General features: G+C 43.8%; 2 protein-coding genes across 2 annotated transcripts; both read left to right on the forward strand.

The window, feature by feature from the left end:
- Nucleotides 1–33,356: 33,356 nt before the first annotated feature.
- LOC136457990 (heavy metal-associated isoprenylated plant protein 2-like) lies at nt 33,357–34,445 on the forward strand. Its single transcript, XM_066458005.1, has 3 exons — nt 33,357–33,624; nt 33,735–33,810; nt 33,904–34,445. The coding sequence occupies exons 1-3, from the start codon at nt 33,616–33,618 to the stop codon at nt 34,275–34,277; spliced, it is 459 nt and encodes a 152-aa protein (XP_066314102.1). The 5' UTR covers nt 33,357–33,615; the 3' UTR covers nt 34,278–34,445.
- Nucleotides 34,446–58,516: 24,071 nt separating this feature from the next.
- On the forward strand, nt 58,517–60,172 carry LOC136460437 (uncharacterized). Its single transcript, XM_066460132.1, has 2 exons — nt 58,517–58,795; nt 58,973–60,172. Exons 1-2 carry the CDS (start codon nt 58,517–58,519, stop codon nt 60,170–60,172), a joined length of 1,479 nt encoding a protein of 492 aa, XP_066316229.1.
- Nucleotides 60,173–72,089: the final 11,917 nt, after the last annotated feature.

The following is a 72,089-nucleotide window of genomic DNA, read 5'->3' on the forward strand; positions in this document are numbered from 1 at the left end:
ATTTTTGAGTTATAGATTTTCCTTTTATCATTGAGTAATACTTGTGTGAATTTTCATAATTTTTCTATAGATTCAGTAAAGGTAAAATTTGGTGAGTGCTATTCTTATGCTATAATGATACTAGGAAAAATGTGAAATCTATTGCTTGACACTTTTAACTAAGGTTTCCTATTTATGCCTTTTTAAGCAATTATGCCTTGTCATTTTTGTGTAGGCTATTTTACTTATCTAAATGCCATGAAAATTTTATGGTAGTCTAATTAGAGTAGGACTATGCTACTGTAATTTTCTCAGATTTTTATGAGCACTAGAAATACATGTTGCTATGTAGCCCTAGTTAAAATGAAATAAAATAATCTTCTTTAATGCGAGTTTAGTTGATAATGTTCGCTTTGGTGTATCCTTGAAGCATCTTAATTTGCTGTGGTGATTTGGCATGTTAGTACAGTGGTTGTCATAGTAGATAATAGTACATGTTCTTGGATGATGTTGACTACCTTATAGAAGAGCTTTGCTATGACCTATACATGCTCCTCTACATTTCATGCATCATAATCATTACATGTCATCTCTCCGATGTACCTCTGCATTAGCACTTATGCATCTGCATCATACAGGATCGTAGAAGGAATTACAAGTAGCAGTTCAGGAAGAGCAGACCAGGGACCGATCCACAAGAAGTTCAGGCACCGAAGGTGCAAGAGGAAGAGGAGCAAGGAGAGGACTTGCTGGAGTGCGTGGATCACCAACCTAGTTCATTCGAACGAGGCAAGCCCTAGAGCATTCTAAGTCTCCTACTTTACGAAAGCAATTCTTTCTATATATATATATGAGTTTATAGATTGTTGCATTAAGTTGTAGGAGTTGATTGAAACCGTTGATGCATTCCTTACTATCCTTGCCCACCTTATTACCCTTTCCCTGTTATGTCAGGATCGAATAACTGCTTAGCCTTGCTTAGACCGGTAGCGATCGGTGATACCCGATCACCTACATTATAGGTGGTTACTAGAGGAAATTGGCTATGGAAAGAATGATATCCTGGAATTAACCATATGTGATGGAAAACTGGAGACTAGACGGAAAAAGTTGGAGGCAACCAGATAGGGTTCTAGGGTGCTGTTAGTTTCCGTCTGTGTCGATTAAGGACTGATCGTTGCTCGTCCCTCTTGTCATGTTGAACGCATGCCTCACATTTAGCTGGCTGAATAAAGTACCTTTCGACCGCAAAGCTAGTGGCACATTTCGGGCTGGGATCTACACGAGTGCGTGTATTAGGTGCTGATGGGGGTATGACAGGGGCCGTGAAGAGTGAGCCCAAGGGCAGGTGTGACCTGATTCCTAGCAGTCGGGCGGTCCCTAGGTACTACGGCTCCAGATTGTCCCGCGGCTACCTGGAAAGTGTCATTGGTGATCTATAGCTCACTTGATCGGTGGGTGTGGTTTGTGTGAGGAATAAATCACCAGCTGGTTAGAAATCGATTCGAATCGTCATCGCTCCTGGATAGTGAGCACTTGACTCGAGCTACGGCATCGTAGTAATTATTATGGAACAATGATGGTTATCTAGATGGTATGGACAAGCTAAAGCTAATTTGGTAACTGGATGTTAATGGTTAGTCATGTGATTGCTATAGTACAGGTGCTTACCTAGATGAATAGGTTATAATAAAGAGGATGCAAAGTATTTAAAATGATGTTTTCAGGATAGCTTATGCTTTTCGCAAACAGGTCAACTAGCCCACTAAAGAGAGCCTTGCATAATCCTTGGTGTCGCTTTATTTTTGTTTAAGACGGGTAAGTCTAGCAGAGTACCTTTTCGTACTCAGGGCGTTGTTCCCATTGTTGTTGCAGATGGTCAAATGTACTACGACTATTGCATTAACTGCCTGTACCCAACGATGGGTGACAACTAGGACCAAGGGCAAATGGTCACTCCGTATCTCTCATCTGATGCTTTTGTTGGAGATGACTACCTACTGGCACTATATCTGAACTAAAAGTGTGTGTGTGGCTTAAAAACTATTTACTTCTGCTATTTCAGTTGAACTCGGTTTGTAATAACTTTATGTTCTAAACTCTGATGTAATCCACTGTCGTTGTGAACTTTATGTAACGTGTGACGGTATTTGCTAAACTTGTACGATCTTGGTTTGTATGTCGATTGGTTTGAAATCCTTCATGGTTTCACGGACTACCGGGTTATACGGGTTTAAGTTTGCTAAATTATCTGCTTCGGCGGAAGATTTTCTTACTTAATCTCATATAATTGGTCGGTTCTATTATAGCTGGTATCAGAGCCAGGTTTAGCAGGTTACTATTCATGTGTGTATTTAAAACAAAGGGTTTTGTGTTACAAAACTAATTACGAACTTATAATATATAGGTGTTTCAACCTTTAATTTAAAACTTAAGAGTGTGCCAGTGGTCATATCCTTTATGCCCAGTTAAGGACTCTAGGTGGCTTATTTAAGTACTAACTTGGGGGGGTCTTTGCATCATATTTCTATTTCGTCGCTCATACGGCATGCTATTGTATGAGTGCCATTCACTTGAATGGTAATGAATGGATCCATTGCCTCTATGCCTCGGTAAGTGAGAGTTGTGAGAGCATGGTCGAACACACTGCCGATCTAGGGAAGTGCTTATATGATGCCGGATTATTTACATGCCATACACATGTTTGTATGAAGGTATCCAATGTGTGGGAATTCCGTCCTGTAGTGACGATGCCATCGATAGAACGATGTTTCGGGTAGTTGCTACCGTTGTACGCGTATCTGGGAATACGTGTAAAACGAGTAGATTACTTTACTGCTTCCATGCATAAATTTCATAATGTCGGGGTTTGGGCTGAAGTGGATCTTTTGCAGGTACATAACAGTGCTATCGTGTAGTACGTATTAGCTACGTTATGAGAGATCGTTGTATGCCACCGTCTATGCCGCTAGTCATTTTTATTTTCCTAAGTTTGTGAGAACATACGGAACGTGCATGCATCATGTTGTTACATATCATTCATGGCATTGTTCCTCCCCTTATAAGTTGATTATCTCATTTTGATAAAAATGACAACTTAACCTTGTTCTCACATGGGTAATAAAACAAAATTTTGCTACAGATGGCCCGCACGAAGCAGACTGCCCGTAAGTCCACTGGAGGAAGAGCACCTCGACATCAGTTGGCCCTGAGGAAGCACCGCACCATGGACACCTTCTTGAGTGAGTTTGGCATGCCGACCTTGCTTTGGAGAGTGCTCCATGATGTGGGGTATCCAGAGGGTCAAGAGCCGGTGTACTCTTGGAATGAGAGCCAGTTAGCAAAGGATGGGCTTGCAGTGGTAGAGATCACCGTTCCTGCTCTTGGTGATGCTCCAGAGTGGGACGGTTGGCACTTGGAGTTTGAGGGTCGCACTCCTGTTGAGGGTGCAGAGGGAGCAGCTTTCCATGTCATCAGGGACATCATGAGCAGATTTCCCAGAGAGCTGGCAGCAGCTCTAGCTGGCACTTTTCCTAGGGATGATCCTCATGATGCTATTTGGGTTCAGCCTCATGGAAGTGCTTTGGTCAGAGGTCCAGCTGAGGGACAGGCTAGTGACAACCATGCTATGAGTGCAATGTTTGCCGCTATCAGAGCATACTAGGGTCTTGAGTGTACCTACTGGACTTTGACTGGTTTTGCGTGGTGACGATAAGCTCAAGGCAAGAAAGCAAAAGAAGCAGCAAGCACTGTGCTATAGATAGTTTGCAAGAGCAGTTGGTTGATATGAGCTTACAGCGGGACCAGGCAGTAGAGAGAGGTGATAGAGCTATGCAGCTGGGTGCATACGTTGACTCAGGCCAACAACAATGCAGACCGCATGATTGGACAGCTGGTTTAGGAAAGGAATGAAGCCTGGAACGCAAGGAACCTTCTGCGACAGAGGGTCGATGAGCTAGAGGAGTACAACGTCAACCTGCATGAGGAATTTCACGCACTCTATAATGGGGTTGGCCCATATGCTCCTCCAGATGCCACTGGTATGGACATCAACGAGGACGAGCCTGTAGTTTCACCTAGGGGCGATGGTGATGTCTCCTGACCCCGACGACTGGCCCCGAGGAGTAGTCTAGTGGCCTTGCGCTAGTGTGTAGGTCCTATCGTGGTGACTTTTCTTTTGTCGCTTGTAGCCTGATGTATCTTGTTTCGAACTTATGAGACTTGGCATGAGATTGGAAACTTGGTTAGCAATGCGATATCTGAACGCATAAAAGTCCAGTGTATGTATGCTGGCAATTTAGTTGTAATGGACGCGATGTGTGCGCTTAAGTAATTTAATTAGTGATGTGGTGTTATTTGGAATGACTTATTGTGCCCCTGTTTTATTGTATGAATTTATTCTCTCCAGTGAATTCAGTACGGCATAATTTTTCAGTCACTTGTGATTTCTACAACATCGCCTAATGATTACTGTTGCTGAAATATGCAGATGCCAAACACTCGCCGCACCGTGTATGATGCTACTGAGGCAGGTGGTAGTGCTGCTGGAAATGAGAACCGTGAACCGCCACCACCTTCTCCTCCACCATACACTGCGGAACAATTCTTCGCACAGTTCCTTGAAAGTCAACGCAACATGGAGGGCATGCAGCAGAACATGGAGGCTACATTGCGCCATATTGCCGACAACACCCGCCGTGGGTTAAACCTAGGTGGACATGAAGCGAATCAGCATAGCAGTTTCAAGGACTTTATGGACACCAGACCACCAATTTTCAAAGAAGCTGCAGAGCCATTGGATGCAGAAGAGTGGATAAACACCATGGAAGATAAGTTTTGTGTTCTCAGAATGACCGAAGTATTGAAAACTGAGTATGCAGCTCATCAACTGCAAGGCCCTGCGGGAATGTGGTGGAAGCACCACCGCACCACTTTTCCCCCAAATGCCCACATTACTTGGAGGGAATTCACTGAAGCTTTTCATGGAACATACATTCCCCCTGGGTTGACAGAAATGAAGTTTGGAGAGTTTCTCGCACTGACTCAAGGTACCAAGACTGTGACCTAGTACCTACATGCATTCAACAATCTGAGTCGCTATGCCTCTGACATGGTGAATATCGATGCCAAAAAGATTGCTAGTTTCAAAAGAGGTCTGAATCCCAAGATGATGAAGCACGTGGGTACTAACACAAGGATGGGTTTCAATGACTTTGTTAGTGACTGCTTAAAGCAAGAGAAGAACAACAATGTGTATGCTACTTCCAAGACTCAGCAAGAGAGCTTTTGAGTCGGGTCCTGTCCCAACTAAGGGCCCCTGATGGCAAACCTATTCTGCGTATCAGTTCGCCTACCCCTGGTGCGAGGTTCAGGCCACCCCAACGTAGGAATCAGAATGCCTAGCAACCTCAGAGGAATCAGAAGCCATTCAAGATGGCGGTGCCACAAGCCAAGACTGGACAAGGCAGTTCTTCTGGAGCTGCTACTCAAGTAAGAGGACCGTGTTTCAACTACAATCAATCTGGGCACTTTGCGAAGTTTTGCCCATATCCCAAGAAGCAGCAGAATCAGTACCAAGCTCGTGTGCACCACACCACCATTGATGACATCTTGGAAGGAGAACCCGTGATAGCCGGTATGTTTTCTATCAACAATCATCCTACAGTCATTTTGTTTGATTCTAGATCATCTCATTCATTCATAAGTCAAGCATTTGCAAGAAAGTATGAGCAAAAGATAGTTGAATTAGAATATGCTTATCGGATCAGTTCAGCTGGGGCTGATCTGTTAACTAATCAGATAATCCGGGGAGTAACCCTGTGTGTAGCAAACAGGCAGTATAAGCTTAACTTAATAGTCATGCCTAGGGCTAGTTCTGGATGTGATTATAGGAATGAACTGGATGAATAAGATGGGAGTAGTAATTGATGTTGGAGGAAGGAACATTTCTCTCAAGGAACCTGTTGGAGAAGGTACATTTCAAGTAACTTTACCTCAAAGAATAGAGCTAGCCAGTACAACTTGTGCAGTCCAAACTACACTTATAGCTAAGATCCCAGTAGTATGCGAGTTTCCAAATGTGTTTCCAGATGAGTTACCTGGTCTTCCACCGGACCGAGATGTTGAGTTCGCCATTGAGTTAATCCCTGGAACACCACCAATCTCAAGAAGGCCATATCGGATGCCTCCAAATGAATTAGCCGAGTTGAAGAAGCAACTCAATGATCTGTTGGCTAAGGGTTTGATTCATCCTAGTTCCTCAGAATGGGGATGCCCTGCACTATTCATGAAGAAAAAGAAGGATAACTCCTTATGGATGTGCGTGGACTACCAGCCACTGAATGCGGTGACAATTAAAAACAAGTATCCTTTACCTCAGATTGATATCTTGTTTGATCAATTGTCAAAAGCCAAAGTGTTCTCCAAGATAGATTTGAGATCAGGGTACCATCAGATCTAGATTAGACCACAAGATATCCCCAAAACTATGTTCTCCACCAGATATGGTTTGTACGAGTATCTTGTCATGTCATTTGGTTTGACAAATGCTCCTGCATACTTTATGTATCTGATGAATTCAGTCTTTATGCCGGAGTTGGATCAGTTCGTGATTGTGTTCCTTGATGACATTTTGATATACTCTACGAACGAACAAGATCATGTCGAGCACCTAAGAATTGTCTTGACTAGACTCAGAGATCACCAGTTGTATGCTAAGTTTAGTAAATGTGAGTTCTGGCTGAAGATAGTTCCTTTTCTTGGTCATGTGTTATCTGAGAATGGAATCTCAGTGGACCCTAGTAAAATACAAGAGGTTATGGACTAGAAGGCACCCAGCACAGTTCATGAGGTTCGAAGTTTTCTCGGATTAGCCGGATACTATCAATGATTTATCCCGGATTTCTCAAAGATTGCCAAGCCGATGACAAGTTTGCTACAAAAGGACCATAAGTTCGCTTGGACAGAGGAGTGTGAGGCAGCTTTCTACACCTTGCGGAAATTGCTAACCACTCTCCTGTTCTGGCGCAACCAGACATAGAGAAGCCGTTTGATGTGTTTTGCGATGCATCAAAGAATGGTTTAGGATCTATCCTAATGCAAGATGGAAGAGTTATTGCGTATGCCTCATGTCAGTTGAAGAAGCATGAGGTTAACTATCCTACACACGATTTAGAGCTTGCAGCTGTTGTGCATGCTCTAAAGATTTGGAGACACTACTTGCTTGAGAATGTGTGCAATATCTTTACAGATCATAAGAGTCTCAAGTACATATTTACTCAGTCCGAGTTGAATATGCGACAAAGAAGATGGTTAGAGTTGATAAAGGATTATAATCTGAATGTGCACTATCATCCGAGAAAGGCAAATGTAGTAGCAGATGCCTTAAGTAGGAAGTCACATTCTCTTGCTGTGCAACCATTGTTTGAGGATGGGTTCAATTTGTTACATCCTGCTATATTGCATAATATCCAGGTCAGCTGTACCTTAGAGAGCAAGATCATTGAGGGTCAGAAAATAGATAAGGGAATATTCTATATCAAGGAGAAAATAAAGAAAGAACCATCTAAGCACTTTAGAGTGGATGAACAAGGAGTGTTATGGTTTAAGGACCGTTTGGTTGTACCAAAGGATCGAGAGCTCAAGAACAAATTGATGGATGAAGCTCATCACTCTAAGTTATCTATCCATCCTAGAAGTAACAAAATATACCAAGAATTGAGACCTCATTATTGGTGGACAAAAATGAAGGAGATTGCAGCTTATGTTGCTCGTTGCGACATGTGCTGTAGAGTGAAAGCTCTTCACATGAGACCTGCAGGAATGTTGCAACCTTTGTCAATACCAGATTAGAAATGGGATGATATAGGTATGGATTTTATCACCGGATTCCCTACCACAACAAAGGGGAATGATTCGATTTGGGTAATCATAGATCGCCTTACCAAATCAGCTCACTTTTTACCAGTCAAAACAACATTTCAACCACCTCAGTATGCTGAGAAGTACATTGTAGAAATTGTCCGCTTACATGGTATACCAAAGACTATCGTGTCTAACCGTGGGTCACAATTTACCGCTCATTTTTGGGAGCATCTTCATAAAGGTTTGGGTACTAGCTTGATTCATAGTACAGCTTACCACCCACAGACAGATGGGCAGACAGAGCGAGTTAATGCTATTCTTGAAGATATGCTTAGAGCTTGTGTGTTGTCGTCTAAGGGTTCATGGGAATCGTGGTTACCTTTGGCAGAGTTCGCTTACAACAATAGCTACCAAGAGAGTATAAAGATGGCTCCATTTGAAGCATTGTATGGCAGGAAATGTAGGACACCATTGAATTGGGTCAAGCCAGGAGAAAGAAGGTTTTACGGAGTCGATTTTGTTGACGATGCTGAGAAAAAGGTCCATATTATCCAACAAAACATGAAGGCGGCATAGTCATGCCAGAAGAGCTATGCCGATAAGAGAAGGAGACCGCTAGAATTTCAAGTTGGTGACTACGTTTATCTGAAGGTCACTCTAATGAAGAAAGTGCAAAGGTTTGGAGTAAAGAGAAAACTTGCTCCTAGGTTTGTAGGACCATACTAGATCATAGAAAAGAAGGGTCCCGTGGCTTATAAGTTGCAGTTACCAGAAGCAATGGGTTCGATCTTTCCAAGTCTTCCATGTATCACTAGTTGAAGAAGTGCTTGCATATTCTAGAAGAGAGAATAGAACCTCAGAGCATTCCGCTCAAATCAGACTTGGAATACCATGAGCAACCGGTTCGAGTTTTGGACACTAAGGATAGAGTCACTCGGAATAAAGTGGTAAGAACATATAAGATACAGTGGAGTCATCACGATGATGGTGATGCGACGTGGGAAACAAGAGAATATCTACAAAACGCTTATAAGGATTTTTATAATAAATGGTTCATAACTCTAAATCTCGGGACGAGATTCTTATAAGGGGGGAGGGCTATAACACCCCTGGTGTTAGGCTTGCATGATTGCACTTGCATTTCATGAACATGAGCATCATTCATCCATTCATGAGCTTATTTTACATGAAACATGTTATCAAAACATTACAACATATTGTATATTTCATGAGTGTTGTTTTTGTTTATGAAATGATTAGTGTGCAACACTCAAGTGCAACATGTGCAACTTACTTTAGTGGAACCTAGCTAGTTAGTATGATACAACAAGATCATGAAACATGTGAAATAGGACTATGAAACATAAGTAACATTTCAATTGTTTTCATCGTTTAGTACATTCAGTGCTTGATTCTTGTGTGACCAATGTGTGGTATGACTAAATATAATTTTAAACACCTTAGCTATGCTTAAAAAATCATTAGGAACAATGTTCATGTTAACCACTTTGCCTAATTAAGTTTTCAAATAGTGGTTGACTTGTTTTGACTCCTGAACTCTTTGGTTTGACTGTTTAAAAAGTGCAACTTAGAGTCTATGCATGCTTGAACAATCTAAAGCAAAGTTTTAGCAAATTTAATAAGGAACAAACTTTGTTTAGAAGTCAAGTCATGAAAATGTGCACAACATGTTCAAAAGGGACCCACAAGTCAGAAGTGAAAGCTGATTCAATACTTAGCAAATTTTCTAAGTCCTAGCTACATTTTCAGTTGGATCAAGCCCAATTTGGCTTTATATAACTGCTGATCCATGGCAAATTTGATGCTGGTCCTTGAAAAGAAGTTGTAGATGGATGGTAGGTCAACATTTTTCATGAACATAGTTTGTGCAAAGGAGCCATGGTTTAGCCGTGTTAACATGTCGAAATGTCGCTGACAGTCTCGGTCATCGAGTTCTAAATCGTAACGTTTCTGAAAACGTTCAGGGTTGCCGTGGCCGATCGGCTCAGAAGCTTGACGCTGCGTGTCCGCCACCCATCGCCGGCCTTCTGCTCGCGCTGGCCACATGCCACGGGCTACCTGACGCTGCTGGCCGAGTCTTGAGCACCCCGCACGCCTGCCCAACCGAGTCGCCTGCTTCATTTGCATTTCTTCACCTCCCACCGCGCGTAGCAACAGAGCCGCCGCAGCTCCACCGTTGCCGGCCAACCTTCGCCCTTGCCTAGCTCCCGTGTCTCTGCAAAAACACATTGCCCAGTTCACCTAGAGCCTCGCCGTGATCCCCTCTACCACCTCCACCGTTCAATCGAGTCAGTTGAGTCGGGGTAAGCGTGTATTCGTCATTTCTTCGCCGCCGCCTCCATGGCCGCGCCTCGCCGGAGCGGAGCTCACCGCAGCCAACCACCACCTATCCCTTCTCGTCATCCATTCTCTGCTTGGTTAGCACCATAGTAGCCTAGTGAAGCTCATACCGAGCTAGGTTGGGGCAATGCGAGCTTCACCGTCGCCGGAGTGCTGCAACAACCTCGCTGCCGTCCGCTATTGCCGATGCCGTCATAGCTAGGGTTTGGTAGCGATTGTGGGAAGGGCATAGATCGACGTGATTCATCACGTAGAGCACGCCGGTGCCACCGGTTTCGTCGGGGGAGCCACCGTCGGCGAGCTCGACCATCACCGCGCCGTCGCGTGCTGTCTCCCCTGTTCTGTGTCGATGACAGGCGGGCCCGACTGTCGCGCGGGTCCCGCATGTCAGTTGTCGAGACGAAGGTGGGAGCCAGACCTGGGCTGCGCTGAGTTGTGGGCTGCCGTGACCTTCGGGCCGGCCCAGCCGTAGATTTAGGTTTTCCTTTTTTGTTTTGTTTATTTGTTTTTCACAGATTTGTGTATAGATTCAAAAATGTGTAACTCCAGTTTGGTAGATCCAAATGTTATGGTTCCAATTTTGTTGAGTTCCTGGTAATGTCTAGTATTTAATAAAAATATTATATGAGCACATGTTTTAGAAAATTTGGATGAATTAAATAGGACTTTGAAATATGTTTATAGATGCATGCAAACTTGTTTGAATTTTATCTTGAGTTGCTGTGGTCCAAAAATTATGAAATTTTGTGGGTAATCTATTTTTGCTGAGTAGAAGCTCTGGTAAAAATTCGAGAGTCATTGCATGTATGGTTTTTGAGTTATAGATTTTCCTTTTATCATTGAGTAATACTTGTGTGAATTTTCATAATTTTTCTATAGATCCAGTAAAGGTAAAATTTGGTGAGTGCTATTCTTATGCTATAATGATACTAGGAAAAATGTGAAATCATTTGCTTGACACTTTTAACTAAGGTTTCCTATTTATGCCTTTTTAAGCAATTATGCCTTGTCATTTTTGTGTAGGCTATTTTACTTATCTAAATGCCATGAAAATTTTATGGTAGTCTACTTAGAGTAGGACTATGCTACTGTAATTTTCTCAGATTTTTATGAGCACTAGAAATACATGTTGCTATGTAGCCCTAGTTAAAATGAAATAAAATAATCTTCTTTAATGCGAGTTTAGCTGATAATGTTCGCTTTGGTGTATCCTTGAAGCATCTTAATTTGCTATGGTGATTTGGCATGTTAGTACAGTGGTTGTCATAGTAGATAATAGTACATGTTCTTGGATGATGTTGACTACCTTGTAGAAGAGCTTTGCTATGACCTATACATGCTCCTCTACATTTCATGCATCATAATCATTACATGTCATCTCTCCGATACACCTCTGCATTAGCACTTATGCATTTGCATCATACAGGATCGTAGGAGGAATTACAAGTAGCAGTTCAGAAAGAGCAGACCAGGACCGATCCATAAGAAGTTTAGGCACCGGAGGTGCCAGAGGAAGAGGAGCAAGGAGAGGACTTGTCGGAGTGTGTGGATCACCAACCTAGTTCGTTCGAACGAGGCAAGCCCTGGAGCATTCTAAGTCTCCTACTTTATGAAAGCAATTCTTTCTATATATATATGAGTTTATAGATTGTTGCATTAAGTTGTAGGAGTTGATTGAAACCGTTGATGCATTCCTTACTATCCTTGCCCACCTTATTACCCTTCCCTGTTATGTCAGGATCGAATAACTGCTTAGCCTTGCTTAGACCGGTAGCGATCGGTGATACCCGATCACCTACATTATAGGTGGTTACTGGAGGAAATTGGCTATGGAAAGAATGATATCCTGGAATTAACCATATGTGATGGAAAACTGGAGACTGGATGGAAAAAGTTGGAGGCAACCAGACAGGGTTCAGGGGTGTTGTTAGTTTTCGTTTGTGTCAATTAAGGACCGATTGTTGCTCATCCCTCTTGTCATGTTGAACGCATGCCTCACATTTAGCTGGCCGAATAAAGTACCTTTCGACCGCGAAGCTAGTGGCACATTTCGGGCCGGGATCTACACGAGGGCGCGTATTGGTGCTGATGGGGGTATGACAGGGGCGCGAAGAGTGAGCCCAACGGCAGGTGCGACCTGATTCCTGGCAGTCGGGCGGTCCCTGGGTACTGCGGCTCCAGATTGTCCCGCGGCTACCTAGAAAGTGTCATTGGTGATCTGTAGCTCTCTTGATCAGGTGGGTGTGGTTTGTGTGAGGAATAAATCACCAGCTAGGTTAGGAATCGATTCGAATCGCCATCGCTCCTGGATAGTGAGCACTTGACTCGAGCTACGGCATCGTAGTAATTATTATGGAACAATGATGGTTATCTAGATGGTATGGACAGGCTAAAGCTAATTTGGTAACTGGATGTTAATGGTTAGTCATGTGATTGCTATAGTACAGGTGCTTACCTAGATGAATAGGTTATAATAAAGAGGATGCAAAGTATTTAAAATGATGTTTTCAGGATAGCTTATGCTTTTCGCAAATAGGTCAACTAGCCCACTAAAGAGAGCCTTGCATAATCCTTGGTGGCGCTTTATTTTGGTTTAAGACGGGTAAGTCTAGCTGAGTACCTTCTCGTACTCAGGGCGTTGTTCCCATTGTTGTTGCAGATTGTCAAATGTACTACGGCTATTGCATTAACTGCCTGTACCCGGTGATGGGTGACAACTAGGACCAAGGGCAAATGGTCACTCCGTATCTCTCATCTGATGCTTTTGTTGGAGATGACTACCTACTGGCACTGTATCTGAACTAAAAGTGTGTGTGTGGCTTAAAAACTATTTACTTTCCGCTATTTCAGTTGAACTCAGTTTGTAATAACTTTATGTTCTAAACTCTGATGTAATCCACTGTCGTTGTGAACTTTATGTAGCGTGTGACGGTATTTGCTAAACTTGTATGATCTTGGTTTGTATGTCGATTGGCTTGAAATCCTTCGTGGTTTCACGGACTACCGGGTTATACGGGTTTAAGTTTGCTAAATTATCTGCTTTCGGCGGAAGATTTTCTTACTTAATCTCGTATAATTGGTCGGTTCTATTACAGAGCTTAGGCCTCGAGCTTTGCCGGGCGTGCGTAGCTAGTGGCTTGAAGGCATAACAGCGCCGCAGCAGCAGCGATAGCACCACTAGCATGGGTGCGGGTTCAAGCACCCATGTAGGCGTGGCGTCTTCTGCTCAGCTACGGCACGACAGCTGCTCGTACAGCAACATGACATCATAGTTGTCATGCCGTGCTGACTCTCGGTGGGCTCTAGTGCAAGGCATATTGTTCGTCAGCGGGTAGCTTCAACTTCTCCCTAGCTTGGGCCCCTAGATCCTGGTCTTGGGCGCAGGGAGGCTTCCTAGTGAGGGTGACGACGGCGGCCCATGGTCGATGGTATGGGTGGGTGGAGGTTTAGGCGGTGATGCTGATGCTGCTTGGGCGACGGACGGTCTAGCCTAGAGACGGAGGTGTGGTGCAACTCTACGTTCGGTGACCAAGGCGCGAGCAGTCGGAGGGGCTATTTGGTAGGGGATATACCTCGTTCCATCTTACGCAAAGGAAGACCTAGAAATAATCCACTTTTGCATACAGAATCCATAAAATGAGAAGACAAAACTTCAAAACCAATTCTTACATTTTAACTATGTTGGTGGTGCATCTATGGTGTGGCAAGCGACAGCTGGCCTACAGTGGCTCACCGCAGTCGTGGCCACGGCGAACTAGTGTCGCTTAGTGATGGTCAGTTTCCGCGGGTTACGGTGGCTCCTATTCTTGGTGAGGTAGAGGGGTTACGTTGGCGGCAACAATGCACAACTACTATCATATGTGGAGTACAGCGGAAGGATTCGGTTGCAGCACTCAGTGCAAATGGATAGTGGCACAGCGTGCTTTCTCTAGGGGTGATCTATAGTGGGTTGGTATTTGTTGGCTGGCTGCGGTCTACGTTAACAGGTGTGGTTGCGACTTGCCACGCATGTTAGTGGCCGGCTCACCGCAGCTGCAGCCAGCGAATGGCGGCTCATTGCAGACGATGGCTTATGCGGGGATGCTCGTAGCTTCTCTCTAAACTTGTGGGGCATCGATGTGCAACAACATCGGCACTCTTTGCATGGTGCAGGAACAAGTTGTGGCTTTCCTACGATGGCTGGTGCCATGCAGGATGGATTGGCATGGCAGCAGCAGGTCACACAGGCCTGTGACCTCATCGGTGCCACACAATCTCCTACTGGTTGCAGTTTGCTATGGTCGTCCACTGATGTGGCTGGTTTGGGCCTGGGTGTCGAGGGTTGTCGGGCGAAGGCCCTTCTATGCCCTTGGTTTTGACCAACAATGGTGACATTTTTTGTGGCACGCCCCTCGTTGGAGGCATTGTCAAGAGCCCCCATACCCTCTAGCAATTTGGTTGGAAAACATTGGTTCTCCGTTCGGCGTTGATGGCATCTTTGGACATCGCTCCCCTCCTTGTAGGCATCATTGTGGAAGACATACTCCCGCTGGTTCTTTGTGACGTGAGTGAAGTTTGATAGCGAATGCTTCTGAGGATCATTGGTATTGTGTTTCTTGCGCGGTAGTTTTGTTGGCTCTTCGAAAAAATGTTCTTGTGTGACAAAATATTTACTTCTCCCCTTAGGTCTAATGCCACAATCATTTTGCTTAGAAAAAAGTCTACTTAAGGCATGTTTAGATCAGCTAGTGGTAGTTACTAGTTGGTGCTAAAAATTAACACAAATTAGCTGAGATTGACTAGCTAGTTGGCTAACAATTAGTTATAGGCTTGGCTAGCAAATTAACTAGCCCAACTATTAGCTTTCTGTTTAGATGCACTAGAGCTAAAAAATAGCTTGGCTAGCAATTAGCCCTATGCATCCAAACATGTCATTAATACTCCTAACTATTGGTGGTTCTCTACTTCACCCCTTATCTATATATAATTAGGTATTCTACACCTTAAAGTATTAAAACCGTCTAAATAACTCTCAGACAGTTTTTAAGGCAATTTCTCTAAGTGGCATATTATATGGGTGCTGACATAGCGGTGAGCCAGGAAAAGTTGGAACATCTATATAACACTTAGCATATCAATGATTGAATACATAGCCCCTCAACTATACAACTGTATTGCCGTCCCTTAAAACATCCAATAATATTTAAATGTTTGAATGGATGATTTTATAGTGTCATTTTGACTGTGTATCCTGCCGCACTGCCTTGAGTACACTGCTAGCTTGCAACCAGGCCTACTTAATTTTGTTGAAAAAAAACATACTACTTAGTAAAGCTGCTATCCTCCATATAGAGCACTTTTTTTTTTAGAAAAATTCATGGACGGTCCTTAACTTGACAGACGTGTCATCTAGGTCCCTTTACTTTTAAAAATGCTATTTCTGGACCATTCAACTTGGTTCTGGGTTTCATTGAGGTCCAAATGGATCTTAGCCCACACTTATGTTGACTTGGCATGCATCTGACGTGTGGGACCTGTGTAGGCCTGAGCCCCCTCGACTGAATTTTTTATTTTTTTTGACCCTTTTTTTGAAAAAAATTCTTAAATATATCTCTGAAAGAAAGATTTTAAAATCTGCACCCTTGCGCTGAGCTTACACTGCTCGGCGACGTGACGTGATATGGCAGGCAGCTCGGCACTGTTCTTACTGGCGCCAAGACTGCTTTCTCTTTCTTAGCGCTCCATCCCGCGGGGAACTCTGCTTGCGCTTTGGTTGGCTTTCTCTTTTTTCTATTTTCTCTGACTTGACTCAGCTTGACCTACTTGACTGAGCGGTTAGAGTATCGCTTTCATACGGCGAGAGTCATTGGTTCAAATCCAATAGTAGGTAAAACCGCCCCCCCCCCCCCCCCCCCCCTTTTGCCAGCATGACAGCAAGCACAGACTGGCATCAAGGAGTCGAATGACCAAAGCATCGGTTGCTTCCACGAGACAATCAATGACCAATAAAAGACCAACGAAACGACGCGGACGACGCAAGTGCAGCAGTAGGTACGGTAAGTCCAACCAACTGCAGAGAGAACGGATAGACTTTTGGTCTTCGACAACGTCTCGTATAGTATATCTAATTAAAACGAAGAAGATATTATTGATAGCAGTGCTAAGAGATGGCTGCCACACTCCGTAGTCAAATGAATAGATGCTGCAGCTGTAATATAATACAACCAACGACACAGCCAGTCTCGGTATATAGCCTAAGACATTGTTTAGTTAGATGAATTTGGATTTTGGGGCTACTGTAGCACGTTCGTTTTTATTTGGCAAATAGTGTTCAAACATGGACTAATTAGGCTCAAAACGTTCGTCTCGCAATTTCCCACCAAACTGTGCAATTAGTTTTTCTTTTCGTCTACATTTAATGCTCCATGCACGGGCCGTAAACATTCGATGTGACAGGGACTGTAGCAACTTTTTAAAAGTTAGGGCGAAACTAAGGCCTAAAGACCTCAACCGTTGAAGACTAGCAGTAGCAGTAGGCCAGTAGCAAATACTACTCCAGTCAGACATGAGGTGTCCCGGACCGAAAACCACAGCAGAGAGCACCGAAGACCGATTGCAATAGCGAGTCGCCGGAGGCACGGGTATGGGTCACCCGCACGTCAATCAGCTAGCTACTCCCCCACTACAATCACATTAACGAGCTGGCCTGGCATCGCTGGATTGGACGCCACGAACCGCGCGCCTGCCTCGGCGCCAAATGAAAGGGGTGTTTAGTTATTTAGTCGCTTCTAAAATTTATGTCACATTAAATATTTAGAGGCTAATAAGGAGTATTAAATATAAATTAATTACAAAACCAATTACATAGATGGAGGCTAATTTTCGAGACGAATTTTTTAAGCCTAATTAATCTATCATTAGCATATATTTACTGTAGCACCACGTTGTCGAATCATGGACTAATTAGGCTTAAAAGATTCGTCTCGCAAATTAGTCGCAAGTTGTATAATTAGTTTCATAATTAGTCTATATTTAATACTCTATACATATGTTCAAATATTCGATGTGATATGAACTTTAGGAAGGAGATGAACGAACCAAACATGCCCGAATTAACAACGCAGGACAATCGACAGCGTCACTTGCCCCCGACAATAAAGAAAAAAATAGTAGTAGTATAAGCTACTGTCGGCGCCAATTGTCCGGCCTGACCACGCGCATGTCGTTGTCGTTTTTCAAGAAATTAACTTTTTTTTACTTTTATAAATTATATATAAAAGAATATTAATATTTATAATATATAATTAGTATCGTTAGATAGATCATTGAATATATTTTTATAATAAACTTATTTAGAGATAAAAATATTGTACTGTATTTTTTAAAAAATTTAGTCAAAATTAGGATCCCTGGGTCCCAAAAGAAATACGTTATGGGAAGTTAAACATTTTTTATAATTAAAAATGTTACGCCGCCGGGTGCCATGCCGGCGCACAAGAGGAGAACCCGGACCCTATTCGCGGAGGGAGACGCGCGCGGGCGCAGCGAACAGGGAAGCGCGCAGGCACCGTCTCGGAAACATTGCGCAGCTGCCTGCCTGATGCGCTTCGCCTGCTTGTCCCTGAGTCGCCACGCGTTTGGTTGACATCTAGCTCAAGCCCTCTGGCCTCGACAATAGTAGACCTTGTTCCACGAACCGTTACTACGCGGCTGTGCATGCAATAGGATGTCCACGAACCATGATGCACTAACACCTCTCTCTCGCTCTCTGCCGGAGAGAGGTTAGCGCAAGATGCAAGTGCAGGGTGTACGAACTTCAAAACAGCAGGCACAATAGTAGCGTAACCACCACGTCCTATTGCAACCGGAAAAGAATCTGAATCTGTTGCGCAGTAGCTTCTGGTACTTCTTGACTGTTTTTTTTTTCTGAGTCCATCAAGGACAACGGTGGCTTCTAGTGCTTGAGACTGTTCCTCAGTCCAACAAGGGGACAGTAGGAGTTGTTGACTAGCAGGCAGCCTAATTATGGGATGCATCCAAGTCGAACATTGTCGCGTTGGTTGGACTTGGACTTGGACTGTTACCGTACCTACTACTGCACTTGCGTCGCCCATGACGTTACACAGTCTTAGCGCCAGTAAATATGACGCCGAGCTCAGCGTCAGTAACAACGATGTCAAGATCTACGGTGTCGAGATGCCTGCCATGTCACCGCTACATCAACGTCGAGCCCAATAGCTCGGCGCCAGCAACGATGACGCCGAGCTAAAGTTCCAAATTTTGAAATCTTTCGTATATTTATGAATTTTTTTCAAAAAAAAATGGCTAAAAAGCAAAAAATTCGGCCCCCTCGGTCCCCTGTCTCTCTCTGGGTTGCTTCTGCGGCCTTGACGTTTGACCAGGGCCGGCGACGGCGTGCCGGCCTGAGCGAGGTGCGCAGCAGCAGCGTAGCATAGCGGCGTGCCGCGCGCGTGGCAAGGGAGGGGGCGGCGGGGGCCCGGCGCTGGCTGGGCAAGGCTGCTCGCGCGTGCACGTGGGAGCGGCGACGGCGTAGCTATGCCGATGATACACGGGAGTGCCCACGACGCAGTCTGGGGTGGCTGGATGAGGGCCAGCCACGCGCGCTGGCTGCTCGCAGTCGTGCACGTCGAAGGCCCTGCGGCGGGCGCAGAGCCGGAGTGGCTGTGCTCCGTGGCTGGCTCGTCGGCGGCCGAGGAGCCCAAGCAGCCGGCGCGAATGCGACAACGTGCGCACATCCTGGTGACTGTAGTATGGAGCAGGCGGCAGAGGAACGTGACCGGGAGGGGCGCGTCGGTGGCGGCAGCCGGCGTGCTGGTCCGCGTCCACCCGGTCCCGGCAGCCGGGCGCCTCGCGGTCAGCCGAACGTGCCGGTCAGCTTTAATTCTCACCTCCAGCTAGCATCAGGTAAGCGAGGTGCCCCGTGAACACCGTCCATGGTGCACCTATGAAAGTGTATTTGCCCTCTATGTGGGTTTTGGTGTATTGATGACATCCAAATTAGGGACTAATGTGATCTTAATGAGATATGTTGCAGCTATTAGTCCCATGAAAGATTCAAAGAGTTGATAAAGATGAAATGGTATCCCTCAATTCTTGAAGTTGTAAAGGCGGACGAACTCAGAACGATCTCCAAAGATTTTAATTTTGAATTTGAGTTTAGGATCTGCCGCACTATAAAGAGGGATGCAAATTTAGTTGGTCTGAGGAAGATAGAGTGCTCAAGCATTTAATTAAAATCAAGAGAGAGACACTCTAGCACTTCACGGTCACATAGAATAATTTTCTATGACTGTCGGCGTCGGAAGTCCCGACGTAAGCCGAAACTCCCGACAGTCGGAAGTCATGACCTTTGCCGGTAGTTCTGACTCCCTGTTACTTAGCCTGCGCGGTGACTGTGAACGTCGGAAGTCCCGACCTAAGCCAGGAGTCCCGGCACCTGTACTTCTGACTGCTCGCTGTCTGTGCTCATCGAAAGTCCCGACGTTCACCGGGAGTTCCGACACTGACCTGACCAAAGCCGGGAGTCCTGGCATCAGAAGTGCTGGCTGTTTGTTTAAACTGTGCTCGTCGGAAGTCCCGACGAACGTCGGGAGTTCCGACCGTCAGGAAGTCCCGATGTTTGCCGGGAGTTCCGACACTGACTTGCACACGCGGACTTCTGACCCGTTGTGAACAGTGTTTTCTGTTAACGTCGGAAGTCTCGGGATCTGCAGTCGGGACTCCCGACGTAGATCTGAATGGTTGGATTTTCACTTGGAGTATAAATACTCCTCTCTTCACTTCTAACTATTACGGACTCATTTCACAGTTAACTCACTTCGTGCTGAGCAGCTCCCAAGCAACTAAAGCACCCCTCTCCTTCCCCTTTGCTCCAATCTTCGATTCCCTTAGGTTTTGAGTGAAAGGAGAGTGGATTAAGTGAGAGCATCACTTTGGAAAGCTTGAGCACTTGATTTCTTTGTCAAGCCGGTTGATTTTGCGTCTATTACTCTTGGGGCTTTGCCCCTAGCCGGCTAGGCGTTGCCCAAGAGCTTCCATCTTATGGAAGAGCCTTGGAAAGTTTGTATTACCCTTCGTTTTCTTAGTGGAAAGCTCAAGTGACCTTTATGGTCGCTTTAAGAGAGGCAAGGAGGTGGAAAAGACTCTAACCTTGGTGGTCACCTCAACAACGAGGACGTAGGAGCTCCTTAGTGGGGTTGCCGAACCTCAGGATAAATCTTGTGTCCCATGTGCTTGTTGTGATTGCTAGAGATTACTTGTATGTATTTGTCTCTTTCTTTCCCAAACTTGCATTTTAGGGTTTGGACTCGATCTACTGGTTTGGAGGCATTACGACGTCAAGGGAGTGACCCAACATCCTCACCAAACTACTAGGAAGTGAGGTTGTAAGATTACTTATCCGAAAAGTTAAATTTGGTACTACTTTTGTAGTTCACGTAGGTGTCGGAACTGCTGACGTTTGCGCTGGAACTTCTGACAACGTCGGGAGTTCCGACCCAAACGTCGGGACTTCCGACAGTGACTGACAGAATTGAACTTAGCACTTGCAGTAATTTTTTAGATACTTCTATTCACCCCCCTCTAGACATTGTTAGATCCTTTCAATTGGTATCCGAGCAAGGTCTTCTCTTTGCGTTTCACCACGTGAGAAGAAACAATGTCAGAGACCGACAAGATGCAAGTCGTTGCCTGTCGAAATGGACAAGAAAATAGCTGAAGAGTTGATGAGTGCTCAAGCCAAGCTCTTTCAAGATGAAATGAAAAAGATGCAAGATGAGATGAGTAAGTTGAAGGAAGAATTAAGCAAGAAGGTTGATGATGCAATAAGTGGCAAAAATTATACTAGTGACAAGAATGAAGCAAACAAAGATGCCGCTAGTGATGTTGGAGCCAGGTGAGCATGCTCATGGAAAAGGAATATATTCACATATGAGTTTTGACTATGGACAAATCATGAAAGGTTCAACACTACATACTCCGTCCGTTAATATTGGCAAGCCACCTCACTTTGATGGAACAAGATACACCGATTGGTCTTACAAGATGAAGATGCATCTAATAGCTGCAAGACTTTGGGAAGTTGTGGATGTTGGTGTGATGATTCCTACCGATGAAGATAGATAGATAACTCTGGAAGAAGTGCACAACCTCCATCAAAATGCATAAGCCATAGCATTGCTTGTGTCAAGCCTAGCTCCGGATGAGTTTAGAAAAGTGAATGGAATGGAATAGAAAGTGCAAAGCAAATTTGGGATACTTTAAAAGTATCATTTGAAGGAGATAAAAGTGTGAGAAAGGGCAACATAGAGTTACTTCATGGTGAATTGGAAAGATTTGTATTCTTGCAAATGAAACAACACAATCAATGTTTGATAGGCTCATGGCATTGGTCAACCGCATAAGAGCTCTTGGTAGCAACGAATGGGATGACAACAAAGTTGCTAGAAAGATGTTGAGAACCTATACAGCCAAGAACAACATGCTAGCATCCGTGATCATGGAAAGGCCTGGTTATGATGAGATGACACCTCAACAAGTTCTTTCAAAGCTCAAGCATCATGAGTGTCTAGATGAAGATGCAATCAATGCTCACAATCAAAATCCTAATGCAATGGGATTCAACAAGAGTGCCGCCCTTAAAGCAACTCAACAACATGAAGGTTCAAGTCAAGAAAAGAAGAAGAAAGTGAAGGATGAATCCTCAAGTGGAGAAGAAGATTCCGATGCGGAGGTTGCATTTGTGATTAGAAATCTTAGAAAGTTTATGAAGAATAAAAGCAACCGCAAGACCTATGGTGATGGTAAGAGAAGGTTCAAAAAAAGATTTTGCTATGGATGTGGTCAAGTCGGTCACTTCATAGCCGATTGTCCTAATGAGAAAAAGAAGCACAAGCATGACAAGGATGAAGATAAGAAGAACAAAGGCAAGAAGAGAGGTGAAGCTCATCTTGGAGAAGAATGGGAGTCAAGTGATAGCAACTCAAGTGATGATGAGAAGAAGAAGAAGGGAGCCGCAAACATTGCCATCCACCACTCTTCTTCACCGACCATGATCTTCCCCGACTCAACTTCACCACCAAAACTCTTCTCCAACCTATCTTCACCACCGAGGCTCTTCTCCAACCTCATAGACAATGACTACTACACCCCAACTTGTCTCATGGCAAAAGGGGAGAAGGTACATACTACACCCGTTTCCTCTAGTGATGAGGATGATAGTTGTGATGAGAACATAGAAGAAATTGAAGCAACCATGATAAAGAAATTTGGTAAAAAGGCCTTCACTAAAATAAAATTGCTAATGAAGAAATTAGAGAAGAGGGATAGATGCTTAGAGTTGCAAGGAGATATAATTACTCAAGAGAGAGAGAGAGAGAAAAACCTTGCACTTGAAGCATCTATCGTCGAGGAAAAGATGAAGGTTGAGAAGTTAATCGTTGAATTGTCTTTAGCCAATGACTCAATTGGGAAATTGACTAAGGAACATTCCTCGGTTAATGATCAAATAGCTAGCCTTAAGAATGAAAAGAGTATAGCTCAAGAAAGCCTCACAAGCTTGGAAGAAAAATATCAAAATCTTGAGCTAAACTATAGTACTCTTTGGGCTAGCACTTCAACTTCTCCTAAGGCAACCGAAGACTCTAATGTCTCCACTAGTGATGGTTGTAAAAGATGTTATAAAATTGATGTAAATGCATATGCAACTAACCTTGTTGAGTTAGAGAAGAAAAACAAGGAGATTCATAGGTTGGAGATGATATTGAACAATGGGTGTAAGTGTCAAGAGCAATCTAACAAGACTATATACAAGTCATCAAGGCACCCATCAATCAAGGAAGGCATTGGCTACAATAGGTATGATAGAAAGGCCAATGGAAGGAATATGATAAATGGTGTGTCTTGTGTGAAGTTCAACAAGGGCGTTGCTCTTGATGAGCTTATATGCAAGGCCAACAACAAGGTCTACATTCCAAAGATCCAACCTATAAATACCAAGACAATCAAGACAAAGCAATCCGATGTCCTCAAGCCACAAGCACCACTTCCACGGTGCTATGCTAGTGACTATATGTGTTGTTGGGGCAAGGATGGCAAGATTGTGGTTAAGTATGTTGGTGCCCAAAAGAGAAGGGAAATTATGAGGAGTGTTTGGGTGCCCAAGTTTTATGTGACTAACCCCCTAGGACCCAAATCTTTTTGGGTACCTAAAACAAAAGCTTAATTTGTTTTTGTAGGAATATTCCTCCGATGGAACAAGTTGGGTGTTGGATAGTGGATGCACCAATCATATGACCGGAGAGAAGGACATGTTCATATCATTCCAACTAAGTCATGATCAAAGTGGAAATATTGTGTTTGGTGACAATGGAAAAGGTGAAGTACTCGGTTTGGGTAAAATTGCAATATCAAATGATAATTCAATTTCCAATGTCTTACCTGTGAATTCGTTGAGATACAATTTGTTGTCCGTTTCACAACTTTGTGAGATGGGTTACAATTGTCTCTTTTCGGATAAGGGTGTGGAAGTCTATAGAAGGGAGGATTCCTCTATTGCATTTATGGGTCATTTAAAGGGGAAACTCTATTTAGTTGATTTCACATCAAATAGAGTAATTCCCGAGACTTGTTTAATGGCAAAATCTAGCATGGGTTGGTTATGGCATCGCCGACTTGCCCATGTTGAGATGAGGAACTTGGCCAAACTTCAAAAAGGAGAACACATCCTTGGACTAACAAATGTTTCTTTTGAGAAAGATAGGATTTGTAGCGCATGCCAAGCGGGAAAACAAGTTGGAGCTAAACATCCCGTCAAGAATGCTGTAACAACCGAAAGGCCATTGGAGTTGCTTCACATGGACATATTTGGACCCGTCTCTTATATAAGCATTGGTGGTAACAAATATGGTTTTGTAATTATTGATGATTATTCTCGTTTCACTTAGGTATTCTTTTTGCATGAAAAGAGTGAAGTCCAAGGAATCTTCAAGAAGTTTGCAAAAAGAGCCCAAAATGAGTTTGATGTCAAAATCAAGAGAGTTAGAAGTGACAACAGGACGGAGTTCAAGAACACCAACATTGAAGAGTTTCTTGATGAAGAAGGAATCAAGCATGAGTTTTTGGTTCCATACACTCCACAACAAAATGGTGTTGTGGAGAGGAAGAACCGAACGCTCATAGAAGCCACAAGAGCAATGTTGGATGAGTACAAGACTCCAACCAACTATTGGGCGGAAGCGGTCAACACGGCATGTCATGCCATCAACCGCTTATATCTTCACAAGAAAAGAGAAAAGACCGCCTATGAACTTCTAACCGGTAAAAAGCCTAAGGTGCACTACTTTAGAGTTTTTGGATCCAAGTGTTTCATACTTAACAAAAAATCCAAAAGTTCTAAGTTCGCACCAAAGGTTGATGAAGGTTTCATGCTTGGTTATGGTACTAACGAACATGGATATCGTGTTTTCAATAAAACCACCGGTTTGATTGAAATCGCGGTAGATGTGACTTTTGATGAAACCGACGGCTCTCAAAAAGAGCAAGTCAATGTTGAGAATATAGGTAATGAGGAAGCCCCACATGAAGCAATCAAGAAGCTTGCTATTGGTGAAGTAAAGTCCATTGAAGACAAAGATGAAGACCATGTTGTGCATGATGATCTTGATCCAACCATTCATCATGTTCCATCCAATGAACATGGTGAAGCTTCCACAACAAGAAATAATCAAGATGGGAGATCAAATAAAGCACAAGGTCATTCTCATGAAGATGGTGTCAACAATGAGCGAGCTCAACCACAACTCAACAATGAAGAAAGAAGTGAAGTCAACTCTCCACAAGCTCATGATTGTGATCTTCCAATTGATCATGACCGTGATGATGATGGCCCTATCCAAAGATCAACTCAAGTGCCACATCCTAGAGTGCATCAATCCATTCAATGGGATCATCCCAGTTGATAATATATTGGAGAGCATTTGACGAGGGGTAACTACACGTTCCCGTTTAGCAAGTTTTTGTGAATATTACTCATTTGTTTCTCCTTTGGAACCTCGTAGGGTGGAAGAGGCACTTGATGATCTGGATTGGATGATAGCCATGCAAGAGGAGTTGAATAACTTCACTCGGAATGAAGTCTGGTCCTTGGTGGAAAGACCTAAGCAAAATGTGATTGGAACCAAGTGGGTTTTCCGTAATAAGCAAGATGAGCATGGCGTGGTAACAAGGAACAAGGCAAGGTTGGTGGCTCAAGGATTCACTCAAATTGAAGGCTTGGATTTTGGGGAGACCTATGCACTGGTGGCTAGGCTAGAATCAATTTGCATTCTACTTGCCTATGCCACCCATCATGATTTCAAGTTATATCAAATGGACATGAAGAGTGCATTTCTCAATAGCCCCCTATCCGAGTTGGTGTATGTAGAGCAACCACCGGGCTTTGAAGACCCCAAGTATCTAAACCACGTCTACAAGCTCGACAAGGCGCTCTACGGGCTCAAACAAGCCCCTAGAGCTTGGTATGATTGTTTAAAGGATTTCCTACTCAAACAAGGTTTTAAGATAGGAAAGGCCAATGCTACTTTATTTACTCGCAAAGTCAATAATGATATCTTTGTTTGCCAAATATATGTCGATGACATAATATTTGGTAGTACTAATGTGGCTTTTTGTGAGGAATTTAGTAGGATTATGACAAATAGGTTCGAGATGTCCATGATGGGAGAGTTGAAGTTCTTTCTTGGATTTCAAATCAAGCAACTCAAGGATGGCACGTTCATAAGTCAAACCAAGTACACTAATGACATGTTGAACAAGTTTAACTTGGACAAGGCCAAGCCCATCAAGACACCCATGCCAACCAATGGACATCTTGATCTTGATCCAGGAGGAAAGGACATCGATCAAAAGGTATATCGCTCCATGATTGGATCACTCCTTTACCTTTGTGCATCTAGGCCCGATATTATACTTAGCGTGTGCATGTGTGCAAGATTTCAAGCTAATCCGAAAGAATGTCATTTGATGGCCGTTAAGAGAATTTTTTGGTATTTAGTGCACACTCCTAATCTTGGCTTGTTGTATCCTAAGGGCTCCACTTTTGAGTTACTTGGCTATTCCGATTTGGATTATGCCGGTTGCAAAGTAACCCGAAAGAGTACTACCGGGACTTGCCAATTTATTGGTCGGTCCTTGGTATCTTGGAGCTCTAAAAAGCAAAATTCCGTTGCTTTGTCCACCGCCGAAGCTGAGTATGTGGCGGCCGTCGCTTGTTGTGCCCAACTACTTTGGATGAAGCAAACACTAAAGGACTTTGGATGTAAGTTGACCAAGATTCCACTTTTGTGTGATAACGAGAGTGCCATTAAGTTGGCAAACAACCCCGTAAACCACTCTCGAACAAAGCACATAGACATCCGGCATCATTTCTTGAGAGACCACGAAATCAAAGGAGATATTGCCATTCATCATGTGAGCACCGAAAAACAATTAGCTGATATCTTCACAAAGCCCCTAGATGAGTCAAGATTTTGTGCCTTGAGGAGTGAACTAAATATCATTGATTCTCGTAACGTGGCTTGATCCCTTGCACACACATTTTGTTTGATCTAATTAGGAGAAAAGAATTGTGAAAACATTGAGTGCCACTTTCAAAATCTATTTTGTAATTTTCATGAGTGACTATTGTTTTGTATTGGATGTATGCAATCTAGTCACTAGTGAAAATATTAGTGTCCATCATATTTTTGTCCCACATGGTAGAGCGAGTGCAGGTTAAGGTGTTTTTCTGTTTCTCTACGTCGGAAGTCCCGACATTTGTTGGAAGTCCCGACGGTCGGAAGTCCCGGCGTACGCCGGGAGTTCTGACGCAGATCTGACTACGCCGCATCCGTTACCCGACTCCTTTATAACCGGCCCCATCTTTTTTTACTATGGTTCTTTTCCTCCCATCTCCCTACTGCCGCCCCTGCTCTTCCTCACTGCCGCCTTGGCTCCTCCTCGCGCCGCCCCTTCGTGCCCTCTTCCCCCACCGCCGCCCTACCTCGTGCTCCGGCCTCCATTCCCTTTCTTACGCTGCCGGAGGCCCTACCAATAGTGCTGACCGCCCTCCCTCCCTTCCTCCATCCGTGCCCTTGTTTTCTTCGGATCGTGGTGGTCTTGCCGTTGGTGTGGAGGAGATTCCTTTGGTGGAGGAGATTGTGCCTGTGGATTTGTTCGTCGACGACTGCGATTCGTTTCTTTTCATCTCTTCTGTTCTCGTTTCAAGGTACTACCATGGTGTTCTAACCCTAAATCCAAATGTACCTTATGTTTTGCCTCTATTCTTTCTTCCTCTCTACTCCTCTATCTCCCTTGTTTGGATGTGTGTCGTGATTTGAAGCCCCATGAATGGGATGGTCACCGTGTGCGTCGGAAGTCCCGATGACCGTCAGGAGTTTCGACCGTCGAAAGTCCTGACGTACGCCGGAACTCCCGGCTGTCGGAAGTCCCAACTTTGGCCGGGACTACCGACCCTATGGTGACCACTCCATTCCTGTTTCTTCACTTCTCGATGTTTGTTCACCTCTCCTTGTATTGTTTCTTAGTTCCATTTTGTGTTCTACGCAGTCATGGATGGTGGTAGCAGTCCCTCGCGCCATCGGGAAAAGCGTTCCAAGAAGACTCAAGATCGTGCCGCTGTTCCCAAGCCGCCTGGCCGCACCAAGGCGTCTTACTCGCGTGGTGGTGCTGGTGGTTCCTATGGCCATGGCCGTGGCCTTGGCGACCAGGGGTCATCGGCTGCCGCTCCTCCTCCTGCTCCTACCCCTGTTGGGGCTGAGCCGATGGTTGATGAAGAAGAGGAAGCGTTGGACCGTGCCGGACGCACCCTTGCTGTTCCACCGCTTCGCACCCCACCTCGAGGTCCGCCGGGGACATTTCAGCTTGTTCCATTCACCGGTGTGTCGCCGATCATGAGGGAGCCCTCCATGGCTCCGAATTCGGCTGATGGATGGACTCCTCCCCTTCTAGTGGATTATCATCACCGAGTCAAGGACATCTGGTACAACAGAGGAAGGAACCTGTATGGAGAGGATGAGAAAGATCTCCACCTTGAGTATCATTTCTGGCACCCCTTCCATTATGATTTCTATGATTCCATTCTTTATCGGAAGTTTTTGAAGAAGAAGGAGCCACTGGTCCTTCAGATGAAGTGCATTGATGCATATTCTCTTGGCAAGTACAAGGAACCTAAGCTGGAGTAGATGGTTCGGGATCTAAATTCAATGGGGCTGTCCCACCTACTAGAGTTTCGGAAGAATTGGAACAACGAGTTGATCTATCAGTTTATGCTTCTTATCATCATGAGCGAGACCAGACCGGTGCTGTGGACATTATTCACTAGACCACTGAAGGCAAGCACTATAAGGTGGACTTCGTCAATTTCTCTTGACTTCTAGGTTTGGGTCACAGTGACCGAAATGCCAATGAGTTGACTGAGTATGAGGATCTTACTTTGGAGGAATATCAACACATGTATCTTGAGGGCCACAAAGCTGATGGACAGACCGCATTTTTGAAGCCATACTATTATGTTCTGAACAACATCTTGAGACAGATCTTGTATCCCAAGGTCGGTGACTCCACCTTCCTTCGAGATGATTCACAGAAGGTGCTTTAGCAATTTGGAGATGATTTCCAGAAATTTTCCATCAGTAGATACATTTGGAACAAGATCCATGATGCTACTGAGGATCCGGTAAAGCATCTTCCCTATGCACCGTTCATCATGCATATCATAGAGCATGTATCCGGCATCCATTTTCCCTATGACTCTGAGCATAAGCTCCTCAAGATATCCAACAAGACCTCTATCATTCCTGCTAGAGAACTCAAAGAATAAGCTGAGGCAGCCAAAGCTAAAGGGAAAGGTCCTTTGGGTTCTCGCTCTCGCCGTGGTGCTGCCACCACTGCTGCTGCTGCTCGCTCATCTAGTGACGAGCCCCTTTCTTCGTCCTCCTTCGGAAAGAAGCCCAACAAGTTCAAGTTTCTAATGACTTACATGTTTGGACAGTGTTGTGCTAGTGCTCAGCGTGAGCACGACATGCAAGAGAGGCTATATCGGTTGGAATAGCAAGCAGGCATTGTATCTTCTCCTCCACCGCCATTTGTGCCTCCTCGTGATCCGTTGGCTTTATATGATGAGGCTTGTGCGGCGTACGAAGATGATGCTTCTTCTCGCCCACATGGCAAGGGGAAAGCAACTGAAGAGGATGAGGAATATCAAGAGGAAGAAGATGATGAAGACGACGACAATGGTGAGGAAGGTGACCAAGGCGAAGATGATGACTCCGATGATGAGTAGTTGGTTTCTCATGCGGCCTACCCCTTTTGGCACTTGTTGACAAAGGGGGAGTGTTAGGCTTTTATTTATTGTAATAAGTTAGTTGGTCTTTATGTTTTGGAACTTTAAAACCTTTAGCGTGTATGAACTATGTCGTGTGGTGGCAACCTTGTGATGGACAATTATCTATATGTGTTTGATGGATGTTTGTAGGACAAAGTTATGGTCAGCTATTTATCTTATTAGCTTCTACTTGTCTCTACTTATGATGGTGAATGCATTTTGGATGGCCATGTGTTGCTTTCAATTCTTTTTGAAATCTTGGCCATCATATTCTCTCTTACTTGTTGTGTGAAATAACATGTCATATTGCATTTCTTTTCACGCATATCTATTTGTTCACACACACTTGTTACACCCCACGGATTACAAAATTTAGGGGGAGCTTTTGTCTTGATGTATACAAATCATGTATAGATGACTCTAATTGAAATTCAAATTCATGCATACATCAAGGGAGAGCTCTTCATAAATTTTGGGGTTCAAAAGCTTTAAATTCATTCATCCTTATAAAAGCCTAAGTTGGTTGTCATCAATTACCAAAAAGGGGGGAGATTGAAAGTGCATTTGCCCCCTATGTGGGTTTTGGTGTATTGATGACATCCAAATTAGGGACTAATGTGATCTTAATGAGATATGTTGCAGCTATTAGTCCCATGAAAGATTCAAAGAGTTGATAAAGATGAAATGGTATCCCTCAATTCTTGAAGTTGTAAAGGCGAACGAACTCAGAACGATCTCCAAAGGTTTTAATTTTGAATCTGAGTTTAGGATCCGCCGCACTATAAAGAGGGATGCAAATTTAGTTAGTCTGAGGAAGATAGAGTGCTCAAGCATTTAATTAAAATCAGAAGAGAGACACTCTAGCACTTCACGAGCACATGGAATAATTTTCTGTGACTGTCAGCATCGGAAATCCCGACGTAAGCCGGAACTCCCGACAGTCGGAAGTCATGACCTTTGCCGGTAGTTCTGACTCCCTATTACTTAGCCTGCACGGTGACTGTGAACATCGGAAGTCCCGACGTAAGTCGGAACTCCCGACGGTCGGAAGTACCGACCTAAGCCAGGAGTCCCGGCACCTGTGCTTCTGACTGCTCGCTGTCTGTGCTCGTCGGAAGTCCCGACGTTCGCCGGGAGTTCTGACTATCAGGAAGTCCCGACGTTCGTCGGGAGTTCCGACACTGACCTGACCAAAGCTGGGAGTCCCAGCATCAGCAGTGCTGACTGTTTGTTTAAACTGTGCTCGTCGGAAGTCCCGACGAACGTCGGGAGTTCCGACCGTCGGAAGTCCTGACGTTTGCCGGGAGTTCCGACACTGACTTGCACACGCGGACTTCTGACCCTGTTGTGAACAGTGTTTTCTGTTAACGTCGGAAGTCCCGGGATCTGCGTCGGGACTCCCAACGTAGATCTAAATGGTTGGATTTTCACTTGGAGTATAAATACTCCTCTCTTCACTTCTAACCGTTACGGACTCATTTCACAGTTGACTCACTTCGTGCTGAATAGCTCCCAAGCAACTAAAGCACCCCTCTCCTTCCCCTTTGCTCCAATCTTCGATTCCCTTAGGTTTTGAGTGAAAGGAGAGTGGATTAAGTGAGAGCATCACTTTGGAAAGCTTGAGCACTTGATTTCTTCGTCAAGCCGGTTGATTTTGCGTCTATTACTCTTGGGGCTTTGCCCCTAGCCGGCTAGGCGTTGCCCAAGAGCTTCCATCTTGTGGAAGAGCCTTGGAAAGTTTGTATTACCCTTCGATTTCTTAGTGGAAAGCTCAAGTGACCTTTGTGGTCGCTTTGAGAGAGGCAAGGAGGTGGAAAAGACTCCGACCTTGGTGGTCACCTCAACAACGAGGACGTAGGAGCTCCTTAGTGCGGTTGCCGAACCTCGGGATAAATCTTGTGTCCCATGTGCTTGTTGTTGTGATTGCTAGAGATTACTTGTATGTATTTGTCTCTTTCTTTCCCAAACTTGCATTTTAGGGTTTGGACTCGATCTATGGTATGGAGGCATTACGACGTCAAGGGAGTGACCCAACATCTTCACCAAACCACTAGGAAGTGAGGTTGTAAGATTACTTATCCGAAAAGTTAAATTTGGTACTGCTTTTGCAGTTCACGTAGGCAGTCGGAACTGCTGACGTTTGCGCCAGAACTTCTGACAACGTCGGGAGTTCCGACCCAAACGTCGGGACTTCCGACAGTGACTGACAGAATTGAACTTAGCACTTGCTATAATTTTTTAGATACGCCTATTCACCCCCCGCCCCTCTAGGCATTGTTGGATCCTTTCAACCTAGCACCTGGCATTTTGTTGCAGCGGGCTGCGAGCTTGTCCCTGAGTCCGTCCACCTCGGCCTGCTTGGACTAGAGCTAGCGCTGGAGGTCGTCGAACGCAGCCTCATACGGCGCCACTGCCTCGCGGAGGGGCGGCACGGAAGGGTTCCTGCTGCGGACAAGTTCGGCAACGACTGCTGCATCCACGGCGCGAATCTTGTCTGTGGCAGTCCGCTCGTGTACACGGTCGCTGCGGCGGCCACCACCTTCGGGCCCGCGCATCGCAGCGGAGCGCCGCTGCGTACAAGGAAAGCCGAGGCGCCGAGTTTCCCGTGTACGAGGAACGCCGTAGCTGATGCCGAGTAGCCGGACACCGCCGCGCCGAGGAAGCAGGCCAATAACGCCGCGGCAAGGAGCCTAGAACGCTCGCCCCCCTACTCTGACGCTGCCGTCGACGGCAAGTTCCCTCCCTCGCGAGACGACGGCGGCTCCAGCTTCCCGTGCCTGGAGATCGAGGCACGCGCACGACGCGTCGCCGCACTCAGCAAAGGGCGCGCGCTGTGTTCAACTTTCCGGACCTCGATTGCGACCACTCGCGCCCAGCCTCCCTCGCGCCGCCCGACGTCCAGGCCGGCGCCGCCATCCTCTTGCTAGCCGGTGCGGCGGCGGTTACCAGAGAGGAGAGAGATAAAGGACAAGAAAGAGAAGGGAGAGAAGAACATGACAAGTGGGTCCCACAGTGCCACATCAGCGTACGCAGTGCGTTAAGATCCGCTTGACCCAGATGAGACGTGGAAAAGTTAAATGACTCAGAAATATTATTTTGATAGCATAGGAATCTAGATGACACCTCCTGCAAAGTTTAAGAAACTCTCATGAATTTTTCTCTTTTTTTTTTTTGTTACGACAGCTGCGAACAATGAGCGCGTGCGCTCTATTAGTGGTAGCAAGAATATACGCCTACCATGTTCAAATCAACCGGGCCTGTAAACTGCACCGCATTTTTTTGTCCTTTGTACGAACAAGTCCTTCGAGTAAACAGCAAAGCGAGTCCAACTGTTCCCAAGTATTCTGCTAGGGAAGGTGTTGCCAATTTGCCATCATGAGGTTTCACCAACTTCAGACCTCAGTGACCTGATGAAACTTCGTGATTGAATTACTGAACGTTTGCGGTTTGCTCGGGTGTTGGACGAATTCAAACTATAAAACAAACTTTTGGGCACGGGGCAGGTGTATATCCACGAGAAAAATAAAAGAAACCAACAACCTAGTTGATGAGCCAACCATATATAATCCTCATCCCCTTGATCACTCCTACCACCAGCCAAAAGGGACCAATCCCGATGAGCTAAGCAGTGCAGGTGATACAAACTTTTGGGCACGGGGCAGGTGTATATCCACGAGAAAAATAAAAGAAACCAACAACCCAGTTGATGAGCCAACCATATATAATCCTCATCCCCTTGATCACTCCTACCACCAGCCAAAAGCGACCAATCCCGATGAGCTAAGCAGTGCAGGTGATACTTGCAACCTCCGGCTGCATATATATTCTTCGGACCAGCCAATGGGCTAAGCAGTGTATCTTGTCGGTTGAGTTGACTTCCAGAGCTGCCAGCCACCTTATATGAAGCGCATAGAATTGAGCAGTGATTATGCACAGAGTTCAGTTCCAGCAGCGGCAGCAGACAGACCTCTTATCAGGACACGCAAAGTCTATCCAGGGGTGGTGTCATTGCCATCACTCATCAGCTCACCATGTCTAAGGTTAATTTGTGGTCACATTTGTTTCTCCCGATGTTGATTCTGAATTTCTGATCACGAACCATTTGTTGTACTGATGATGAATGTGTTGTGCTGTCCATTACTTGTTGCAGAAGATAGTGGTCAAAGCTGACCTCGTCGGCAAGACATGCATGAGGGATATCATGTCAATTGCTGCGACGCTCCAAGGTATCCATCCGTCTGTCTGCCAAGCAATGTATCATGCACCTTCCAAGTCCCAACAAATTAACAAAATAGCCTTGCGCTACATGTCTCCTCCAGGCATCAAGTCGATGGACGTTGACGCTGAGAAGTGCACGCTGACGGTGGTCGGCACCGTCGACCCGGTGTGCATCGCGCAGAAGCTCAAGAAGAAGTGCTTCGCCGTGAATATCATCAGCGTCGAAGACGACAAGCCAAAGCCCCCGGCCCCGGAGAAGCCGAAGGACCCCTGCAAGGAAGCGTGCGAGAAGAAGTGCGACAAGATCACCTGCTGCAAGGAGTGCAAGGACAAGTGCAAGGAGACGTGCGAGAGGCGGTGCAAGGCGTGGCTCGAGAGCGGCGGCTGCTGCTCCTGCTGCACGCGCTGCGCCGTGCCCAGCTACCCCTACAGCGGGTGCAGCGGTGGCAGTTGGCCCTGGCCCTACGGCTGCTAGGAAGACAGGTCGATCGTCGGGACTGGAGGAGCGAGAGAAGGCGCCAGTGTGTGCTTTCAGTATCATCATCATCGTCTATGAATTTCGCTATGTACTAGTACCTTATTATTAGTGCGTTTTTACTGCTTTGGTTTTCTTTTTTCATATGCACATGTCGTTTGAAATACCGGGATGATTAGGTTAGTATTCGTCGTTGTTGTGGATTCGCAATCTCTATTTGGCGAACAGTTGCGCCACGTACTGTGCGCGCAACACCCCTCCGCGACGGGCCAGTCCAATAGTGGCCTTCGCCTCCCCCGAAGTCCCTCTCCTAACGCACCCAAATTCCAAATCGTCATTCCTTTCCTATCCAGTCGGGCATCCAATCCGTCGTTGTCGGAAGTAGAGTTGGCGAACAGCGGTGGCGGCAGGTGCGAATATGGAGGGGAGAAGCGACCGTGCAGCCAAACCCTAGCCCCACGCGCGCGACCACGGGGAGCTCCACTTTGCCGCGCCGGTCACCGCTCCCTACAGCGGCGGCAGCCCAGCTTCACGACATGGTGATCCCCTCTTCCTACTCCTCGCCGTCGCTGTTCCATTCGTGTTTGCGATTTATTTTTTCTCTCGTCCGGTGATATTTATTTTTTCTCTCGTCCGGTGATTCAGTTCATCTCCGCACTGACGTTTTTTTGCTTTTTGGTGATGTTCCTTCTACGTCTTTGTAGGCTGATTCCCCTCGCAGGAGGAAACTACTCTGGTTTCTGTATTCATCTATGGGCGTCGTAATCCTCAGTTGTTGGTCACCCCTGGTCTGGTCTAGTGGTATTAACTTATGGGATTTCAGCTTAGGATCTGTACTGATTAATAAATTGATGATGATTATGCGATCCCCTAGGTTCCTGTTTTTAGTATAGTGTACAGAGTGTACCCAATATTTTCTAGCAAGTTAGATTATCCTTCTGTGGCAAGTTACTTAAAAATTAAATTTAATTCAGTAAACTTGTTGTGGCAAGTTATCTTTTTTGTGGCAAGTTGCATAAAGATGCCGCTTTGATTACTTTTTAGTGATCTACAAAGGCCAGCTAAACTTGCCAAATCCATGGATAGCACGCACAAGTCTTTAATTTGGAAACTATGTTTGGTAGCTTCATATTCCTATGGTCTTTCTTCTTCATACTAGGTCTGCATGTGTGGTACAGTACTACATAAATCTTATTGGAGGCGGGCAGAATGGGTTAATAGAGGTGGGCATCGCAACCGCCTCCAATCAATGGTCACGGTTAATCGTGACATAATGGAGGCGGTTGCCCTACGCACCTCGGTTAATCGTTTAACGGAGGCGGGCGCTTTAAGACAACCGCCTCCGTTAATGTTGATTAACGGAGGCAGTTGCCCTAAAATGCCCGCCTCCATTATTGTTTTAACCATGGCGGTCACTATAATACGACCGCCACAGATACAGGTTTAATGGTGGCGGGCTATTTTTACTTGCCCACCTCCGTTAATATTTTTCCATTAAAAAAATAGCCTCGGCAATTTGATTTGAATTTGAATTCTATTTTCACAAATCAAACACATATAAAAGCAGAATCAGGACATATATAAACACATATTACGCATAACGAGCACAAACATATAACACATTCATTGATGTCCTCCATCGTCAACCAACATCATTCAAAGTTAGTACACACATGCATGATGTCAAATGTTTACATGTGAAACTAAGATCACCCCGCTATCAACTTTTCCTAGAAAGAGGTCCTGCAAGATGTAATCCTTGATTTGTAACTTGGTGCTCCAGTTTCTGATCCTATCAAAACTCGGATCCTGCTCTAACTCGCTTTTCTCGTTGAAGAACATTCGCCCTACATGCGCGCTTTCTGTGATAAACTTACATATGTCCGCTACTGTTTGTCTGAAGCGCTGGTCGGTCTTCTCCTTTTTCCACTATCCTTGTGCTTTCTTGAGCTGCCGCTAGCTGCTACTGAATCTGCTGCACGTCCTTAGGTACTCGCAAACATAGAATCCACATAGAACTAAGCCATAGGGTTGTTTGGCGCTGAAGGGGACCATGACGCCTAAGAGGGGAGAGTGAATTAGGCAACTTAAAAATCTACTTCTAAACTATGGCTTCTTTTTCTAACCTTAGCAAAACCTATGCAAAAGATAAAACTATCTAAATGTGCAACTACGATTTTGCTAGTGTGTTGCTATCTCTACCACAAAAGGAGTAATACAATCAATGTAAATGCGGAAGCTAAAGAGCAAGGTAGAGATATGCAAACTCCCGTCGACGACTCCGGTATTTTTACCGAGGTATCGAGAAGCACACAAGCTTCCCCCTAGTCCTCGTTGGAGCCTCTCGCAAGGGTCAAGCTCCCGGTCGGGTCACTCCGTGGATAGCCTCGGGCCTTCCCCACGCGCAAGTGGGTCTCCGACGTGCCTTCCGGCAAGCCTCTGCCGGATGCTCCCCGTCGTCTTCACTATTAAGCTTCCGGCCGAAACGCCACGGGCCTTGTTCCCTCCGGTACACGGTGGCGGCCACACCACAATCGCGGTTGGTGTGATCTCGCAAGACTACAAGCCCCTCCGATGTACAACAATGGTGCACGCAAGCACCGAGTGGTAAGAGGTATGCAAACCTCACTATACACTATGCCTAAACCTAGAGCAAGCGCATAAGCGGTGGTCTAATCAACCTAAGCACTTTGCAAAGCACCTACACCAATCACCTAATGAATCACTAAGCACTATGCAAGTGAAGATCACTAAAATAGTGTATCAACACCCTTGATATGTTTCCTCAGCTCCACTATCCTCAAATGGCCGGTTGGGGGGTCTATTTATAAGCCCCACTGAGAAAGTAGCCGTTGGGGACGAAATCCCGCTTTTCTGCTACTGACCGGACGCTGATGTCGTCCTGACCGGACGCATTCGGTCGTACAACAGATCGGACGCTGCCAGCTTCCGGTCACCTGCCACCGGACGCGTCCGGTCGCAGTTTTGCCGCTCTAGAACCTCTTTGTACTCGATCGGACGCTGCTGCCCTACGTCCGGTCGATTTTGCCACCAGCGTCCGGTCCAGCGTCCGGTCGCTGCTGCTGATGCTAGTTTGCTGAGCCTCTTCATCAGCGCGTCCGGTCCAGCGTCCGGTCGTCTCTGCGAGCTCGTTTCTTCGCGATCTTGCGTACGGCTTGGTTCCTATCTTCGTGCTTGGACTTTGCTTGATATCTTGGGTCTTCTCTTGTGCTTCTAAGGTCTTGATTATGGTGTTGATCATCAGATCATCACTTCGCCTTCGTCCAAGTCACGTCTTGCACCCTATTGGACTACAAAACAAACACTTGCAGATTTATTAGTCCAATTTGGTTGTGTTGGTCATCAAACACCAAAATCCAAAGTAAATGGGCCTATAGTCCATTTTCCTTACAATCTCCCCCTTTTTGGTGATTGATGACAACACGAACAAAGCAAGCAAATAACAAAAATTTTGAAATTAGAAAACTACCTACTTGCTAGGATGCAATGCAAGGGGCAAGTTTATGTGATGCTAAAAGATACTACTTTGTAAAACTAAAGGGTACTACATAAAACTTATCTTGCCCTTGCAAATTTGTCCCCATGTGGCATTATGGATTTAAGCCTTGCTTCCTAAGAATTCTTCCATTACATAGGCAATCCATAATCCACTATCCTCCCTTTCTCAGACCATTACCACATGTAGACCATATTTGGTCCTATAAATTAATGCTTGCCTTTGGTCCTCTAAATTCTCCCCCTTTAGAATCAAACACCGAAAAGAAAGACATTAGTAGCACAAGGGATGGTCAAACTTTGTGATCCTTTGTATGTAGAGTGGAATAGATCACAAAATTTGACTCTCACATTACATAGATTAAGCTCCCCCTAAATATATGCATACATATGATAGAAAGCAAAGTATATGCCTAATTAGCAAGTTATTGCTCAAGGGAATTTAATCTATATAATGCATAGAGAAAGCATATAAATATCAAAATGAAATCAACATGATGATATTGGTTTAGAAATAGCACATGTGGAAACCAAAATGATTTCTACCACTTGCAATGGGTGGTGAAAATTTAAAGTGTGATGCTTAACTCCGGGGACTCCATTTTCCTTGCAATGAGACTACTACACACATGATAAACTTGAAAGGGTATTAGTCTCAAAGCATCCAACTTATAGAAATCATGCACATTGATTTTAGAATAAAAAATACCACTTGAAAGATGACATCTCATGAATGTGAGAATCACTTTTCAAAGATGATATTCAGGGGAAATTATCTACAATTTGGACTTTGGCACATATTAGATGAACAATTAGAAGACAAGCTATGTGCCATGCTCCTAAACAATTTTAAACCATGTAGGTTTGCTCCAAGGGTTAAGAATGAAACCGAGCAAGCCTACCATAAGATATACCTAGTGTATGCATAACAAAAAGATATAAGCATGCAAATGCAAACCTAGACATGTAAAATAACTAGATGCTTAAAGATACCAAATTGTAAGAAATACCAATTGAAAGGAATACCAATTTAAAGTAATAACATCTAGTTACTTAACATAGGAAGGGGAATTTGAGTCCATAGTATTCACTAACCCACTTGGCAATGATTTTGTCCATCATGATGCACCCCATGAAATACACCCATACTTTGCCAAGTCTCCAAATTCCCCGAAGTCCATTGGACTTCTCACTTCCCTTTCGGGATCCAAACCTTCTTGGTGCTCTTCATATTGGAAATGATCTCCTTTGGCACCCAAAAGCGTTTGACCCCATTGTTGGCTTGCTTGTTCACCTTGATGGCCACCACCTTGTTATTTTTCTTCTTCTTAAAGAGATAAGGTGTGGAGGCCTTCTTATCCTCCTTGTTGGTGTAGGTGTTGGAGAGCTTGCTTGTTTGCTTTTTCTCTTTCTTCTTTGTTCCTCCCCCATTCTTCACCTTGCACTCATAGGACTTGTGACCTTCCTTGTGGCATACGTAGCAAACCACTATTTGTCCTTCATCAAGCTTCTTCACTCCCTTGATGGTGTTATCTTGATGAAGTTGGGCTTGCTTCGCCTTGCCTTTCACTTGAGTCAAGTCCTTGGTGAGGCGAGCTACTTCTTGCTTGAGTTGCTCATTCTCCTTTGCAACATCTTGTGTGCATGTATCTACAATAACTTTCTCAACACAAACTTGGTTGCACAAAGATGAGTCTAAACATAAATTATTACAAGAAGTAGAGGCATCCCTTTTAGACATGTTAAAGATAGAACTTTTCTTTTTAGATGCCTTGGTGGGGGTTGCACTAACGGCTTCAAGATTAGCAACTTTATTTGTTAGCTCATCACAATGTTTGCACATGGTTTTCATTTTAGCAAGCAAACTTTTATAAGCATCTTGTGAGCTAGCTAACTTTTCTTTTAATCTTTTATTTTTCTTTATAAGTTGCTCATCATTGATTGTGCATGTATTTGTTGTTGCACTAGCCTTAAGTTGCTCAATTTTAGTAGATAGTTCAACATTAAGATTAGCAAAGTTCTCATATTGTTCAAGCAAAGTTTTGTAAGCTTCTTGTGAACTAGCTAGCTTTTCTTTCAATTTCTCCAGCTTCTTTTGTTGACTAGTGCAAACTTTAGCATAATTAAGATTTTGTTGCACAATTTCATCATAAGAAGGCATTTCATCATCACTATCACCCTCACTAGAGGATGAGCTTTCGTTACCTCGTGCCATAAGGCACATACGAGAAGAGCTTGATGATGAGTGCTTGCGCCCTCGCCTCTTGTGATGGTGTTCTTCTTCACTTGAAGAATCATCCCATGACTTTATTAATGTGAGGGCTTGGTTCTTGCATGCCTTCTTCTTTGTCTTGGGTGTGGGCTTGTTTGGACAAACTTCCACAAAGTGCCCCAACTCGCCGCATCCATAGCATCCTCTCTTTCTTTGCTCATTTCTTTGATTGGTGAAAATTAGATCTTGGATTTGGATGGGCACACCCTTGACATTGAGCCTTTGGATCATCTTCTCTGCCTTGTTTATTAGTTTGATTGATTCTTCATCAAGGTCGGAGGTGGAGGAGGAAGATTGATCATCTTCACTTGAATCTTCATCATCATCATCGTCGTCCTCATCTTCTTCTTCATCTTCACTTGAGGAGCTTGAGCTTGAGCTTGTCTCAACTTGCTTGCCCTTCATCTTCTTTTTCTCGCTACAAGCGAGAGCTTTGCCTTTTCTCGATGAAGAAGCTTCTTCTTGACCCATCTTTCGTGACATTTCAAATGCCACTATCTTGCCAATGACTATCCCTAGGGTCATGGTGCTCAAGTCCTCCATGTTGTGAAGGATGGTGATGATGCTTGCATATTTCTTTTGTGGTAGCACGGAGATGATCTTCCTCATGATGTCCGCATCATCTAGCTTTATTAATCCTATTGAATGGAGCTCATTGATAATTAGATTCAAACGAGAATACATATCACGAACAAGCTCATGATCATTCATTGTAAAGGAATCATAATTTTGTTTAGCTAGATAATGTTTTTGCTCATGGACATTACTTGTGCCGTCATGGAGCTCTTGGAGTTTTAACCAAATTTTATGTGCCGTATTTAAAGTGAATACTTGGTTAAACACATCTATGCTAAATGATTCAAACAAGCAATTCTTAGCTCTAGCATTGAAATGCATTTCTTTTTCATCACTCTTTGTGGGTTTTTTCGGGATTCTTAATGGGTTTCAGCCCATCATGAGTGACTCTCCAAACTCCCAAATCAACCACCTCAAGGTGCCAAGCCATTCTAGCCTTATAGTAAGGGAAGTTAGTGTCATCAAAGTGTAGAGGACTAGAGGTATCCATCCCAACCATTCTAAATGGCGTTGGCTCAACGGCGGTTAAGCCAAAGGTCCAAATTGAGCCAATCGCCTCTGCTACCAATTGAAGGGGACCATGATGCCTAAGAGGGGGGGGGGGTGAATTTGGCAACTTAAAAATCTACTTCTAAACTATGGCCTCTTTTTCTAACCTTAGCAAACCTATGCAAAAGATAAAACTATCTAAATGTGCAACTACGGTTTTGCTAGTATGTTGCTATCTCTACCACAAAAGGAGTATTATAATCAATATAAATACGGAAGCTAAAGAGCAAGGTAGAGATATGTAAACTCCCGTCAATGACTCCAGTATTTTTACCGAGGTATCGAGAAGCACGCAAGCTTCCCCCTAGTCCTCGTTGGAGCCCCTCACAAGGAATCCCTCGCAAGGGCCAAGCTTCTGGTCGGGTCACTCCGTGGATAGCCTCGGGCCTTCCCCACACGCAAGTGGGTCTCCGACGTGCCTTTCGGCAAGCCTCTCCCGGATGCTCCCCGCCGTCTTCACTATCAAGCTTCTGGTCAAAACGCCGCGGGCATTGTTCCCTCCGGTATATGGTGGCGGCCACACCACAAACACGGTTGGTGTGATCTCGCAAGACTACAAGCCCCTCCAATGTACAACAATGGTGCGCGCAAGCACCGAGTGGTAAGAGGTATGCAAACCTCACTAAACACTAGGCCTAAACCTAGAGCAAGCGCATAAGCGGTGGTCTAATCAACCTAAGCACTTCGCAAAGCACCTACGCTAATCACCTAATGAATCACTAAGCACTATGCAAGTAGAGATCACTAAACTGGTGTATCAACACCCTTGATATGTTTTCTCAGCTCCACTATCCTCAAATGGCCGGTTGGGGGGATCTATTTATAAGCCCCACTGAGAAAGTAGCCATTGGGGACGAAATCCCGCTTTTCTGCTACTAACCGGACGCTGATGTCATCCTAACCGGACGCGTCCGGTCGTCCCAACCGTTGAACCACGAATAACTGATCGAACGCTGCCAGCGTCCGGTCACCTGCCACCGGACATGTCCGGTCACAGTTTCGCCGCTCTAGAACCTCTCTGTACTCGATCGAACGCTGCTGCCCTATGTCCGGTCAATTTTGCTGCCAGTGCCCGGTCCAGCGTCCGGTCGCTGCTGTTGACGCTAGTTTGCTGAGCCTCTTCATCAGCGCATCTGGTCCAGCGTCCGGCCACCTCTACGAGCTCGTTTCTTCACGATCTTGCGTACGGCTTGGTTCCTATCTTCGTGCTTGGACTTTGCTTGATATATTGGGTCTTCTCTTATGCTTCTAAGGTCTTGATTATGGTGTTGATCATCGGATCATCACTTCGCCTTTGTCCAAGTCACGTCTTGCACCCTATTGGACTACAAAATAAACACTTGCAGATTCATTAGTCCAATTTGGTTGTGTTGGTCATCAAACACCAAAATCCAAAGTAAATGGGCTTAGGGTCCATTTTCCTTACAGGCGCACTACACGATATATAATACAAATCATTAGAGCATATGTAGAGAGCAGTAGGAGGAGGATAGTATAGTATAGTAGTAGTAGTATTAGTAGTATTGGTAGAGGAGTAGAGTAGAGTAGAGTAGTAGTAGTAGGAGGAGTAGAAGTAGGAGTAGTAGTTAGGAGTAGTAGTAGTGGTATAGGAGTAGAGTAGAGTAGTAGGAGTAGTAGGAGGAGGAGTAGTAGTATTGGTATAGGAGTAGAGTCGAGTAGAGTAGAGTAGTAGGAGTAGTAGTAGCAAAGAGCTAACAAGGAGTAGGAGTAGTAGGAGTAGTAGTAGTAGTAGTAGTAGAGAGCATGCTCTATATAATAGCACAAATGACTTTTGATATACTTACTAGGAACTCGCTCCTGAGTTTTAGTTTCATGCCATTCTTGATCTTCTTCTTCTCAGATCTCTGATCATAGCAGTCAGGATCTTGCACGTGCTTCTTATAAGCGCTATACGAAAAACCACTAGTGTCAACGACAATTTGAACACGTATGTTAACTGTAAATGAATAAGTTTCATCACTTACTATCTCAATATGCTTTCAAAGTGCTTGTACCCTGCTCTGTTTGTTTCCCACAAAGAGTCAAATATGCAGGCCTTTCCATCTTGAGGATAGATTAGAAATGCAATCCAGTGGCCCATGATGCCCTAGCTGCACCATTCACACAATACAGATTTGAAATGTTCAAATATGAGAAGTCATGATCCTAGTAGATATATATATGTTCCAAGTATCTTTTTCGACTTACTCGAACTAGTGGGAGGCCATGACACACCCATTTCCTGGACCTTCTTCATGGTTCCATAGATGTACATTCCCGCCCGATACTTATATTCGATTTCCAGATCTTCCTAGAATTTCTTTCTCTCCTCCGAGTTCAAGTTCACTAGGTCTTCATGAGTGTCTGGTATGTCATAACTCGCGATGGTTCTATCTGTAATAAGCATCAAAGAGTGATAGATAATATCCTTGCCTAATTCCTTGCTTACATAGGCCTGCATCCTACAAAGAAAAGTCATCATGGCATTATTAGTTTGTTCCTAAAGTACCTACAATGATGTAGTGGTGTCAAAGTCATAATTAACTTACAGGGCAAATAAGGTGACTTGGTTGACGTCGAGGTCCTTTCGCCGCAGTAGTCTATACATGTTGTGGAAATCTACAATGACTGCACCATCCGTGGGCGTGTGGAAGTACTCTACCGAAACCTTGATGATGAATGTTTGTAGGCCCACATTCGCCGCTTCCATGTACCAGAGATGGAACCTCCTTACCTCCCACCGCTCTTTAAGGAGGTCGCCCAAAGTCAACAAGAACTTCCCATGCTTGTAGTTGTCGGGGCAATCATCCGATAGGGGCCAAAACAATGATGGTGTTTTTGGCTTGCAACATCGGGGCTTAAGATGTTAGGGAGTTGAAAGCTCTAGTTTGGTTTTGGTGAATTGATGAAACCCTAGTGCTAACCCATTGCTCTAAGTGATCATGAGATAGGGTACCACATTCCAAGTGGAGGACTAAATTGTGAAGATCATGATGGTGGTGATGGCCATGGTGATGATCAAGTGCTCAAGCTTAGAAAAGAAGAAAGATAAAAACAAAATGAGCTTAAGGCAAAGGTGATATCTATAGGGCTATTTTGTTTTGGTGATCAAAACACTTAGTGAGTGTGATCACATTTAGGCTCGATAGCCGTACTATTAATAGGGCTGAAACTCGATGTGAAATATAGTTATCAAAGTGGCACTAGATGTTCTAATTCATTGCATATGCATTTAGATTCTAGTGAGTGCTAACACCCTTGAAAATGTTTATGAAAATATGCTAACGCACGTGCACAAGGTGATACTTTGGTGGTTAGCACTTTAGATCAAGGGTGGTGAAGTTAGTGTAGTCGAAGTGATCATTGGTGCTGACCGAACGCTGGACCTGCGTGTCCGGTCAGTGGTGCTGAAGTGGCATGGCCTCAGCCTTCGATCGGATGCTGGCGTGAGGAGGTGATCAGACGCACAACACCTGGGTCTAGTCAAGTGGTGTCATACACTAACGTAGGCAGCTCTGTGTTGGCGCGTTGAACCAGAGAGGATCGGACGCAGGGGTGTGTCCGGTCAGGCACGATCGGACGCGTCCGGTCATCAAAATTCCTCTCTAGATGCTTAGTGGAAGTGATCTGACACGGCGCGGGCATGGCATCAGGTCGGGCACGGTGCGTCCGGTCGCTATGTGCTGGCGTAGGCATGCGTGGGTGTGAGCGGACGCTGCCTCGATGCGTCTAGTCACGTTGCCCTGCGTCAAGTCACAACTTAACCGCATGGGCACTATGACTTAGCCGTTGGAGATCAACACCTCATGTTTGAAGGAGCCAACATGTGGCTATGGATGCATGACCGAACATAGGGGTCCGAGCATCTGGTCATCTTGACCAGCGCGTTCGGTCAGCCCGCAGCTGCTGAGTTCTAAACCCAATGGCTATGTGGTTGGTTGGGGCTCTATATAAGCATGTTGACCAGCTCTTGCTCACTCTCTTGGCCATTTTCATTGATATAGCAACCTAGTGAGCTAAGCTAAAGCCCTCTCACTTATCTCCATTATTGATTCATCATCTTTGTGAGATTGGGAGTGAATCCAAGTGCATTGCTTGAGTGATTGCATCTAGAGGCACTTGGTGATTGTGTTTCACTGCAGGATTTGCTTGTTTTTCTTGGTGGTTGCCACCACCTAGATGGCTTGGTGCAGCAAAGATCGTCGAGCGGAGGGTGGTGATTGTCTCTGGCTCCAATCATGGTGATTGTGAGGGGTTCTTGACCTTTTCCTGGTGGACAGTCAAAAGGTACTCTAGTGGATTGCTCGTGGCTTGTGTGGTCCCCATCTTGTGTTGGTTGTGCGACACCTGATTGCAGGTTAGGCGTGTGATGCCTATTAGTGCGTGAACCTCCAAGTGGGTGAATCGCCACAACAGGGACTAGCTTGCCTGCAAGCAAGTGAACCTCGGTGAAAAATCATTGTGTCATCTTGCCTTTGAGGATTTCATTGATATTCATTGTGATTGATTGATCATCTCTTGCCACGGCGGTATAACCCTCCTACCTCTCTTGTGCATTTACTTTCTTAGTGTAGCTAAGCTTTTTAGTATAACTAGTTTTGAGACCTAGCTTGTGTCTTGTCTAGTGGTTAGTGAGGCTCTTTAGTTAGTCTTTGAGAGCTCACTAACTTAGTGATAGTGATTTAGCCTCTTGTGTGACATAGATATCATAGCTAACTAGAATTGTGGATAGGAGGCTTGCGTTTTGAGTAGGCTAGCGCAACACTCACTTTGCTTCATAATTGTCTAACCACTTGGCTTAAGTGTTGTTGTATAAATTTTTATAGGCTATTCACCCCCCTCTAGCCATTAGGACCTTTCAAGTGGTATCAGAGCCGTGGTCACTATGATTGTGAAAAATGGCTCAAATCAACAACACCAAGAAGCCACCCCAATTTGATGGCTTAAATTATCCATATTGGAAGGCAAAGATGACCAGCTATACCAAGTCAATCAATAGAAAGGTGTGAAAGGTGGTGGAGACCAAATTTGAGGTAGCTGATCTGGAGAATCCCACTGTGGCCGAAGAGGTGTTGCTTCAAAACAATGACATTGCTCTTAGTGCCATTTATGATGCTTTGGATGAGAGAACATTTGAGCAAATCAAGAACATTGAGATAGTTCATGATGCATGGAAGAAGTTGGAGGAATTATTTGAGAGCACTCAAGCGGTGAAAGGTGCCAAGGCATACATCCTCAAGGAGAAGTTTGTAAGCTTCAAAATAAAGGAAGATGAGAGTGTGCCGGAGATGTTTCATTGGCTTTAAATGCTTGTCAATGATCTCAAAGCACTTAGAGAAGAGGTGAAGGACAAGGACTTCTCCCACAAGTTCTTGAGATGCTTACCATCAAAATTTGGCACATTGGTCACTATTCTAGTGAGGAGTGGTTTGGACACCATGACACCAAACCAAGTGTTAGGAGATGTGATGACTGATGACACCTATAGAGATGATGATGAGAAGGAAGAGAAGAAGAATAAGAAGAAAGATGAGAAGGATGACAAGAAGAGTGTGGCATTCAAGCAAGACACATTAAGTGAAGATGAGTGCTTTAGCTTTGATGATGAAGATGATGAGAAGATGGCTCTCTTTGTGAAGAGATTTGGCAAATTTATGGTGAAGAATGGCTATCGTGCAAGAAGGAAGAAGTCATCATCCAAGAGCAAGGATGAAGTGAGAAGGTGCTTCAAGTGCAATAACAAAGATCATCTTGTGGCTGAATGTCCATACAATAGTGACAATGATGATGACAACAAGAAGAGCAAGAAGAAGGACAAGAAGGAAAAGAGAGAGAAGGACAAGATGACCTTCAAGAAGAAGAAGGGTGGTTCATATGTGTTCACTTGGGATAGTGATGCTTCCTCAAGTGATGATGATGATAGTGATTTTGATAAGACCACCAAGAAGAAGGCTCTTGCAAGCATTGGCATCAATGAGAAGCCTTCCCTCTTTGACACTCCATTGACATGCTTCATGGCTAAGGACACTAAGGTACAATCCAATGATGAGTGTGATGAGGAACATGATAAAAGTGAAAGTGAAAATAAAGATGATTAACCAACTAAAGATGACTATTTGACATGTTAGAAGATGTTAAAAAACATTTTGACATTAAGAGAAGGGAATGCAAAAGCTTATGATGAGTTCAATGCCTTTAAGCAAGCCTTTGATGAGCCCAATGCATCTCATGAGAGTCTAAAGGAAGACCATGAGGAGCTTGTCATGGCTCACAAAAAGCTTGAAAAAGCTCATTCCTCTCTACTTAATGAGCAAAATGAGAAGAAGCATGTTGTAACATGTGAAGTGGGCTTAACTTGTGACATAATTGAAGAATCATTCTATAAGCCTATTATTATTGGTTCCACTAACCCTTCTAGTAGCACTTCCACTTCTAGCTCATCTATTAGTGATGGTTTCACTTGTGATGCCTCACTAATGGTTGAGAATGAGACACTCAAGAAGGAGGTCAATGAGCTCACTCGCGCTCTAGGCAAGGCCTATGGTAGTGAGGACCGCTTGCTTATGTGCTTCAGTGGCCAAAGAGCATCTCTCTATAAAGAGGGATTGGACTATACCCCTAAGAAAGGCAAGGTGGCATTTGCTCCTCACAAGACTAGCTTTGTGAAGAACAATGGTTGGTTTTACACTAGTTGCAAGCAAGTTGGTCACAAAGAGCATGATTAGAAGAATAAGAACAAGAATGCTATTGTATTCTCAATCAAGTTTGATTCTTGTTATTTGCTCACTAAGGGTGCCAATTGTGTGAAGGCTAAGTTTGTTGGTACATCCATGTTGGGTCCAAAGAAGAAGGCCATTTGGGTACCAAAGAGCTTAGTGACTAACCTTTAAGGAACCAAGCAAGTTTGCGTACCTAAAAGAAATTGATCTTCTTTTGTAGGTCAATTACAAAGCTGGAGGAAGACATTAGGGTTCTTGATAGTGGGTACACTCAACACATGACCAATGATACAAGAATGTTCAACTCAATCAACACCTATGATAGCAATGGTTATGATAGTATCACATTTGGTGACAATGGCAAAGGCAAGGTCAAAGGGCTTAGTAAGATTGCAATATCCAATGACTTGAGCATATCCAATGTGTTGCTAGTTGAGAGCTTGAACTTCAATTTGCCTATCCATCGCTCAATTATGTGATCTTGGATTCAAATGCATATTTGGGATAGATGATGTAGAGATCATAAGTGTAGATAGCTCTAATTTGATCTTCAAAGGCTTTAGATATGAGAATCTATATTTGTTTGATTTCAATGCTAGTGAAGTTTAATTATCAACATGCTTATTCACTAATTCTAGTATGGGTTGGTTATAGCATAGAAGGCTTAGTCATGTTGGAATGAAACAATTGAATAGATTGGTTAATCTTGACTTGGTTAGAGGCTTGAAAGACGTGATATTTGAGAGGGATAAGCTTTGTAGCTCTTGTCAAGCCAGAAAATAAGTTGGAAACACCCATCCCAAGTAAAGAATAATGAGCACTAGCAAGGACATTTGAGTTGTTAGACATGGACTTGTTTGGGCCAACACAATACACTAGCATCGGTGGAAACAAATATGGCTTTGTGATAGTGGATGACTACACTAGATACATTTGGGCATTTTTTCTAGTGGACAAGAGTGATGTGTTTGCAATATTCAAATCATTTGTCAAGGAAATTCACAATGAGTTTAAAACAACCATCAAGAGAGTTAGAAGTGACAATGGTAGTGAGTTCAAGAACACTAGAATTGATGAGTTGTGTGAGGAATTTGGAATTAGACATCAATTCTTGGCCAAGTACACTCCACAATCAAATGGCCTTGTTGAGAGGAAGAATAGAACACTCAATGATATGGCAAGGTCTATGCTTAGTGAGTATAATGTGAGTACATCCTTTTGGGCCGAAGTAATCAACACGGCTTGCTATTGTAGCATCCGCCTCTATTGTCACCCATTGAAAGAGAAGACCCCATATGAGCTCAACATTGTATATTTTTTGGTTTTTGGTTGCAAATGCTACATATTGAGAAAATGCACTAGATTGAGCAAGTTTGACAAGAATTGTGATGAAGGATTCTTGCTTGGATACTCAACCACTAGCAAAACATATATAGTTTGGAATTTGATAAGTGGTACTCTTGAGGAGGTACATGATGTTGAATTTGATGAAACCAAGGGTTCCTAAGATGAGAATGAAAATCTTGATGATGTTAGAGGCATTCAATTTTTAAATGGCCATGAAGAACATGGATGTTGGTGAATTAAGGCCTAGGCAAATGATTGATGAAGAAGATGATCAGGTGCAAGTGCTCTCTAATTCAAATATGCAAGATGATACAAATCAAGCAAGTAAAAGTGGCTCTCATGACAATGTGGTAGATCAAGTGGCTAGTTCAACATCTCAACCAAATGAGCAAGCAAGTGCAAGCAATCAAGTTTCAATATTCCAACCAACCAATATTGCAAGAGATCATCCATTGGACACTATAATTGGAGATATTTCTAGAGGTGTACAAACAAGATCAAGATTGACATCATTTTGTGAGCACTTCTCATTGTGTCATCCATTGAACCAAAGAAGATAGAAGAAGCATTGATGGATGTTGATTGGGTGAATGATATGCATGAAGAATTGAACAACTTCACAAGAAATTAAGTATGGGAATTGGTAAAGAGACCAAAGAAACACAATGTAATTGGAACCAAATAGGTCTTTAGAAATAAGCAAGATCAAGATGGGATAGTTGTAAGAAACAAAGCAAGATTAGTAGCACAAGGTTACACTTAAGTATAGGGTCTTGACTTTAGAGAAACATATGTCCTGGTTGCTAGATTGGAAGCAATTAGAATTTTGTTAGCCTATGCTTGTGCCCACAACATCAAACTCTATCAAATGGATGTCAAGAGTGCATTTCTCAATGGTTACATCAATGAAGAAGTATATGTTGAGCAACCTCTTGGTTTTAAAGATAACAAGAAGCCCGACCATGTGTACAAGTTGAAGAAGACATTGTATGGCTTGAAGCAAGCACCTAGAGAATGGTATAAGAGGTTAAGGGATTTTATACTCTCTAAGGGATTCATAATGGGCAAGGTTGACACCATACTTTTCACCAAGAAGATTGGCAATGACTTATTTGTGTTGCAAATCTATGTTGATGATATCATATTTAGATCAACCAATCAAGACTTTTGTGAAGAGTTTGGAAAGATGATGGCTAATGAGTTTGAGATGTCCATGATTGGAAAGTTGAGTTACTTCCCTAGTCTTCAATCAAGCAATTGAAGAATGGTATATTTGTGAGTCAAGTCAAGTACATCAAAGACATGCTTAAGAAGTTTGGTATGAATGAAGCAAAGCAAATTAATACACCAATAGGAACAAATGACAATTTGGATAGTGATGCAAGTGGCAACATGGTGGATCAAAAGTTATATCGCTCTATGATTGGAAGCCTACTCTATGTGACCGCATCAAGGCCGGATGTCATGTTTAGTGTATGTATGCGTGCAAGATTCCAAGTCTCACTAAAGAAAGTCATTTGAAGGATACAAAGAGAATATTAAGCTACTTTAAGCATACATAAAATGTTGGTTTGTGGTATCCCAAAGGAGCAAAGTTTAAGCTAGTTGGATATTCGGACTCCGATTATGCAGGATGCAAGGTTGAAAGAAAAAGCACTTCGAGCACTTGTCAATTGTTGGGAAGATCACTTGTTTCATGGTCATCAAAGAAGCAAAATAGTGTTGCATTATCAACCACCGAAGTCAAATACATATCCACCGGTAGTTGTTGTGTACAAATTCTTTGGATAAAGGCCACATTGAATGACTTTGGAATCGAGTTCAAAAAAGTGCCATTGCTATGAGACAATGAGAGCGCAATCAAGCTAACCAACAATCTGGTTCAACATGCAAGAATAAAGGACATTGATGTCCATCACCATTTCATAAGAGATCATCAATAAAAAGGGGATATTTACATTGAGAGTGTGGGCACCGAAGATCAACTTGCCGACATATTTACCAAGCCACTTGATGAGAAGAGATTTTGCAAGCTAAGTGAAACTATCCACTGATTTCCTCAAAGGGAAATCCATAGATTATATCATAATGTAGTAGCCCAAGAAGACCAAACTATCACATTATCATTATTCAGTTGATACCACAGCTCATACATCATGGAATTACAAGATTTACAAGGCATTACAACACTTGGTACACACCTAAGAAACACATGTTCATTATGAAAGTATTTAATCTAACATGGACCAGCAGGGGTTTAAAATTCTCCTTAATTCATTTTTACCTTAGGGAATTTATAAAAAACTAAACAAACAATTAATTAAGTTATTTTAACAATTATAAAGCATATAAAAGGCATAAACATACTTAAATCAATTAAGTTGACTTGATCAAAACATCATGAAACTCTTTGTAGAGGCATAAACTAACATAATTGATATTCACAAAAAGTTTCATTATTTTTGGGCTTATATTTTTTACTACACTAATTATGCAACAAAACTCAATTGGATTAATTATTACATTTTTGAGCACACAAAAATTACTGTTTTATGGTAACAATTATTTTTATCACATAGAGAACATTATCACAAAGCGAACAAAACAAGTTTCACATTTTTAGCATTTTTCTACATTTAGTTATGCATTTTACAAGAATCAGCACATTTATAAGAATTAATAAAACACTAAAAAAGGAAAAGGGCTTCGGGCCCAAAGTGGCCCAGCTCGGTCCAATGGCGTGAGCAGGCGCGGCCCAGCGGCGCGAGCGGGCGTGGCCCAATGATTTTGCAAAAGGCCCTCATTCCTTCTCACTTAACACCCCAGCCTTCTCTCTATTTACTTTTCCCGGTCCTTTGCTCATCACAGAGCAGAGCACCAGCGGGGAACCGGCCCTAGCTCGCCGACGGCAAGGTTGTCGGCGATGAGGCCGACACCTACGTGCTCATGGTCAACGAGCGCATAGATCTAGGGTGATGGTTGAGTGGGTTAGGGTGTGGAGCAAACACGCTCATGGCCATGGCGGCTCGGTGACGCACAGCATGGTGGCACAATGGCGGAGCAGCCACTACAGTGCGTCCTACGGCTAGTATAGGGTTAGGTCATGTTCATGGGGATCACCGAGACTTGATTGACTCAGCGGTCGAGATGGAGGAGGCTCGCAAGGGTGCTGCCGACAACGATGGCGGACATGGTGATGTGAACTAGCGGCGACAGTGCATTCTGGCTTGTCCTGTGCGATAGCGACCAAAAGAAGGAGCCGATCATAACCATAGCATCAAGGAGAAGCTAGATCAACAAATGGGAGGTCTAATGGCTCACCGGAGTGGCGAGGCCATGGTAGAGGAGCTCGCGGCGGCGATGGCAGGCGGCCGTGGTGGAACTCTGGCGCACGGACGACTCCGGCCGGTAGAGATGGCGCAACTAGGTGCAAACAACATGCAAGGATGAGGCGACGCTAGAAGTGAGAGGAATTGGACTGGGGCGGCTCGACGGCGACGAAAATTGGCTAACGAGTGGAGCTGCTCGGCGATGGCGTGGAAAAAAGAAAAAGGAGACGGCGGCCAGCATTTGGTGATTTAAAAGGGCACGGGCCATACTTCTCGTCTTCGCCAGTGTCACACGAGCTTGGCCACGTGGGTGACTACGTGCCTCGGGCAGCGAGAAGCGCCGGGAAGGTGGCCAAACAGCACACGATGGTGAGCAGCCTGAGAAGTTGCTGCCAGGTTACTGCTCATGCCTGACCGTCCTTCTTCTCCTTTCTTTTTCTCCCAATCCAGTCAGCCAAAACCTAAACCAATTGCTCCTTGTTGTAGAGCCACATGAGTACTACAACTTTGCTTAAAGGAGTTTGGTCATAAACTGAGCTAGTTAGAAAAATATAAAATCCCAAATATGGCTACATGAAAACTGGAAACTAAAAAATTATGTTTCAATACTTAGCCAAAATTTGGAACTATAAAACAGTACTGGGTTCGATCTTAGGGTCTCTATTTTCCTAGGTTATAGGATAAACTAGGTCTTGATCCTTAAACAAAGGTATATGCACTCAATCTAAACTACAACTCTTATTAAGGTTTTGAGAGCAATTGCTGCACAATTTTCCAAACCACAAGCACTCAAATATGGAATCATACAAACTGCCAATCAAGGACTTAGACAGATCTTGATAGGCCAAAAACAGTTTTGATCAAGCAACTTTGAGTAATTAATTAGTGGCTAAACATTGATCAAACAATCTAACCACTAGCATAGTATCGAAGTACAAACTTCATACCAAATTATAGAAACAAAGTTGCACAAATTTTATTCATGAAAATTGTTTTAATAAATCACCAAAGATTGAACTTAATTACTGTTTTTCAGAACTTAGCCAAAATGCCAAGTGAGGGAAAAATAGTACTGAACTCAAACTTGAAGCCACTGTTTGAAGCACTTAAAAGCAAAAACAGAGGATGATGTAGAAACAAAGTTTCAAGAACATGACCTACTCGACAACTTTTATTTAGACAAATCTTTCATATTTTGAATAAAAAGCAAAGTTACAAATTAAGCAAAAAGGGATCATGAGAAAGGCTTAAGCTAGGGTTTTGGATATTTTTAAGCACTTTCTTCACATTTTTCAAATTTAAACCCTAACAAATTTTTGTTCGAGTTCAATTAAAGTTGTTTAAACATGAATGCAAGGTTTAGTTGACATCACATGTTTCCACTCAATTAACAAAAGTGTTTTTAAGCAAAGCGGAAATTATCATTTCTTATAACTTCTTGATCCAAAACAACATGCAACTTTTCATGTGACCAGGATATGTTCATGATTAGGTGATGCAAATGAAAATACATGATTAAAACTACTCATGCACATTTTGAAATAAAATTTACTGTTAAACAAAAGAGTTTTGTCTTTGCCTTTGAAAAGTTTAGGTTAGGTCATATTTGAAAAATTTGACTCCACCTCTGTCACCACTTGTCAGGTGTTAAACTAAAGCTCACAATCATTCTTTGACTTGTTTAGATTAAACTTAATTCACTGCTTAACTTGAAATTGACACCTGGGTGTCACACAGCTAGGGATCGCTAGGGCGCCCAGCGGAGCTCCTCAGCGCGGATGATGAAGAGGAACGGTGGGGGAAGCGCTCAGGGTCAGGGGCGGGGTCGGGCACGGGGGGTGAGAGCACGACATCGGCGATGGCGGCAGCGGTGGCGGTGGATTCAAAATTTTAGTAGCCCTTTGGGGTCGAAACGAACGCGCCGAAGGACTTATTCATTTATGGAGGGGGTTGTGGCTTATATAGGCGGGTGCTTAACCGAGGCGGGCCAATTACAGCGCCCTGCCTCGATTAATATTAACCGAGGCAGGCCCTAAAGCTGCCCGTCTCTGTTAATATTAACCGAGGTGGGCGCTATAATTGCCCGCCTTGGTTAATATTTTTGAGTTAGTTGACATTTATATTAACTAAAATGGAAATTTCACTCGTTTTAATTCATGTAAAATTGATATTTATTACCTAATCCAAAATAAATATTAGTATTAGTAGTAGGAGTATAATATTTGTAGTTGATTTGTAGGAGCAGTAGTAGAGTAGTGGTAGTAGACTAGCATGAGTAGGAAGTAGTAGTAGACTAGTAGTAGAAGAGTAGCCCAAATGGAGGAAGTAGTGATAGACTAGTAGTAGAGTAGGAGTAGTAGAGGTAGCTAGAGTTGTATAGCAGAGGTAGTAGAGTAGTAATAGTAGCACTTAACACAACTGATGCATTATTATATATGGGTCCATTAAAATAATAAGTTACAAAATCTTGTCTTCAAATGAGTCCAATCCCTACATTATTATATAAATGTGTGGCATACATATCATTTTGCTGCAAGTGCTCCCACGGTCTTCTTCTCACCGTCGGGGCAGGCCTAGGGCATGATCTTGGACTTGTTCGAGCGGTCCTCGACTGGCCTTGATCTTCCTTGGATGATCGGTAAAAAGCCCGAGCTCTATGTAGTTGTATTCTTTAGGACTAGGGACCCCATTAGCTCCCATGATCCTCTGCTTTCCTGACACAACCACGTGCCTCCTGTTATCCTCTGGCATCACAAATTAGGCTACTTGCGCGACCTCGGTTGCTAGTAACCACTGATCATCTTTGTAGCCAACACTTTGTAGCTCCATGGTGGTTAGCCCATAGTCATCCACGACAACCCCCTTTGGTTTGACCCACTGGCATCGGAAGACGAGTATCTGTAGTTCACCACCATAGTCAAGTTCTTATATCTCTTCAACTAGCCCATAGTATTGCCTCCTCTGCCCCATGGACTCGTCGATGCCCTCATATCGAACACCGCTGTTATGTGTCGCGCTCTTCTTGTCCTTCTCTTTTGTGTAGAACATGTATCCATTGATGTCATACCCTTGCCACATGGTGATTTGGGTGGACGGGCCGGACGCAAGCCTCTTAGTAGTCTTCACTTCATCAGCTTCTCCATGGGGTATGTCCTACTCTTGGAGCCACGCCGTGAAACTGCTCTTGTGCTATTTTTGCACCCATGCCTCCGTGCGCTGCCCATCATGAGCAGCGCAGATCTTGTCTAGGTGCTTCTCAATGGAGGTTATCCTTGTTATCCTTTGGGTATGTGTCAGCAAGGACACTTAAGAGCTCATTGAAGCTAGTGTCGGACCAGCCATGCTGAGCCTTCAACATCAGCATCTAGAGGTTAAAATGTAGCACCGTCCTAATGCTTCGGACAGTCCTTATAAAGCGGGTCAATTGCCTCCTGCCTCATGTCTCTGAAATTCTACAGCCACCTCGGGCTCCCAAATAGAATGTCATCTTTGTTGAGTCGGTTAGCTATTTCCTCCAAAAGCTCCGCACCCTTTGGGTCCCTCACAATAGCCTCCTCAACACCATCCCCACCACTATCATTGTCAGTAGCCATGTCTTGGAATAAATCCTCTATCATGATGTAATCACTGAGCATTGTCGTCGCTGGCTGCTGTTGTTGATGATGGGGAGGCGGGTTGTTGTCCTACATGGTCTACATTGACCGTTGTCGACGATGATGAGTTTCCTCCTAGATGCACCGCCAATCGCATCTACTTTTTCGCCGTGAAAAGTCTAGACCGTGTAATCCTTGATGAAACCAAACCTAATCAAGTGAGATTGCACCTCGCTATCTGTGTGGGCTCTCATATTCATACAGTGAGAACATAGACATATGGTTGTCCTCCAATTCAGACTCTCACGGTGAGCTTTCATAGCCGCAACAAACTTCCTCACATGAACCAGGTACTGTGGTTCCATTCTCTTCGTCTGGTACATCCATTCGGACCTATTGTCCATACCTGCAAACCTTATTCCACAAGCAGCAACAAAAAGCATTATTACAAAGAAATAGCCGCTAGAGAAGAGAATAGATCTAGAGCTAAAGAAATAGCGGTTTTCTCTCCTCCATGAAAAGATGGATCCAAATCTAGATCTAGTTCTAGAGCCCCAAATGACAAAGAAGAGCGAGAAATGAGGTTTGGAGAGCGTGTGTATCTACCTTTTGCGGTGTCCTCCTTCAATAAAACAAGAGCAAAACTTCTCCCCCTAGATTTTGCACAATTTTTAGGTTTTTGCAGCTCAAAACCCTAAAAATTAGAAGAGGAGCCGCGAGGAAGAAGAAAGGGGGTGGCGGCTGGGTGCATTTATAGCCACAGCAATAACAGAGGCAGGCATTGTAAGGAAAACCGCCTCCGTTAATCGCATATTAATGAAGGTGGTTGTTTTACAACGGCCATCTCGGTTAATGGATTAACAGAGACGGTTGTTGTAAGCCAACCACCTCGGTTAATTGCTGATTAACCGAGGTGGTCGCTTTAAGGCGACCGCCTCCATTAAACCTTAACTGAGGCGGCCGCTCAGGGGGCTGCCCTGGCGACTGGATAATGGAGGCGGGCAAAATTGGTGTCCGCCTCCATTCAAAAAAGTCACCGCCACGCAAATGAAATCCTATAGCAGAGGTAGTTTCAGAACCGCATAAAAATGTTCTTCTGTACATGGTCTGTTCAGTCATGTTTTTATTTATGTGCTTCAGTTTTAGTTTCAGGTTCAAATGTTTTTCGTAATTGGTAGTTATTTTTTGTTTCGTTTTTTCTTTGTTTCATTTTTTAGTCTTTTTTTAGTTTCAGATTTCAGTCACCCTTTTGGGCTCGAATGTCTTCCTAAATCCAGCATATTAGTTGCCTCACCTACAATCAATGTTTTCAAGACGTCCGATTAATCGCTGACTAATTGTCCTGGACGGTTGGAGCTACTCGACCAGGGCCTCCGACTTGGCCATACCGTCTAGGAAATTGGACGTCCGAATTAGTCGTCGTCCAGTCATGATTAATTGTTTGTCCAGGCTATGTGGGCATCCAGCCAGAGAGTGGGCTACATCTCAGAGTTGGGCCTATCTAGTTGTCTTATATTTTGGCCCAAGCCCATTAGGGTTTCTCTTCTTTCCTACCCCTCACTCCCTCAGCCTCTCACTCACTCAGAAGTCAGCAGAACACACTCACTCATCTCACCTCTCCCATCCAGCAGCAGCCGCCGCCTCCATTGCTGTAGTTCTGTAGCTCCCTCTCCTCTCCTCCCTTCTAGTTCCCAGCTGCTCCCTCTCCTCCCTCCCTTCTAGCTGCTCTCCCTCTTCCTTGCGGCTACTACTGCAGGCGCATAGGCCTGCAGATCCAGCAGGGTGCACAGGTCCAACTATGCAAGGTAGGAGGACTGCATGATGAAGATGAGTTCCTCCTCCTTAGGTCAGTCATCAGTCATCACCTCCTCAGTTCAAGCTTGATGCTCTACCTGTGCTTGAAGCTTATGCTCTCTTTCTCTATATACTTGTGTAGATCTGGATCGACAGTGGCAGCGTGCAGTGGAAGTGTACATGCCTAAAGCCGTTCAAGGAGAAGTTGGTTCTGCTCTAGCCTCCTTAGTTGCCTCAGGCTCAGCTATTTCTGGTTCAGCATCCTCAGCTGCTCTAGATGTTGCATTTCTTATTGAGAAGGCCATAGCAAAACTACCTCCTAGAAATGGCTGCTGAAGCCAAAGATCCCAAGAGGAAGGCCAAATCTTGAGACCCTAGATGGAAGTATGGGTGGTGGCCAGATATTGCAAAGAAGGACAGTGTGCAATGTATTTTTTGTAAGAAGATAACTCCATCAGGAATCAGTAGGTTCAAACAGCACCTTGCTAGAAGTTATGGTGATGCAATTAAATGTGGAAGTTGCCCTGAGATTATTGCTAGAGAGATGGATGCTTACATCAAGAAGCATACAAGGTCTGCAGTTGTGGTAGTTCCTGAAGTTCAACAAGATTCTGAAGAGGATGAAGGTGATGAAGTTACTGAAGTTGAACCAGAGAAAGTGCCTAGTTCTAGGACAAAGACCAAGCAGAAGCAAGCACAAGAAAAGAAGAAAATAGCTCAAGCTTCCATCGCTGCCTATATGGCTGCTGCTGGTTCATCTAAACCAGCAAATCAAAAGAACACCAAGTCAGTTGTTGCCATGCTTCGGAAGACACCAGAAGAGGTAGTTTCAGAAAGGCACAAATTCAAGACTTCTCAGCCTACTCTAGAGCATTGCACAAAGAAAGAGACCAAACAAGTTGTTGATGACCATGTAGCTGATTTCTTTTATGAAAATCATATACCATTCAATGTCATTAACTCAAGAAGCTAGGAGATTATGCTTGAATCAATTGGACAGTATGGACCTGGGTACCGCTCACCATCCATGCATGAAATTAGGGAGCCATTGTTAGAAAGGGCTGTCAAGAAGACAACAGAACTGAGAAAGAAGCATGAGGAAGCTTGGAAAGAGTATGGTTGCACTCTCATGTCTGATGGTTGGACAGATACTAGCCATCGTCATCTAATCATTTTTCTTGCAAACAGTCCAGTAGGGACCTTCTTCCTAGGTTCAGTGGATGCATCAAGTGAGGTAGCTGATAAGGATATGCTAGCAGATTTGTTGGAGAAGCAAATTGACAAGATTAGAAGGGAATACGTGGTGCAGGTTGTCACAGACAATGGGTCCAACTTCAAGGCAGCGGGAAGGATTTTAATGGACAAGATCCCACACTTGTTTTGGACACCTTGTGCTGCCCATTGCCTGAATTTGCTGCTGCAAGACATTGGAGAGATTAAGGAGTTGAACACTGTCATAAATTCAGCAAAGAAGGTGAGCAGATTTCTATATAAGCATGGGAGGATACTTAATCTAATGAAACAACAAATAGGTGGGGATCTTGTGAGGCCAGTTGTGACTCAGTTTGCTACCTCTTATCTCACTTTGGCAAGTATGTATAAAAATAAGAATGGCTTGAGAGCTTTAGTTGTCAGCGAGGAATGGCACAATAATCCCCTGTCTTTGTCTACTGAAGGCAAACGAGTTGAGGATATTATCTTGTCTGCGCCATTTTGGACTAAATTGGAATATTGCTTGAAAGCTTCACAGCCACTTCTCATTGCTCTACGGATTGTAGATGGAGATGAGACACCAACAGCTCCTGAGATCACTGCAGCTATGGATGTTGCAAAAAACACCATAAAAGAATCTCTAAAAGATAAACCCGATTTACTTGCCGAGGTAATGGTGTTATATGATAAGAGGTGGGAAACCCAAATGGAGCAAAAGCTATATGGGGCAGCCCTTTTCTTGAATCCAAGCAAGTTCTTTGCCATAAGGGAGAAAGACAAGAGACAAGCTGGAAGGTTAAGAGGCATGTTCAATCAAGTTCTATGGAAAATGGAGACTGATGACGATGTGTCAACCAAGATTTCGCAGCAAGCTGATGACTATGAACAATCCGAAGGTGAAGGCTTCTCAATGCCTTTAGCTATAAGGGACAGAGAGAAAAAGAACCTTAGTAAGTTTAGAACATTTTCTTTCCTTCTATTGTGCTGATTCTATTTGCCTATGTGCTGATTGTAGTCTAATTGTGTTTCAGTTCAGTGGTGGTGTTCCTATGGTGGCCATACATTTGAACTACAATGTTTAGCAAAGAAAATAATCAGTCTTTGCTGCTCAGCATCAGGTTGTGAGCGTAGCTAGAGTGAATTCTCTAGTGTAAGTATCATTGCTAGAGTGTTAGTGTTGTTGCAAATTGTAGATCAATGTGATGTTCTCATGTTAATTTTTTTTTCTGCAGATCCACACCAAAAAGAGGAATAGATTAGAGCACAAGAGGTTAAACAAATTGGTTTATGTCAGTTACAACAAAAAGATGACAAACAGGTTTCAAAAAATTCGAGAACTTGGTTGCCAAGGAAAGAGGAGCAACCCTCTCTTGCTAGAAGAGTTTTAGTGGGATAGTGAATGGGTGGATGAGAATTCTGAGGAGGTGCCTTGGGCTGTTGTGGATGAAGTTATTGGTGCATCTGAGAATCTAAGGAGTCATAACTTGCATAGGGCTGCAGCTACCCGTGCTGCAGCCAATGTCCAGAAGATTTATACTAGGAACAAGAAGCGTCCTAGGAGGACGTCTGCAGCACCAGATATATCTGGAGGGGAAGAAGATGATAGTGGCCATGATGCCCAAGAAGATCAACATGCATCTGATCCTGTGGTACCAATGGAGGAGGATGAAGACACCCGTGGAGATGGAGGAGGCTTTCGTCTAGATGCTGATTTACTTGAGTAGTTCTTATCATTAGCCATTTTTCCTATTTATGTACTGGACTTGATGTATGCACTATGCAGTATGCACTATGGTAGTGGCAGTGTGCCACTATACACTATGCAGTTCTGGACTGGTTTAAATTATGTGCTTTACTGTGTTAATTTACTTTGTTGATCACTTCATTGCCTTTCACCTAATTGCCTTTGTTAATGTGCTTTATTTTTCTATAATTTTAGTTTGACAGTAGCAGCCAACAAGACAAGAAAGGGCTCTGCAGCAGCCAGGTAAGTGGCCAGCTGACCTATCTATCTAGAGAAGTAGAGCCTAGAACATGTAGTATACTAGTGTGTGTGTATATATATATATATATGGTATATATTTTATACTGTATATATAACTATATAATATATATATATATATATGGTATATATCAGTCCCCATATGTAGGGGACGACCGGGACGACTAGGGGACTCGTCCAGGGTCGATTAATCGTCCTGGACGACGACTAATCGTCCTGGACGTCCTGGACAGTCCTCAAGCGTCCAGGCTCGACCAGCCATCCTTAAAACATTGCCTACAATGTATAAGTTTTTACAAAAGTATAGCTATTGCACACATAAGTTGCCACAAGAATTTGCCTCACGGTTTCAGTTTTCAGTCAAGTTTTTTTTTTTTAGTTTTTTAGTTTTAGTTTTCTGTCATGTTTGTTTAGTGTTTTTAGTTTTAGTTCTTAGTCACCCTTTTAGTTTGAATGCATTCATAAATCCTACATATTAGTTATATAATAACTTAATTCTTTTTTTCTCAATTATTTGTTTTATTTTCTGGTTGTTAATTTCTTTTTTAGTCACTGGTAATTTCAGTTTTGGTTTTTTCACTGGTTTGTACTATTGAGCCCCTTGTGATGAGATCTATGAAATAAGACTAGATGCATGTGTTTCAAAATAGTTTGGATGTACCTGGCAATTTATGTTATATATGTAATAGCTATTTATGTATTAAGCGTGTAACAACCTATATATATTAACCTTCCAACAAATTATATATACTACCAAACATGTAGCAACTTATGTATTAAGCGTATAGCAACTCATGTATTAAGTGTATAGCAACTTATTTGTCAATTTTAGTTTTCATTATTTGTTGTCATTATCAATTCTAGTTTATTGTACTTTTAGTTTTAGTTTTCTTTGGAATTTTTTTCATTGTGTCTACTTTAGTTTTCATAGTCTATTCGTCAATTCATTTTTTGTCAATTTCAGTTTTTTTGGCAGGTGCCGACGGGCCGTGGGCCCGTGTTGTTGCCAGCGATGTCAGGCCAGGGCTATAGCCATTAATCATTGCGAGGCCTGCTGCACCTCCCGCGAAGTATAGAGGCTGTTTGCCGCGCCATCGCCGTGGCGCGTCAGTGCCGCGCACTCGGGCACACGTCAGCGTTCAGCGATTCTGGTCGCTGCCACATCGCCGCTCCTATCGCGCCCTATGCATGACGCGGCAACGTGATTTCGCCGTGCCATGCGAATAGACGCGGCCAAAAGTGTTAGTTTTGAAAAAAAAAAACAGTATCATATTTGATAATAGTTTAAAAAAGTGTTAAAAAAAAAGATAAATCTCTTACCTCAGCTTGCTTACGTCTGGTCCGAATCCGATCAAGCAATGCCGGGGCTCACGGAGGGGTGGCGCGCTGCTTGTCGCGGCGCACGGAGGGGTGGCGCGACGGGTCACGCTGTAACGCGGTCCTTGTGGATTTGTGGTGGCTTGAATTGATTGTGCGTGTATCCACTAAACAAATGTGTTACGCTGCTTCCTTTTCAAAGAAGTAAAGATCATGGACAATCGAGTTGTGAGCTCTTCAACTGCGTACATGGGTAGGCAACGAATCACATTGGTAAAAAAAACGACTCAAATGCAACTATGCAATAGTTCATAGATGTTCTACAACAAAACCACGGCGCTCACGGCTACCTCGGTCCGGCGGTGGTTGGCGTGGCGGTTCAGCAGCCTGGCCTTGCTCCAGGCACGGTGGCTTGGTTTGGTTGCTAGCATGGACTGTGGCGCCTACCTTTGCTAGGCAGCGGCTAGTGCAACGGGGGACAGTACTGTCAGTTTGACGGCGCTAGCACTAATGACGACATGTCTGCAATCTACAAGGCCAGTACAATGCCTACATGGTGATGGCAGCGGCTTAACTCTGCTTAGCATCGGCTAGTGTGCAGCAGGACAACATCAGTTTGACGGCGCTAACACCAACTGTGACATGTCTGCAATCTACAGGACCAATGCACCGCCTACGTGGTGAGGACATGGACCATGAGTCCATGACTAATCTTAGAGTTTGGCGCAACTTTCGGTCATGGCATTTTTAGCGCAGACATGGTTCAAGCACCATGGCACCAACGGTGAGTCGGTGACATGTCTGCAATCTACAACACCAATGCGCCGCCTACGTGGTGAGGGCATCGACCATGAGTCCATGACTAATCTTGGAGTTTGGCGCAACTTTCGGTCGTGGCATTTTTAGCGCGGACATGTTTCAAGCACCATGAAACATACCTTTTTTTTATGAAGAATTAAGTACATCACTACATTATAAACACTCTGGAATACACTACGTGTATCCAGAAACTGATCTTTATCTATATTGTATCCACACTTTGTATAGCTCCAAATCTCAAATTTAAACCTGAATGACGCTTCGTATGGATGACCGCATAAGAAAAAAAACTCGGCAAAAGGCCTATGAACTGATGCCCGACGAATAACTGCCAACATTCCTGTAGGCAAAGGACAGAGTTCAGAGTTCAGAAACTTCTTCTTTCTTGTGTCTTCCTGTTTCTTTCTTCCACCCAAGAAAATGAGGTAGACTGATCTGTAACTTATTCTCCATGGTACTTCATCGTGGTTAGATATAACCACGATAAAATGAAGAAGAGGTAGGAGAAAATTATTCCATGACGGCAACATCATCTCCGTCTTGAGATCGCGGTTCAGAAAATGTTCATGTTCATGTTCATGTCCGGTGCATAATTTACAGTTCTGCACAGAAGATTTAACCCAGCATCTTCTATCCAGTAAATGAAAGAAACAAAACATTTTCGATCTCGTTACCACACCAGATAAGTGTTCAGCAACCGAATCTCCGGCTTAAAGTTTTTCACTGCTCTGGGCTGTGCCAATTGATACAACTGTACACGGTACACCCAGCACTTTGCCATACTTTCACAGAAAAGTCACTTAAGAAACACATTACCTTTCCTTAAGTGGTTGAATCGAATCAATCGAACGACAAAAAAGTTTTTGCTCGTTAGCTGTTTAGTGTTATGTGACCACAGTTAGTACAAAGTGAAAAAGAATATTAGACGGTCCTCTCGATCATGGCGAACGTGGAGACGGTGAGATCCTTTACAACGGAGGGACACTATACATGGAAAAAGGGCCGGAACCCACCAAAATGAAAGGAAAGGGGAAAAAACTAGGTTAACTATGTCATTGCATTTAGCTCGAAAGGGTCTGTATCTCTCATTCTCTTGAAGTATAGGAAACTACTTCCAGCACATGTTAATCTTTCGGTACGGTACATCCGTACATGTATATGTTAATCTACCCATGTAACTACAGATTACACTCTTACATCTCAGAGGAAGTCCTGCAGGAGAATCAAATGATGCAAGTTTACAAGGGATGAATGCAAGAAACAATACAATACTGAGGGGGTGGGGTACCAATTTTTTTGTTTTTAGCCCTTTTTTGAAAGTTTTTCACAAATATACCCCTGGAGGTATGCTTTCAAAATCTAAACCCTTAGTTTGGCGCCATCGTTGGTGGCGCCGAGCTTACACGTCTTGGCGCCATAGATTTTGGCGCCTAGGTCTTGAGCTCGAGGCAGACGTGGCAGTGACTTGGCAGGCACCTTGGCGCCGTAGAGATTGGCGCCGTAGATCTTGGCGCCGTGGTTATTGGCACCGAGCTTGGCGCCGTAGATCTTGATGCTGAGCTTGGCGCCGTGGTTGGTTATTGGCGCTGAGAACGGCGCCGAGAACGGCGCCGAGGTGGTGTTTTAACCCGGCGCCCAACCTTCCTATCCGAGCCTTCCTCCTCTTCTTTCTCCTCACTCTCGGGTTTTTCTCTCCTCACTTTGCCCTACCTCACGAATCAGCATATTGGACCTTGGAAATTTTGATTTGATCCATAGATCTTCGAGAGCAAGGTATCATCGCTCCCACCTAGTTTTTTTTTCAAATCGATTCGGTATATATTAGTCGGATTTTTCAACTTAAGAATCGTCATTACTTAGGGTTTCATGCAATTTTAATATTTATATTATACAACCGTAGGATGCCAAGGTGTGGAAAAGCTACCAAACTAAGATAACCTCAGCGCACGTTGTTATGATATGGGTTCATTGTTGTGGATCAAATAGGAAACCCTAAGTGTAGGGTTTAATGTTAATTGCTTTCGGTTCTTAGAATAAAAATGGCTAAATTGTAGTTATGTCCGGATGACCAAAAATGCCTTCGACCCATTGCCTCTGTCTAGTGGTGTTCCAGTGCCCATGTGCTTTTGCGGCGATCCTTGTAAGGTAGCCAAGTCCGATGAAGAGGACACGTATAGGCAGATGTATTGGATGTGTTCTAATTTTGCGTTTGAGCCTACAATTCATCAGCGCCGCATTAACAAGATGGTGAGGAATTGATGTTTGTGTCATATGACATCTTGCATGATTTTTTTTGTTTTGTAACAATTGTATTTTTTGCAGACCCCTCCACCGCTCTATGATTTTGAGCAGTGGATCGACATTGAGATCAAGCCTGAAGACAAGGAATGGATGTAGAAACTATTGCGGTGGGAGACAGAGGACAAGGAGATGATGGAGAAGAGACACAGAGAGGAGGCTGCAAAAAAGGAGCACAAGGAAGAGGAGGAAATGAGGCGTGTTGCTACGTACAGAGAGGAGAGGGAGAAGAAGCTTGAGCGTGCACGCCGAGCGAAAGCAGCGATGGAGGAGAATCCTGATGCCCTAAGGAAGGGAAAGTGGCCTCGTTGCACTCATTGTCTCCATTACTTGCTAGTTCTATGTTTTATTCATGAACAATGTTGTCTACTGTTGGACTTTTCATTGTGTTGTCATGTAATGCACTTTAAGTATGGGCATGCTTAGGTCATGTACTATGTTATTTAGTTTGTCGACACGTACTTCTAGTATTATTGTGTTGTTTAATGTGTCATAGTATTGGACTTTTCATTATGTAGTTGTTTTCATTATTTGTGGTCATAATATTCAGTTTAATATTGTGGACGTAGTGAAATGTGATCACGTGCTGCAAATAAAACCTAACGAAGTAGGGCATTATATAATTCAACACACAAAACACATGAAATGGCATGTGAGAACATGTACCGAACTAGGGTACAGAGGTCCTGAACTAAACCTAACATGCCTTAGGTAATTGAAGCGAACAACAAGCATAAGAAATGGCATATGAGAACATGTACGAAATAAGGGTACATAGTTCCTTCGACTAAACCTAACATGCCTTGTAATTAAACCAAACAACAAGCACATGGATGTGCCATGTGAATAAGATAGGGTCGTCCTAGTAGTGTGGCCACATAGCAAATTGTGTTGCACCTTCTCCATAGTAGCCTCCCATTGTTGTTGGTGGTGGTGGCGGGGGTGATGGCTGGAGGCCCCTTGTTGTTGTGATTAGGGCAGGTGCAATATGGATCATTGCAGAGTGCCTCCTGTGAACTTGCATCGTTGTTGTTGTTGTCGTCTTCGTTTTCCTTGTACCCGCTGATAACTTCCCTTTGTAGATCGAAGATTTGGTCCTGCAGGTAGTAGATGTACTACTGATGCGGATAAATTGGTCGAGGATCAACCCATCTAGTGAACCCACAGTTTTCTTCAGACTCGGAAGACTATAATAAGTATGTCCTGTGAGTTGTAAGGGTATTCGAGAAACATATTTAACAAACGAAATGTAATAGCAATTACCCAAGCTCACAGGCATTTGAAGAAGCAACAACCTCCATCGATCCCCTCAGTGAACATCTTCACTAAGCAGTCCTCACCATGCATACATTTTGGCCAATTTTCCTTCCTGTTATCGTATCCTCTAAGAGGGCACTCTTTAGTGATATCACTCTTGCTCTCGGGGGGGGGGGGAAATGATACACTGGTTCTTCAAAGAAATTAGGCCCAAGAGACCCCTCCCACACAATGGGAGTTCCCTTCGTCCCCCCCCCTTCCTCTCCCACTCCCAAAACCCTTTCCTCTAGATGACTCTCTAGACATTCCTACTCCAATAAAACCAAATACTAGTTTGGTTTTCCTTTTGGTTAACAATGCATCCTAGAATGCATATATATAGGCGGAGGCAGGTTTGCTAGCCGTTGTATTATGCTGTAAATGCTCCTAGAAAGTCTACTTAGAATCACTAAAAAGCCTACATCATAGGACACTAGAGACCCTAGATTCCATGACTGAAAAGCCTATTTGATTTTAGACTTCAATCACTATTTTGAAGGACACTGAAAAGTCTATTCGATGGTGACATGACAAATCACTGTAAAGGCTATTTCCCCTAGATTCCATGACTGAAAAGCCTATTTGATTTCAGACTTCAATCACTATTTTGAACCAAAAAAACTGATACCGCTGATTAATATGTACTTTAGGTAGAAAATTTTGCCATAATTTCTCCTATTTTTTATGCCATCCATACACAAATATGAGATGAATATTTAACCTCAATACAACATGTACAAACATACAAATATATGCCATATTCATCTGAAACCATATACATGAGCATATTAATAGTCCACATAGTCCATAATTATAGTCCATAGTAGTTCATATTCGATAATAATAGTCCATACAGTCCACAATAGTTCATAATGAAAGTCTATAATACTACATAATAACATCTACCACAAACCCTCAATGCCTCCTAGTGTTACCCTTACCCTTGTGACCAAGAGCAGTCGGTGCCTGTAGTGTAAGGGTCAGGTGGACGGCATCGTCTAGTGCCTGAAGGCTATGTAGGCTGAGTCAAGGGAGCGTCCTGGAGCTGAGATGGGCCAAGCTCCTCGTTCCTCTAGGTCCACCTTGTTGTCATCGTCATCCTCATCCTTGTCCTCGTCCTCATCCTTGTCCTCATACGCAATGCCTATGGACCCTATAGGTGATTGGCTAGATGAACCTAAGCCTCCTCTGCCTGCAGAAGGAATGTGCATGTCTTGCATCATGGTTGTCCTGCAACCACAATAAGCAGCTGCATGGCGTAGCCGATGTGACAGTCTCTATTGTACAAAATAATATTAACTAAAAGAATTTAATGTATTAATAATATATTTCAAAGAATATAATGAATCTTACGTCTAGGAAGCTACGTGTGTCGTCGTCCTTGACTCTCGGATGAAAGCACTCAATGTCTTCAACCGAGCATTTGAGGGTATTGCCCTACAAGAAAGTTCACAGTAAGATTGTGGTGGACATTGAAAAATAAGGATGCTACTAATCTAGTACGAAGTACTAGTTAATTCCTGACTAGTTCCTCAACTCCATCTGTTGTATTGAATTATAAGGATGCTACGACTCGAAGGTGCCACTAACTAAAATAGAGACCTCAAACGCAGAATGTATTGGTATGCAACTTAACATAGAAAAATAAGGCAATTGACTTACCACTCTGTCCAAGATTGGTCCTGCCTCCACCTGCCTTCCGACACAAGTAGTTTGGTCATACATCATGTCTTCATCATCGGAGGACTCGATGTCGGCGTAGTCATCTTCTGTCCATTGTAGCCTCAGCCTGCAATGTGTCTCATGTTGGTACCAAGCTTGGTAGCACCTATACTCACGGTTCATGTGCGGCTCATTGTTATTGTCCATGTTGTCATGCAACAGCTCCCACTGGTGGTGCTTCTCCCAATCAAAAATCTTCCTATTCTTCTGACGATCCAACTTGCACGTCACATAAGATGTTAGTTTCTGGCAGGTATGAAATTGATGCTATAAAATTATGGCGCCTGAGCTATATGACGTGACTATTTGATGTAAGCTTCTCAAGAAAGGTATAGAGTGATTGAAGAAATCATATGTAACAGTATCATCATATGTAAGCTTCACTGTGGAAAATGTTACCATGTGGGTTCCGAAGAAAGAAGAGAAAATAGATCATGGCATGGGTTGAACCCATAGTCCTATGACTTGCCATAATGACGAGAACAAGAAATGCCCATACACGCACATTCATCTCAATCCATGTACATGTCACCATATTAAAAGTGCATGTATGTCATCATTACTTCATCTTATATAGGAATTAATGGAAATGGACCATCACGAGACAATTGAAATAGCAAAACACTTACTTGTGTAAGTCAATGCCAGTCGAGAACAAAGCTGTTGGCTAAAGCTGTCTTACTTCAAATTGGCGTGCAACTCTATCTGGCAGATGGAACTCGACAGCATAGAAACAGATTAGAGGGCACCTTATCCTATAGAAGTCATCATCGCACCCACACATGTTGCTCAACTGAAAAGGAAGTCCCCCCTCTCCATCGTACGACTCCCACGACACCTGCAACATGTGCAAACAAGATGTTAGATGCTATACTAAACCATTTCAAATAAGCATGGTAAATAAAATTTACTTACACTTGACGCCATGAGCGTGTCTAGCTCGTTTGTGAATTCAATGTACGCCCGCTCTAACCTCACGTGTGGAACCCTAACCTGGTCCCAAAGGTACGCCCACGTCGGCTACCGACATGAAGGCTGACCTGGGAACCACTCACGATTAGCCAGAACCTCGAGACAGCCAACTAGTAGACGAGCCCACATCCACAACTAGAGCAGGTACACGCATCCACCAAGTGACCATGAGGACGAAGTCCAATGACACGCCTCGCAAAGCTACTGGTAAAGAAAACCCAACACTGTAGAGCCCCAGCTGTACTGACCTACCTGGTCCCAGTCAGTGAGGCAGTGGACCCACATCCACGACACAGTGTCACTGTCAGCATGAAAACATGTCAATCATGTAGGGCACATGAGCAAGCCGGAAAGGTCTGCTCGATAGAGCTGGAGATCCGCCTGGCTTCAACGCAGGGATGATCGGTCCTGCGTACTCCTCCCGAGACGTGCCAGTCAATTTGACCCTACAATTAACAAGGAGAGAAAGTTTATCAGTAATTTAAGGTGGAACATGCCGGTCTATGCCCAGACAGTTCTAAGTGTGTCGCTTCGGGAGCAGCCATACGGGAATAGCGTCTGAATAGCCGATCCACACAGAAATTGGCTGTTACGGACTGTAAAGCTCGTTGGTAGCGATTGATTTTATGTTGATAGGTACAATGTACATATATGTAAATGAGATTATTAGCTAGGTGGATATTATCAGTATGAATCATTGAGCCGATGAATCTAACGAGAAAAGATATAACATGTGAACAAATCGACTGTCTAATACGAACAGATCTATAGACGCCCTGAATCTAATTTGTTACCACCAACAGTGAGGTTCGACCAGATCGATGGTGGCTATGATGATAGTAACAAACTAAAACCAAAGAATCCACAAATACATTCGTACTTCGACAGGCTTTTCGAAAGACATGCTATACGTGAAGGCTTGGATGAATCGGCTAAAATAGCCGATTTAGGTGAAGAGAACTACAGCGTGTGAACAATCGACTGTTTCACATGAACAAACCTATGGACTCCTCAGACTCAACCCGCTATCTCTAATAGTGGGGTTCGACCGGATCGATGCAGCTATCAAAAAGACAACGAATCAAACCCTTAATGTAGACAGATCTACTCACGCTTAACGAAATCATGTAAACATGTTATAGGCGTTAACGCACAAGCGATCAGCTATTTAGCCGATGTGGGCATAGCAAACTGCTAAGGTCATGCCTAACCAGGAACAAATCTACTAACTAACATCCTCCAATCTACAGTGCCATCAGTGGGGATCGACTGGATCATTACAACCATAATGGTGAACCATAAACTAGATTCAACTAGCCAGTAGACCTCTTCAAGATAATGCATGCCTTAACCGCGTACTATGCTCGATCAAGATCGAAGTAAAATAGCCAATGAAACATAAACCATCATTCAAGCTAGATAATATCGTGTTGTAACAAAATGAATGACGGATCTAAAGGATATGAGGCCGATCTAATTCGATCTCGACCGAGCGAATTAATATTGCTGTAAACTAATGACAGTGGAAACATCAGCAAGATCGGTAACTTAATGAATCTATCTGAAGGACGCCACCCTTAGATAGAGCCGATAACTTGACCTTAATCGAGTTCGAGCAGTGGAGGCTGACCGGATCGATGCAGTCGTACTTGAACTAGACAAGATTCGATAACTAGCTTATACTAGAGTTGTAGTGGAGGTCGACCGGATCGATGTAGCCATATGAATAGAAGTATAAGCCATGACGGTACTTATAGACAAGCTGGAGGTCGATCGAACCGATGCAGCCCTGCTCGCTGAAGAATTCGCTGAGATCTACTCTACTCCTACTCCTAAGGGGTGGCCGGAGCCAAAAAAGTAAGTAACTTGTATTTGATTGATTGTGTGTCTTATTACAATAGCTGGGGGTTTATATTTATACCCTGGGCTGATAAGAGTCCTAAACGAACATGACTAGATAACAAAAAGAAATATACATACATGGACTCTAACTTTCCTTATGCAGAGTCCTTGCTGATGAAGCTTCCTTATTTGATACGTGTCCTTGTTTCTTTCATCCTGATATGCACCTAGACGTCATGTCTCTCTTAAATATATTAAATAATATTTCCTGTCCGGCTCATAAATATCCCTTAATTAGGAGACTTTCTTGCTTTTGACATCATCGACCGATCTCTTCCTTTCTAGGATAAGCTTACCAAAATTTGGTGTAAACACAGGCCCCCTAGTTCGGAGTATGAATTTTCATGCTTCGAACTATTTTGATCCAATAATCTCCTTTCCCAAGTCAGCGACATTTGATTGCAATACTTGGCTTTGATGACTTACTTGGGTTGACTGTTCATCGACTTTAGCCGATTAAGAGCTGGCCCCCGAGTTTATAACTATAATAGGCTATCAAATCACTGGTAAGGAGCTGAAGAATTCACCGGTAGCAATATTACTTTATTCCAAGCCTCACCTATACATGTGAGCTTTG

Source organism: Miscanthus floridulus, chromosome 6, assembly GCF_019320115.1.
Source record: "Miscanthus floridulus cultivar M001 chromosome 6, ASM1932011v1, whole genome shotgun sequence".
Classification (NCBI taxonomy): Eukaryota; Viridiplantae; Streptophyta; class Magnoliopsida; order Poales; family Poaceae; genus Miscanthus; species Miscanthus floridulus.

Excerpts from the sequence above, each read along its gene's own strand:
- LOC136457990 (XM_066458005.1), top strand. Across the intron at positions 33,811-33,903 it reads AATTGCTGCGACGCTCCAAG|GCATCAAGTCGATGGACGTT; the intron begins GTATCCATCCGT and ends TGTCTCCTCCAG.
- LOC136460437 (XM_066460132.1), top strand. The coding sequence starts at position 58,517 with ATGGATGCTTACATCAAGAAGCATACAAGGTCTGCAGTTGTGGTAGTT. Across the intron at positions 58,796-58,972 it reads TTCGGAAGACACCAGAAGAG|TATGGACCTGGGTACCGCTC; the intron begins GTAGTTTCAGAA and ends TCAATTGGACAG.